The sequence below is a fragment of the Pagrus major genome, chromosome 5 (genome assembly GCF_040436345.1).
Source record: "Pagrus major chromosome 5, Pma_NU_1.0".
Taxonomy (NCBI): domain Eukaryota; kingdom Metazoa; phylum Chordata; class Actinopteri; order Spariformes; family Sparidae; genus Pagrus; species Pagrus major.
In genome coordinates this window covers 30,863,245-30,935,333 of record NC_133219.1, presented here as the reverse complement: position 1 = coordinate 30,935,333, position 72,089 = coordinate 30,863,245, and the positions used below count along the sequence as shown (strand labels likewise).

The 72,089-nt window shown below is 40.5% G+C and overlaps 3 protein-coding genes across 4 annotated transcripts in view; 1 reads left to right on the top strand and 2 right to left on the bottom strand.

Moving 5' to 3' along the window:
- LOC140996478 (corticotropin-releasing factor-binding protein-like) overlaps positions 1-6,714 on the top strand; it is a 9,251-nt gene extending 2,537 nt beyond the window's left edge. The window contains exons 4-7 of the mRNA XM_073466896.1: positions 103-313; positions 2,457-2,611; positions 4,739-4,859; positions 6,560-6,714. Coding sequence (XP_073322997.1) covers positions 103-313; positions 2,457-2,611; positions 4,739-4,859; positions 6,560-6,714 — 642 coding nt within the window. The remainder of the gene's footprint in view (positions 1-102; positions 314-2,456; positions 2,612-4,738; positions 4,860-6,559) is intronic.
- Positions 6,715-15,038: 8,324 nt separating this feature from the next.
- Positions 15,039-23,593, bottom strand: ckmt2b (creatine kinase, mitochondrial 2b (sarcomeric)). Its single transcript, XM_073466120.1, has 11 exons — positions 23,543-23,593; positions 21,418-21,510; positions 19,381-19,546; positions 18,670-18,868; positions 18,493-18,588; positions 18,179-18,400; positions 17,971-18,056; positions 16,511-16,634; positions 16,186-16,320; positions 15,971-16,096; positions 15,039-15,325 (listed from the first exon to the last, which is right to left on the bottom strand). Exons 3-11 carry the CDS (start codon positions 19,521-19,523, stop codon positions 15,209-15,211), a joined length of 1,248 nt encoding a protein of 415 aa, XP_073322221.1. The 5' UTR covers positions 19,524-19,546; positions 21,418-21,510; positions 23,543-23,593; the 3' UTR covers positions 15,039-15,208.
- Positions 23,594-27,653: 4,060 nt separating this feature from the next.
- rasgrf2b (Ras protein-specific guanine nucleotide-releasing factor 2b) lies at positions 27,654-70,867 on the bottom strand. 2 transcript variants are annotated; one of them, XM_073466708.1, is made up of 29 exons: positions 70,592-70,867; positions 53,521-53,627; positions 51,330-51,477; positions 47,658-47,747; positions 47,403-47,539; positions 46,980-47,096; positions 46,735-46,814; positions 45,844-46,037; positions 45,578-45,687; positions 45,382-45,500; positions 43,567-43,727; positions 43,374-43,440; positions 42,768-42,904; positions 41,975-42,057; positions 41,387-41,635; positions 36,869-37,065; positions 36,572-36,781; positions 34,415-34,540; positions 33,329-33,418; positions 32,626-32,732; positions 31,539-31,651; positions 31,346-31,406; positions 30,244-30,347; positions 29,386-29,470; positions 29,100-29,297; positions 28,416-28,495; positions 28,189-28,306; positions 28,028-28,096; positions 27,654-27,746 (listed from the first exon to the last, which is right to left on the bottom strand). In XM_073466708.1, the coding sequence occupies exons 1-29, from the start codon at positions 70,865-70,867 to the stop codon at positions 27,654-27,656; spliced, it is 3,726 nt and encodes a 1,241-aa protein (XP_073322809.1). The 2 variants fall into 2 exon arrangements, with proteins under 2 accessions (XP_073322809.1, XP_073322808.1); XM_073466707.1 differs by having other exon boundaries at positions 36,572-37,065.
- Positions 70,868-72,089: the final 1,222 nt, after the last annotated feature.

Genomic DNA, 72,089 nt, shown 5'->3' with positions numbered 1-72,089 from the left:
CCTCAAAATCAAAGTGATTTTGATTTGTGTATGATTTTCAGTTTTTTATAGAAACCTGGCATAGTTAATATGTTCTCCACACCATGTATATTCCTCCTACAGATGTTTGACGGCTGGGTTCTCAAGGGAGAGAAGTTCCCCAGCAGACAGGACCACCCGCTTCCTCTCCACCAGCGCTACACAGACTACTGCTCCTCCACAACACCGGGAGCCGTCAGCCGCTCGTCTCAGAACGTCGCCATGGTCTTCTTCCGCATTCACAGCCCTGACAGCGGCTTCACCCTCGCTGTCAAGAAGCTACACAACCCCTTCCGTGAGTCCTGCTGCACATCCTTGAGGGATAAAAAGTCTAAAAGCAAAGCAAACAGAGACAACATCCATGCAAATAAAAACCAAATTGCCAACAATAAAAAATAAATCATGAGAAAGAAAATTTAAACAAGCACCAAGGCCTTGCTTCTAAATCAAATTTGTCTTATTTATTCTTATAAGTGTTTTTAGAAGAAGGGCTACTGTGTGCATGCATGTGTGTCCTTCCTGGTCATCTGCGCTTGGTTGAGCATTAATCAAGGCCGAGAGCGACAGGAGGAGATTGAATGAGAGGGATGCACCTGTTTTCCAGCTGCTTGGCAAACACGGTGTTAACACTGTGTCAAGCAACATAACAATCACAGTGTGTGTAGGTTCGCACTGAAATGACGCCTTAGTGTGACGCTTTGACGATTGCCTTCGTCTTCATCCACATCAATGTAAATCCACAGGACCGCTCGATAAAGTTTAACAGTTTACTTTGCCAAAAGGAAATGTGGTACAGAAAAATTGTCCAATATCAAAAGTTATTAATGACTAGAGCAAGAATCGTTCCACAGTTAGAGGTAAAAAAAAAACTGTTTCTCATCTCCCCTTGCCTGACTGCACAGGGGGTAACCACCTGCAAAACTAAACTATTCTCACAAGGCTTTCAAAATAAAGTAGCGCTTTAGTACTAAGAAATGATACCTTCCAAAATATCTACACATTTTAAAGACATTTTAACTTATTGCTCACTGCAGATATGAACCGTGGAAGTATCAACGTGCAAAAATGGCAATATTTTTTCCACTTGCTTCTTAATCTCTGTAAATTTCTGTTATACAAATGAACCTAAATTATTAGATGTAAATTACTCAAACATCAGATAGACTGCATTTAGGCTCCTTCAGTCTGGCTGTAAGACAAAGACAAACAAAGAGAGAGCACTGGCACGAAAAAAAGTCTGAATGAATGGATTTTTTCAAGGGAAAACTCTCAAAAAGGCCAGCCTGTGAGGTTTTATTCATATATTGACCATTAACTGCAGCTGTACACAATAAAAAAAATCATTTCAACTGATCACAAGTCTTTGAGGCTTTACAAGGTGGGTAAAACTGGTCATAAATAGCATACATATACATGCAATGATGCGGTAAACACTATAAATGACATATTATGTCCCTTAACAAATACAGTAAAGACACATTTTTAAAGAAAAGGTACACATTTCACCTGATTTCAAGACACTCCCTTTGGAAGTCATTTTTGAAAATGCTGTGATGCAGTGATGAGGGGCACTAATGTGTTTTAGACCTAGTATGCTTTTTCATTTTTTTCATGTCCTTCAGTGTTTCATATTTGTTCTTGTACATGTAAAAGGTCTTTAAAGTAAGATAGTCAAAGTCCAAAACCAACAGAAGCTCCTCTCTGCTCCTGAAACACCTTGTCAGTAGTCCCGCCTTTAATTCTGTGACTTTGTGACATCACACTACGTCACTATGTCACACATTTGCATAATTTATGCCTAGCAGCTAGTTGGGCATGTAAGAATTGACTTAGCACAGCTGCTCTGCAGGCGTGTGTGAGCTGACCAATCAGAGCAGGCTGGGTATTTGGGAGGGTGAGCCTTAAAGAGACAGGAGCTAAAACATAGGGATTTTATATATAATCTTTCTGTTTCTTTGTAAATGTGAGTGACAGTTGGAAAATGATACAGATAGACGACGGTTAAAAGTCATTAATCAGGTCTTTAAATGTTGCACTTGCAGAACAAATAATGCTCGATAATATTAATCCTAACATTCTCCCCTCAGCTTTGATTGGCACGGCTCCTTCACCACGAAAATGTCTCTAAATGAACAACATGCCCGCAGGAGTAAAGTGTTCCGACTCCTGTTGGTGCCTGTCTACTCTACCATACTGTTATCAATTCAAATTTCATTATTTTCTTATCTTTGTCATCAGAACTGGAATTGGATTTCCATGCTCAGCCCTAATTGTGTCCCCGCCCCGCAGTCAGCCTTGATTATGTCAAATTTGTGACATGAGGTTTCAGTAATGAGTTTCTCTGGTGATGGGGAACTGTTAATTCAAAACCTCTCCTCCTCTGTGTGTGTGTGTGTGTGTGTGTGTGTGTGTGTGTGTGTGTGTGTTTGTGTGTAAAGCCTGTAACATAATGTCTCAGAGTCCAGAGGGCAGCTTCACCATGGTGATGCCACACCAGCGCAGGAACTGCAGCTTCTCCATCATCTACCCCGTGGAGATCCGACTGACAGAGCTCAGCTTGGGGCAGGCCAAGAGCAATGAGCTCAGCCCACAGGTGAGATACACACACACACACACACGGACACACAAAAAGACAGACAGACTTCCCCCTTCCTCTGTGAAAGAAGTACTCTTGCTTTACTTACATTTTTCTTGAAATAAACAAATTTATAGTGCACACAGACATAATGGTACAGCAGAAACACATTATGTCCCTCAACAAGTACAGACCCTTCTTGGCCATAAAGAGAGTTGTAATCACACAGACAGTGGTTTCTATGTTATTATAGCTTGACATTAACTTTTTTTTTTCTTATTAAAGTTTCAGTTCACCACTGAGATCCATCAGCCTCCAGTCAAAACTAATAACATTTACCAAGCATGAACCATAATCGGAGGGGAAATATTTGTTCCAGTAACCTAATTCCAGACTTCTGAGAGGCTGCCCACATCTAAGATTTATGTGAATGTGAATTACCCCAGTTAGAGAAACACTTGATCCTGCAGAGCTTAGTAGGTATGATTGGAAGTCTGCTGTAGCAGGTGCAGCAACGTCTAATCAGACGTCCATGGTCTAACTAGAAAAAGTGAAAACACCTGTGTGGGGGTCTATGTAGGGACTTCAGTCAGCTACTGTCATGAGCAAAATGAAGCATTAAACGTTACAACAAATTGTTAAGCCTTCATGTTGAATACCCAAGACGTTCAGTTTCTGATGGATAACATAGTGGCATCATTTCAAATTGCAGTAAAGAAAAACTAACAATGCATCAGATGACACTGTGAGATGGCTGCAACTTTATTTATTTATTCCGGTGGCTAAAGAGCCAGATATTTCCCTCAGGAGTTAGTAAGAGACCAAAACCGAACTGAAAGAGAGTGAATATTGGACTTAGAGGGCTTGAGTGAGCGCAGGGACGAGTGACACACTTGCGCATATTTACCTCTGCCTCTGGGTTGGGTTTCCGTCACATCCAATCAGGATAGAGGCTGGAAGGTTAGGATTGCTTCAGGATAGAAGCAATGTGTATCCTCTCCGGCTCCACCATCTCGTCCAAATCTGGTCACTTGTGGCTCCAAATAAAGAAGATAGCAACTGCCATGATGCCAAATGGTAGTCCGTAAACCAATGGGTGACGTCATGGTGGGTTTACACATAAAAAAGTCCCCAAACACTGTACAAGACTACAAAAAGTTACAGCAACAAGTGCAATTTGAACCTATTTACAGTCATGATTACTACTGCTGCTACAATTTATGCTACAACCACCAGTAAGTCAGTACCAGTTAAAAGCTGAACTTGAAGCGGACCATAATTGTTCACAAAGCTGCAACATGTGAAGTAAATCAAAAAATAAGAAATCCTAGTAAAAGGGGAAAAGAACAATATAAATACTTCAAGTGTTGTAATAAAGACATACTTAATGGCTCAAAGCTACACTTCCAAAAACTTCAGTAATAAACAACACATGAAGCCCAAATCCTTTTTAAGATGGGTGGACAGAAATGGTGTTGGCAGCTCGTCTGACACCAGCTGCCAGACTGCTGACAATACTATCCCTTGCTAACATCTGGCTTTTGCGTGATGAACTATGCGATGCTGGGCCAAATACCACAACCTGACAATTCTACTTGAATATTGAGGAAGGTTGTAAGTGATCCGAAGTCAAGTGTTACAATTTCAAAGATAAATTGCCCGAACATTTTCCAGGCAAATACAGCTGCATGTAATCATAGTTTTTAATAAAAAGTCAGTGACAAAAGAGGAGAATGGATCAAAACCTGATGGACAAAGGATTGAAACTTGAGGTTGAGGGTGTAAAACATTTTGAATGCATTTTCTTCCATATTAAACATCTTTTTTATTTTATTCTTTGGAACCTGCATCTTAACATTTCTGTTTGCTCTGGCTAGCTTTGCAGTGTTAAATTTTTTTGGTTCATTACAGACACCAACCACAGCTTAAAATCCAGGGACATCATATCTTCTCCTTCCCCAACTGGTCATTTTCTTCTTACTTGTGTTTAATGGCTTGCATGCAACACTAAACTCTCAACATATAGCCCTCAAAAAATTCCCAGGATACCTTTAATATGGTACTTACATATACAGACTTGATAAGTTACCTACTTGCCTCAGCTGCACTCCAGTACCAGAATATTTTGTTGTCTATTTTTTACAGAGGCAGGTGTGGTCGGGCTGTTCGGGGTCCGGTGACTATGTGGAGCTGCTCGGGGGAAATGGGGTGGACACCTCAAAGATGTTCCCTGTCGCTGACCTGTGTTTCTCCCTCAGTGGGCTTGGTGAGTCTGAGACCCTCCAGCTTACATCCAGAACTTGTCATGTTCATTTTAAGGTTTCCATCTGCACAATGACAACTTGGAAATCTGATTTCTTGTCCTGAAAAATGTACTAATATACTCTACTATGCTATATTATGTTATGCTGTGCTTAAAACCTATTTTACACTACTGCTCAAAAGTTTGGGGTCACCCAAAAAAATTCATGTTTTCCATGAATGCTCACACTTGAATTTGTTAAAATGAGTTGCCAATGAATACAATATATAGTCAAGACATTGACAGGTTAGAAATAATGATTTTTTTGTCAAAGAATCCTCCATTTGCAGCTTTTGCCTCGCAGACTTTTGGCATTCTAGCTGTCAATTCGTTGAGGTAAATTTCACTCCATGTTCCCTGAAGCACCTCCGACAGGTTGGATTAGCTTGACGGGCTCTTCTTACGTACCATGCGGTCAAGCTGCTCCCACAGCAGCTCAGCATGGTTGAACTCTGGTGACTGTGCTGGGTACTCCATTAGAGACAGAATACCAGTGACCGCTTCTTCCCTCAGTAGTTCTGTATAGTTTGGAGCTGTGAGTCATTATCCTGCTGTAGGATGATGTTGGCTCCAATCAAACACCGTCTTCAGGGTATGGAATGGTGTTACGAAATGGAGTGATATCGTTCTTTTTTCAAGATGCCTTTAACCAATTGCAATTCTCCCACACTCATGTCGCATGTCCATCACTCCTCAAGCATCTTGATTTCATTTGTTCATTTGTTCTGCCTCTCACAAATGTTCTTCTATGTGAACCTCAAACTTTCGTCTGTCCATAACACTTTGTTCCCAGGCTTGGTCTGTCCAATGTCTGTGTTCTTTTACCCATTTTAATCCTTTTCTTTTATTGGCCAGTCTCAGATGTGGCTTTTTCTTTGCTACTCTGCCAAGAAGGCCAGCATCCTGGAGTTGCCTCCTCACTGCTGATGTTGAGACTGGTGTTTTGCGGGTACCATTTAATGAAGCTGCCAGGTGCCTTTTTCTCAAACTAGAGACTCTGATGTACTTCCTCCCACTTCTCTTGCTGTTCTGGGTAGAGTCAATTTGCGCTGTTCTGTGAAGGGAGTAGTACACACTGTTCAAGTTTTTTTTGGCACCCCAAACTTTTGAGTGGTGGTGAACTATGCTATGCTATCCCTGAAGCCTACAGTGCTGTCTTGTGCCATGCTTTGCGATGCCTTTTCGCACCATTTTCAGTTTTTACTCATTTTCATGGAAAATTTCCTGAAAGTTTTTAAGACAGTTTGACACATTTCACCATGCGTGGTGACAAAACATTTAAACTGAGTTCAAACTGCATTGATCCCAAACTTTAAAACAACAGTGTTTCAGCAGCAGGGTCCTCTCATGAACTCGAAATACTAGACTGTGCTGCTCAAAATAACACTAAGAACACCCCACATGATTAAATCACCAAAACATTGCAATGCGAATTGTGTTTTATGATCACCATGATTGTATTATTATAAAAATAAACACTAATAACTTCCCATATTTTAGAAAATCTTTTTTTCTTTTTTACTGAATTATTATTATACAATCTTTATTTATTCACCTGGGTTGCCATAGAAAAGAGTCCAGGCTAAAAAACGGCTGGCTGGTGAGCAAGAATGCTCTGTTTGTGCTCCAGTGTAAAGCGTCTGCTTTTCTCTTTGGCCCTTCAGCCCAGATGAAGATTGGTTGTGATAACTCGGTGGTGAGGCTTGTGTCCAGTGGGAACTATATCAACCGTGTTTCCTTCCAGTACCGACTACTGGAACAACACGAGCTCCCCAAGACCCGAGAGAACAGTCTGGATAACTACTGCAGTGTGGAATGAGATCCAACACACACACACACACACACACACACACACACACACACACACACACACACACACACACACACACATAATCACACAATCATCCATCTCTCTGTAAATACACCAGTTTGACGAATGACAACAATAAATATTTTGTATTGTTTTTGCCAGATGTTTTATTTAGTGTCCTGATCATGTTAGCTCTGATCTTAGTTTATTTATTTGAGGAATTTCCTCTCAGATTTATGGATTCTTTTTTAGTTGTTTGTCAAGAAAATCTGTGGTAAATTATGACCTTTTTCTTAGCAAGAGCATTCATTTCAAAACTCTCCGGTTCTTCGTTTATATCAGTTTCAGTATTCACCGGGAGGTTTAACATTGCTGCTGTCTCTTCTGTTTATATTGCCTTGACAACTTGAAAATAAATATGACTTGCATGATAAAGCACATTTTTGACGGTCTGCTTTTATGAGCCTTCTTCCATTTCATGATCGACCTGCATATTCACTTGGTGTTTGTTTTACTAGTGTGTTTTTACCCAGAGCCACATGACTATCATGTTCTTCAGATCTCAAACATGGGACTGTTCTTCAGTCTTGTCCAGCACTAAATACAATACACACTGGGGTTTTAATGTACTTTCTCAGGCAGAAGATTTAATTTACTTGCAAAACTACATCACATTTTCAGACCAATGAGTCGAACAACTTGTTGTGATTAAGACAAGTTGATTAGAGAGCACAGATTTTCGAGTTGTTTTCTTATTTAGTGACAACACTTCGGTCCAGACTGAAATATCTCAGCATTGGGTGGATTTCCATGACATTCCCATCAGCCTCAACTGCAAATGTTAGCATGCTAATTTCTGCATTTAGCTCAAAGCACCACTGTGCCTAATAGAGCTGCTTGCATGACTTTTGCTGCCCTTCTACGTGGTATGGTAAGATCACTGATTTCGTAATGCTATTTGGACATCGAGTGGATGACCTTGCCAATGATATGAAGAGTTTGTCTCTGTAGCGGATGCTAATATATTAGCACAGAAATGCTAATAGTCATGCATTGATACACCCTAAAACTGCAGAAGAATGAGGTCTAATTTTAGATCAAATGTTTGCCGTGTATTTAGTCGTTTATGTACCCTGCAATGGTCTGTGTGTGTATACAGTAAAAGTGTACATGTAATCCAGTGTATTAAAATATGTCCTTGGCAATCGTATTAAGCAATGACGCATTCATTTCTCTCATTTTTTTGATGCCTAATCCAATCTGTTCCAGAGACAAACTCTGAAATGGCTTTCATTGTGGTTAAGCATAGCTCAACATCATAATTAAAAAGGCAGAATATACTGAGCGCATGTACTGTAATGATGCACCGCAATGCTCTAAAACAGTGAGAAAACATGTTTGCCTGTGACCCCTCTCCACCACTGACTGTTTAGCCCTAATCTTCTACATACTGTACAGTTGTGGCTCCTCACTCTGAATGAATGTGCAGCTCTTAATGGGATTATCCCACAAGCCTCAGTGCTCTTATTCCCCTCGACATCCTTCTAACTGGCTCGCTTTTGATCTTCTCCTTACGTGGAATTAATCTCAAACCTGCTCAGCCGTGATGATTCAATTAACCAGCGGATGTCTTTTTTTTCGCTCGATGTGTTGCAATTTTCAGTCTTCATTAGAGAATGAAACACACTTTGGATGCCATCGAACGGGAAAAAGTCTGATTATTTGTTTCTGGCGCTGGGCACAGCAGCTTTGAATATTCTCTAATGTATTTATAGTGGCCTTTGATGGTGGACTGGAAATGAGTTTGTCACTTGTCAGGCCAAAGTCTTAGTGGATAAGATGTGACCCTGTACAGAAAGAGACATGCTCTCTTTATTAATAACTCTGAAGTAGCGTAAATTGGAAATGATGTTTATTTAAAATATTATTCACACTGGACTGGTTAGTGAATACGCAGAGAGAAAAGTCTGTTGCTGTTATTTCATTACGCTTTCTCTTCCCCCTCCACAGACCAATTCTCCATGATTCTGTGATACTTGGTTTTGGACTATCATAATATTACTTTGGGTTTCACTTTACTAACATTATGCATGTTTGGTAATTAATGTCATTAATTGCTCGTCCTCAATATTGTTCAGTGACAATGCCGTACGGAGCAGGTGGGAGTCGTGCGTCCATTCGTTGAACAAATTGAATAGCAGTGATAAAACTGTCAGAGTTTGCACGGACATTTTCCCCGATCAAAGAGGGAGAGCTAATTAAGTCCCTGTTCTCTCAGAGCAGGTCTGGATGGAGTCTAATCTCCCTGTTTTGAACACATTAGAACTGACTCACTCCCAGTCCAGTTGCTAGAAATGTTTTGGGGGCAGTTTACGTTTCTGCTAACCACAGGTTCATTCAATGTGTTTGTATCATATGAACCATATTGACATTGTTTACAATATGTGAGGATATGCAACACATCCTCTAAACGACTGAATAGGTCGATGGCCTGAGTGTCTCAAAACGACATACTGTATGTAACTGTACCCAAAACAACATGGCCGTCACCGCGTTATTGCGACACACGTACTAGACCTTCGTCATATGGTCGCAGTTTGGTTACATTTTGGCAAGTAAAGTACTTGGTTAAGGTTAGGCAACATAACTACGTGGTTCGGGTCAAGTAAGAGAAATATTTAGTCAGGTTTACAACAAAACACACTACATTACTTCTGTTACTTCCGTTACAATCGTACCTACGTTACCTAGGTCACTTACATTATGTCATGTACGTGGTGTTACTTCACTCCATTGGTAAATTAAAGAAACTCACCGTTGACTTCTGGTTTCACACTGGACGCCAGTATCAGTTTTCTGTATTATATTTCCCATCACTTCGCCCTCTACTGTCATAACAACTACTGCAGCCATTCGAGGGAGGCCCCGAAGAATAAAACGTAAGTATGGGTCGTAATGACCTGCTTGCATTTTTGATCTATGTGGCAAATTTCCTGACGAGGACAGACTAGTCATTTCACATTCACATTACATGTATATGACCTCACTTTCATGTCAGGAGGTGGAGGGGAAGGTGGCGGTGTTACAAACTAGGATGCCAAGCCAGTGACCACTGTTTGAGACGGGGTTTCAACATTTGTAAGAGCTTGATATTTTTTACGAGATGTTGGGACATCTCCTGCCGTGTTTGTGGCGACAAAACCAGGTATTTTTTTTTAGCTAGAACCTGATCTTTCCTTTTTTTTTCTGCCTAAACCTAACCAGACCATAAGCACAGCGTTGTCACATATATGAAGTTGCAACATATCCATGGTTTGCAGAAATGTACCAACATTTATTCTGGAGATTGGGTTGTCCCACAAAGCAAGAATAACATGACCTCAAAGGTTAATACTTAAGAGCAGCCAGAAAAATCAAGCATCTGGATCCTCTGACCTGACAGCTGGGCTCATATCGGAAGTTTGAGGGACCGGCAGCAGACATGATGGAAAGAGCAAGTGTCAGCCTCACTTCACAGCAAGACAAATAAAGATTGTAAGCATTTACATCCATCAATGAACTTTACACTCACATGTCCTTTGCTCCACATATGAACAGTTTATGCAGCTCTGTTGCTCCTTAAAGAACATAAAATCAATCTACTTCACAAGATGACATCAGCAACTGATCCAAGAGCAAACATATCACAACAAATTACATACAGTACACTGAACACACTGCTTATATGTGATTTACTGCAATGAGTCTGTTATTTACAATCTTTAGAAATGTAGTTGTACTGTAATGCATCTGTCCAGAGTCATTTGCAGCATAAACAGTATAAACAGTTGTAGTAGTGATTTATTTTGGTCCTTATTAATGTTTTTTTCTGAATTTACAAACACAGATTTGAACAAATAACAAAAGTAATTAAATTAAGTTGAAAACAAAAAGAAAGACTAAAAAAATAACAGGAAAATTCACAAAACCTTTTTTACTCAGTGTATTCTAATAGGCAACTATTTTACCATTAGCTTTAAGTTACTTGTACAAAACAAAACAGAAACAAAAGTTCCAAATGTTTCAGACACAATAATGATCTTAGATTTGTTTACCACCTTTATTTATTATTTATTTTTTAATTGCAAAGTGAACACGTTTTTAATTCACTGCCACTGAGGTGGACCTATTTGCTCTAAATCACTTACTAATGATCACTTAATAAGTAACAATAATAACTAAGTCATAAAGCAATATTATCCACAAACATCAGAGAATGACCTTCTTGAGTGCTGTAAACTGTGATGAATACAGTTTACACACAGGCACAGAGGAGTTGTTGCACTCTGGTTAAACCCCATCTGTTTTGTTTTGCCTTTTACCACATTACCTCAAGAGTGACCGAACAAAGGAGTGTACATTTATTTATATGCAGTCACAGTGTGAAAATACTCTTTGAATAGAGTTGAGAGCTGATCATCAGCTGGGTGTGGTCTTGATCTGCTCTTTGGCTATGACTTCACTTTAAAAAATAATATAGCTACCCCAGTAAATCAGTCATTGATACATGTTTTACTGATAATCTTACTGCTTTGTAGATTTTGTGTGCCACCTTGTGATTTCTCCTATACTGCCCTCTACTGTCTGGTTTCTTTAACTACACAGTTGATGTATTTTCCAAACAAGTTCTTCTTTATTCTTAAATAAAGTTTACACAAATAAGCGAGAGACAGTTTTCCTGTTTGAATAAAGTTATGTTTTATTGATAGTTTTTGTGGGATTTTTCTTTTTTTTTTCTTTTTTTGAATGAGCAGAAAGACATTGAAAGAAAAAACAAATAATTGTTAAAATATGTGCAAATATGTCGGCAAACTTTCAAAAAATATATATTTATTTTCTATATTTAGTACATGCTATACACATTAGATATTCTAAAATACATGGTATCTGTTAAATGTGTTAGTGAGTACAAAATAAGAGAAGATCATACTACATAGATACATACATCAGAATAACTAGATATACAGTGTAAAATGCAACACATTTTCAACAGTACAACAGGATTTTAGATCAGCCTTCTTTAGAGGGCTTTAAATACATTTCAAATATCATCAGTGCCTCTAAAAGATCACCCTGATGGCTAAGGGTGCAAGAAGGAGAGGGACAAAGACTCCAGTGTGTTTTGCTCCGTTACACAGGTCTCCAGCACAGCATCGGAGACCATTAGAATAAACGTTATCGCACATGTCGCTTCTCATGCATTCTTTGGTGATCAAATTTTCAGCAACTGCAACAGAAAAAAAGGAAAACTTCCATTAAATATGTTAAAATATGTAATAGGAGCATTTCAGACTATGTTGTTCATACAGCTGTACTAACTTTTACTGATGCAACAGCAAAGATCATGTCAGGAAAAATAAACATCACACCATGCAGAATACACAATATTAAAGAGAAATGTGGTAACAAAGTCAGCTTACCAATGGTGGTGGAGCAGCGGTCGAAATGGGGAGCACAGCTCCATATATCATTGCAATGGCCGGGGTTTACACCCCAGCAGGTGAAACACCTTATCCCGCACACTGCAGACAAAGGAGGAAATGTTCACAAAGGCATAGAAAAATAACCTCATTCTCTGTATTAATTCTGTGTTGATTGCGCTTCTTTAATGCTCTTACCTGCTGGCAGCAACACACAGATGAACGCCAAAGACACACACAGCCTCATTTTGACTCTGATCAAATGGAAAATTGAAGAGAACTAAAAGACTTGTCAGAACTGTGGTGTCAAATGAACGTCACCCACTATCTTGTGTATTTTTATAGCCTCACCACATTGGCTTAGTACCAACAATAATAATGTTTGAGCAGGTCAGTTTTTGGGAGTGTCCACAAGCTTTTATAATATGTCACGCTGATCATGTTGATCTCTCTCTACAGTCCCACCGATTAATCAATAATCCCTTCATCAAAGGAATGGCAGTGTGAATAAAAGTTTGCTTAACTCGAGTTGAAACTAGATATTTGTCCTGTATTTGTGCAAGACATTTACCCGAAACACTTCAGCCGTCTGTGTTGAGACTGGGGCTGCCACACCTGGAGGTGTCAATGTGTAACTAATCAATGTTTATAGCTGTAAGAATCACCTCTTGTGGGCTTGCTTGTTTATCCCTGAGAAGCATGGGTCTGTGTACAGTATGGTCTAGATATTTGCTATCCCTGCTCAGAAAATCCAATTTTAGCGTAAGTCAAATGATTCCCAGCCTCCTCCTGAATGTAATAACTGCAGCATTAATTCTATTCTAACACACACTCATACACACACATTTTCTGAGCTCTTTAGTGCAGATCTCTAATAGCATTAATTGATCTACGTCATTAATCTGCTGCCAGAAGAGGAAGACTGACTCAGAAAGACTCTCTGAGCAGCAGGATTTCAAAGAACCATTCTCCCAAATAATCAGAGCACTAATTTCTCATTGACAGATGCCTTTATTTATGAATGATAATCCCCACCTCTCCTCATCTAAGCATGTAAAATAAGATGAAACCGGGCTATGATATGGTGTTAAGCAGCCACCTTCTGTTTGGCCTGTCTGCTGTCTGTCAGTAATGAGCTTGGCCTGTTACTCCTGGATTAAAGGCCTTGTGTAGGAGGCAGGTGAGGTCTGAATGCCAGGTTAACCACCAGCTGCTGAGGAGTAATACATCCTTTGCAGCACATTTTTGTTCCTGATGGTAAAACTGAAAAAAACAAACTGATCATCAGGAGAATATGAAGCCACTTGCTGCAGTTTTAATGGCAATAGGCTTCTTCTGTGAATCATGGTGCAGGACAAGCAGGCGTTCAGCACTTACTGAAAGAGTTCCAAAGGTCGTGGCATTATTGTCCAATATAGCTCCATCTTATTAAGTCTGGCAGTCGGCCATGGACTGATAACAACATCTATTTCTGAGGTCAAGTCAAGTGTGAGTGTGTCCTGTACTGGTGCTTTCGTTTCTGTTTGACCTACATGCAGCTCTGTTTTATTATCCTGTTTTCACCACATTAATAAATAATGGTATAATATTATGATAGCTATAAAATTCATAATCTAATCTTTTGTTTCTCACGTTTCCTTGTGCTTTTAAGGTGAACAATGTTTGACATTGATTTATGAGCAGAGGTAGGAAATTATTCAGATCTTCTAGGTAAAAGTACCAATACAGACGGACTGCATTAATATTGTGCGTTTTATAGTCTACACAAAGTGCTCTACAACACACACCACATTCAGCCATTCACGCTAATGGCACTCCCTATCCAAAGCGCCTTAATACATTTCTACATGCAGCCATTCACACATACAAAGAAAAGCCATCAGGAGTATCTTGCAGTCGGGGATCGAACCACAAAACAAAATGCTGAATCACAAGCTTTTGACATTTTGATTCACAAAAATTATATTAACTAAAAAAATAAAAGTACTGATTCTGCAGAAAATGTCCCTGATGTGAGACTAACGTTACATTCTTAATAATGACGCATGAGTGTGGAAACAGCATTTTACTGGAGCAGCAGATCAAGGTGGAGCTAGTTCTGACTACTTTATATACCGTTTTCCAGTTCAGTCCAGTGGTTCCCAACCCAATGGTGGGGCCCCCTTTCAGAGGATTAAGATCAAGATTTGTCTGAGATGCTTAAAGTTAAATCTTCAAAACAATGAAAACAAGAGATGTAGTTTGAAAATGTTGCGAAGTAGTGTGGGATCATGGGAATTGTTGTCTTCATTGTTAAACAACCGCCACTGCAAATAAAAATCTACCTTACATGACTTCTGACAAGTTCACGTTCAGTCACTTTAGCTTTAACTTTAACTTAGCTTTAACACTTGAAATTTTTAAGCAAAAAATGTTACAAATTATAACTTTATTGCGGTAAGAAAGAAGCAAAAACACAAATTTCTATTCAAGTTTTGGACGTTTTTCTTATCTTTTCTTTTTTGTGACATATTGGATAATTTGGCATTGGATTGTTATTTCACAACATGAGAATTTTAGAAGAGAAAACTGTCACTTTGGTGGATCTGAAACCTGACATTGGACCCCAACTAGACACTGCTTTTGCCAGAAATCTTTAAGGTTTAGAACCACTGCTTTAATATTTAACCGTACATTGATTTTATAAGATTATCAAATGCTTTTAATTTTAAATCTTAATTTGAATAGTTACTTTAGCTGTTATATAGTAGTGGAGTAGACACTATAATAGTTCGCTCTGAAATGTCGAGGAGTAGAAGTATAAAGTACTCAAATAAAGAACAAGTACCTCAAAGTTGTACATCACTACTGACATCTGCCAATAATACAACGCAATTCGTCAAGAGACTTTATTGAGCTTAGAATTCATGTACATGTCATGAATTTAATGTGCATGCAAGTCAGTACAGCGCTATACATGCCATGAATATCTTATAAGACCAACGTTTTAGCGACCAACGGTTGGAGCGCCTGCTCTACATCAGGATTCCCAGCAGAGGTAAGGTTCACTTCCTGAACTGAGCGATGGGGGAGGGGATCTTGATGTCCTGCCCCCTCTCCAGCCTCTTCTCACATTCAATCAGGTAGTTTATGCCGTCAATCAATAACTGTACCAGCTCCACCTGTGGATACAAGGTAACCAGTGTCAAAAATCATGTGATCAATAGATGCTGGATGGTTTCAGCTTACTCAAACCCTGATTTTGTACTTTTTCTGAGGCAACAATGATTTTGTCTTGCTTTTCTCTATTCCTCTGATTTGATTTCTTGAACTGAGTTTTGCAAAAGTATGCATGCTTTTATTTACCTGAAATATTAGTAAAATATCATTAGATATAGCCGAGTCCATGACATAGCGTGTAGTTGGGAACCAGTGATCTTTGTATGTTTATAAGTTGTTCTTATAAGCTGCATTGACAAGTCAAACTAACAAAGGGGAGGTTTGCTCCTACAGGCAGAGCTGTCTCCACTTGGGTGTATATTGGCAGACCACAATCATAGCCCTGACCTCTACCCTTTATGACCTTTAACAGTCTTTGATTGGCAGCGCCTGTTGGAGACCTTTATCACAGCCTGTGAGGAAGTTCAGCATGAAAAGCTCATGAAACAGATCGTCTTTTAACCTCAACTGGCACATACCTGCCTGGATTACAGATTAAAGAACAGCAGGAGGTTCAGTGATTCGCAGCCCATACCCGTCGGGATGTCTGCTCTCCTCTGTCTGACTGTTGCTCTCTTCTACTCTTACTTCAGCTGCTCAGTGTTTACCTCCGACTTGCCCAGACGATCGAGATTAGAGATGTCGAAGGTGTCTCCAGTAGCAGCTGTGTCCACACCTCCTGTGCCTCTCTTCTGTAGCCTCAGGTTTTCCAGGATCTTTTTGAAGCGAGGGTCCTAGATCAATAACATCACACACATTAAATCATTTTCAGACATGACAACATGACAACTTTGTGTGCTGTCCAACGTGTTTCCTGCATTACCCTGCTGAGGATGGGCAGACGAATATGCACACCAGCTCTGAGTCCGGTGCCGAGGTTAGAGGGGCAGGTGAGGATGTAGCCCAGACGCTCATTCCACATGAACTCCCAACCTCTCTCCTGAATTAGTTGCTCCACCTAGAAGTTAAAAGAAAGCTCAACTTTTTTTTTTTTTTATGTTCGATGTATTAATTGTAGTTTTAATGGATCCTTTTATGAAATGATTCCAATATTTTAAACCTCATGTATAAACATTTAAATGGGGAGGAAATGAGTGAGAATGTTTTTAAAATTGGATCACGCTGCAAGAAGACATAGACACGCATACCTGTTTGAGACCTCTGCAGAACCTTTCAAACACTCTCTTCATGTTGCCTCCCTTCTCCATGGATATGATCCTCGTGTGGTCCTCCTCGTTGATCCAGATTAGGAAGTTCTTCTCGTTGTTGTGCCTGACACAATCAAGAGGAAATAGAAGGTTTTGATGTCAACCTTAATGCATCTGCTGCTGCTACAATTAGCGAAGAAATTTAATTTTTCAGTCACAGTCAGCAGAGTAAATGCCTCCAGTGTCAGGCCTGTCATGGGCCATGAAGGCACAGGTGGGGAGGAAGAGGTCTGGGCAGCACTTCTTTATCAAAAAGGGAATGATCCTTAAATTGGAGGTAAAGGAAGAAGAGAAGCATCAGAAAAGACATCTTAAATTTGCAGAGGAGTGGGACGTTTGAACAGCTGGATGAAAAACATGAAAAGGATCATTTAGGCATTCAAACAGGAGATAAAATAACCTGTTAGTTTGGGTCTGGAGACGCTGCAAGTGGATACTATTAGTGATGTATTAAGCATTAAATGTGTTGCATTTCCATGTGTTGTAAAAGTGATGAAAAACATTGAATTCTAGCAGTGTGTGAGTCAGAACCTGCTTGTTGTTTTGTGGTGATTTTAAGCCTTGCTGCAATGGGGGCACAGTGTTTCCCACATAATCTGTTCTTACATAATTTTACAGAAAAACAATGTAATCTCATTCTCCTGTAAAATCCACTTCTCTCCAGTCATATTGGTCCAACTGTATGGCTGAGGTGGTGGTGCATAATGCTGTGTGATGACAGACAGTATTCCCAAATCCCTATAAATAACCCTTTGTATCCAACAACTGTTCTTGCCACCATTTTGCATCTTGACAATATAAGAGGTGTTTGCTCTCGGCTTGTAGTCAACTATTAAAGGGTAAACATTAAGATGTGTTTACGGGCCTGTAATCTAATAAATTGCCTCCAGCGAAGTCACACAGCGACTAAGTTGCATTGTGGGTAATGTAGGCACCAGGTTTTGAAAATGAAGAAGAATGCATGGAATAAAAAAGGTTCTGCTGTATCATTTGTTTTTAAACTGTCGATAATGAGTCCAACAGTGTTATAGGAGTGCAAAGCTCGACCAGTGGACTGCTTTTCAAAACCTGGTGCCAACATTACCCACAATGCAGCTTAGACACAGCCTCCTCTGAAGCCACAAAATTATTTTTTGTACTTTTCTCACACTTAGAGTAGTACTCCCTAAGATCTGTTAACACACTTAAACATGTAAAATGAGTGGAGTTACCCTTTAAGGTTCAGTTTTGTTGCATTCAACCAGAAGTAGAGCTTTCAGAAGCACAAACCAATAAATGAGCACTACTCTTCAGCAATCCTCTGAGGCATATCTCCTCATAAACTACGCACACACTACGCAGTGACTAAGCTACAAGAAGCTACTCTTTTTCCAAGCTACTTCTTCTAGACTGAGTCTTACCAGATCCCACGAGCATCGGGCCAATCTCTGGCCATTCCAGCTGACGTTAGCAGAGGTGACACAGGTTTATCAAACAGGAAGTGCTCCTGATTGGCCAGTAAGGGAAAGAGGGATCAGGGTGAGGGGCATTGGATGGCAAAGATAATCATAAAAAAGAGACCAACCGAGGTGTGTGTGTGTGTGTGTATGTGTGTGATTGTGCACTAACATCAATAAGCTGTTGCTGCTCTCTGTCAGACATGTCTCCCAGGCTGTAGTAGCGACCAGCCAGGTCTCCCTTCAGGCCAGACAGAGCGGTCACAGTCACACGCTCCACCTCACGGCGCTCAGAACGTGTGCACGCAGGAGGAAGACTCAGTCCACGGATGCTGCGACCTGTACGCACACGACTTGACAACACGTAGCGCTCATCAAACACTCCTGAGGTGATCTGAGGAGGAGAAAGTATCAGGTCACTGTAAGTAGGAGAAGATACAGCACAAGACAGTGTGCTGCAGAGGACTATAGAGTGAAGATCGAAACCTTGGAAGCGTCCAGGTCAGTGGGGTGCTTCATCGTGCGAGGGTCATAGCCATTGTGTCTATCCTTGATCACAGGGTCAAAGAGCTCAGCAAACACCTGAGGGGAAAAATCAAACACTCAGTTTTCTCCATTTAAGCGCTGAAGACACAACAACTCACTAAACAAAATAAGTCCAACCTCGTAGCTCTCCTCATCTCCAGCGACCATGCCCACAGTCTTGATGAAAGGGTGTCCGGGGTTGTCAACCCCGGTCTGGATGCATTGATCCACGGTCCAGTCGTTGGGGGTTGTCTTGTCCCTCAGGCGGGCATAAATTTTTGGAGTCAGGGCAGCTGCCATGCAGTTGTTGTGCTTCCTCAGGTCAGGGAAATCAGCACTGTAGGAAGTTATCAGAATGGTGTTTTAGTCTAGTCTTTAACCCTACATATAGTCATATGATTTTTTAAATAATTAAAGGAGTTCAGTAGTTTGCAAATATAAGTTTAAATGTTTTCTAAATACACATACAGTATGTAAGTGCCCACTGTAAGTTTTCTTGTCCATTAGTCAGTCATTCTTCCAGATGTGCTAACATGAATTGCTATAATTCATGAGGGAGACTTTGCTAAGAAATTATGCTGTTACATTTGCAGACCTCGCTCTGGTGACAGAAACAGGTTTGTTGAAATTCAGCATTCAGAAAAAAACTCATTTATCTCACTGACAACATTAGCATGCATTATTTTGATATTTATTTATTTTTGTATGAACTGCAAGTTTGGAAACCTTAGTCTGCAAAAATAAAATATACTGGAATATATTCAAGTTTTGGGTTTTTGTCCAATTGGAAACAATAATGTTTGGCAGCTTGAATGTACAGGTGATCAGTGAAACACCTCATGCACGTACCTGGGTGGATAGAGCCTCTTCCTGTCAGCTGCAGCAGTGCTGTCACTGAGGAGGTATCCAGATGCCAGTGTGCTGGCTCCAATGCTGGCCAACACCACAGCAGTGTTACGGCCAGACATCACACGGGTGAAAGAGTTCGCCATGGTTACCACGTCTGGGTGATTACCTGGTGAAAGGTCAGAGGACAAAGATGACTTTCTGTCAACTTCAAATGTGTGTTATTCATTGACTCAAAAAATGTATTTTGAATTTTCAGACTATATTCACACATATTTGGGAGTCAGACGACCCAGAGGCTGAGAAGAGAGCAGAAAGACATTCTAGTCTTGAGTAACATTTGTGAGATGCAAGCTGTATTCTTCATAGACTTCGACAATCATCTCAGCTTCACATTTATATTCATATCTATTAAGAGACATCTTCACAGGAACATACTCAGACAAAATGACTAATTGCATTAAGATATCAAATGCTTAAGTAACAGATACTCCAGTCGTCTGTGTGATGAGATTATGCTAGAGGCAGACCGAAGCCTTCTGATTGGTCATCCTGGATGAGCCACCAGCTCAGGTGATCAGGTGATTTGTGATTGGATACTGAGATAGATATCGTCACATTAATACAATATGTCATCGGCCCTTTGAACACCAGTAAGGCTGATGATATCAGTCATCAAGCATCAAACAAAGAAGGACGGCTCATCTATTTTGTGTGTTATTTGTGGTGGAAAAATAATTAAAACTGATATAAATTCATATTATAGCACTCCTACAAGCTGCACATTGTCCATAATACAAATGCAAACTCTTTATCTGTCTTAAACTACAGGTCAAAGTCACCTTTCACACACATGCACACACAGTATTGATAGTTGCAGTCGCTGAGGTTAAGCTGTTGTGCCAGTTTTAAAGTTGGCATCAGCCCTGAACAACACATGATCCTTTCTGACATCCTGGGATGCTCATCTGAGATTACACAAGACAAACAGGAAGAAAATAGAGACAGAGCGTGGGCAGGCAGTGAGGAGGAGTCAAATAAATACTGGAGAGGATGAGCGAGGTAAGAAAGGAAGTGAGGGGGGACTGAGTTTGAGAGGAGCTGCGGAAAAAATATAGACGAGGTGGGTTTATAAGAAGACTTGCAAACGGGAAAACTAGAGATTTTCACTGGGAAAAAAGCCACAAGAAGAGGGATGGGAGTGTGTAAGAGTGTGTGACAGTATAGGATGTGTTCGAGGTTACGATAAGGTCAGAAGGAGGGGTTAAAACGTAGGAGGACGCTTTAACCCCTCCTTAAAGATATAAACATTCCCATCAGCTGATTAAATGAAGAGGGAAAGTAATGAGGAGAGGCACCTATAACCTTTGACCTTTCTTTAAATGTGGGAAGACATTAAGTACTTAAGTGGTCACAAGTTTGGTGAGAATGATCATTTTCACTGAAAAAAATATTTCGATAAATTATTCAACCCTTTTACAAAGTGTGTTTTGTTTTTTTAAAAGCGTTTTGTTAGAAGATGTTTCATCAACTGATGGCAGATGTTAGATGAGACAGTCTCAGGCATAGGAGACACTGCTGGAGCTTTGATAAAAGGATCATTTAAGTTGACCAGTGGTTAACACGACAAGCAGATTAAGAGGCCCTAATGCAAGAGGCTGCTGTGTAGGCTGTACAGTGTGCTGGTGCAGATATTCAGTAAGTATAAATAAAACTCAAGGTTGAGTCCCTTGATGTGTGCACACATGATGAGAAACAAAGCTCCATCTCTACTGAAGATGATTTAAAAAGCATTCAAAATGTATTAAATTGCAATTAGCTCTTTATGTAAACTCTCACAACAGTATAAATGCATTGCCTTTCTTACAGAATATCTCACTTTTTTTCAGAGGAAAGTCAATGTGAATAAAGTTTGAAAGTCAGTCTAAACTACTGCTGACAGACCTCTCCAGGGGAAGCACGCGAGCATGAAGAGGCAGGAAAGTAAAGACCTGCAAAGACAAGGAGCCGAGAGGTGAGGAGGCAGAGTCCGTCACTCACCTGAGGTTTGTCTGAAGAGTGGAGGCGGTGAAGGGCCTGTGTGTTTTCCTGCAGCTCAGTCCAGAGAGGCTCGATCTGCAGAGTGAGAGCAGACTGAAGAACAGAGATGGGATCAGAGAGAGAGAGGGAGAGAGAGAGAGAGAGAGAGATGGGGACACTGGCTCGGGATTAGCTTCTCACTGGGCAACAGACAGAAAATCCTCTTTCTACTGTCAGTCAGCATGTCTGCCTGCCTCTTCACACATGCACTCCTGCACATGCATGCTCACATACACACACACATACAAACGCACTTAAGCTTTTATCAGTTTATTTCACGTTCTCTTCTTCACACTATGATACCCATGAAATACCTTTAATTCTTTGCTCCGTTGAAGACGACCTGGATGATCATTCTACGAAGCAGTACTTAAAATTTCACTCAAGTAAAAGTACAGAAATATATTTTCTTTACATATATAGATGTAATATATTAACAGTCCATCATTATCTCATTATTTGTGTCACTATAACACTGTTGTGGCAATATTTTCACCCTGTAATCACATATCACACTCACATAAAGAGCTGACAGGCTAATGTTTGAAATCACCCTCATTTGTATTGAAATATATATTAAATAATGTAGTAACAATTTATTATAGAATAAATCAAATAATACTCTTGACAAATATAGGGATTATTGCCATTTTTATCTTGTAAAAATAAATGTAACAAATGCTACTTTAAGTTACAAAAGTAAAAGTACACATAATGCAGAGTGGCTACTGTCATCATATTTGGATCATTACTACTGATGTGTTAATATGTAGACACTATTTTAATGCTTATGTTGGTCAATGTGGAGACAATTTTATCTGCTTCATATACTTCTTGTAGTTTAATCTGTAACAATGGATCACATTTTACAAACTGATCGTATATTTTGTAAAATTGCAGAATTAATTTAAAGAAACGAGTAACTAAAAAGTATATTGCTCTCTCAAAAGTAAGCAAAAGTAAGTAGATGTATAAAATGTCAAAACTGTTGTAAATACAAATCCCAGGTTTCTGTAACTACAAACAAAATGATGTCATGTCTTGAAAACTGATGTCTTGCAGTAAACATGCATGCTCAAGCCAGAGAGCAGAGAGCGTAAATCCAGAAACCAGAAAATATTATTCCTATAAATTAGGATCCAGATCACTGGTAGTCGGTGGTGCACTGAGATCCTAGTGCAGAAACAGGCAACGGGGAGCAGAGTGGCTGTGAGAGAGACACCATTCACCCTATTACAAGCCACTCTTTCATCAAAATGATTTTTATTTTAAGGTAAAATAGTTACATAATGTTACTCTAAATGAAAAGAGCAGATAAAGGTTTATGTGTCCCGATGCTCTGTGACCCTGGAAATGCTGGACCCTTTTTAACAACTCAAATTGTCTTTATATATTACATAATTTATCACTTCGTGACCTGCCTTTTTTTATAAGAAGACCTAATAAAAATAACAATCTAATAAAAATTTGGAAGCATGATTTTAAAAATATATTCTCTCTTTATCTGTGATTGGTGCGACTTGTTCTTCTGCTGTAATACAACATGACTTATCCCAAATCTTCAGCAACAGAAATCCACAACTCTGCTTAACTGTTCCTTCATCAGCTGCAAGACGACGATATAGTAAATGGCGTAATTAGACTTATCAATATGTGGGTCAGGGTCATCTTATCTGCAGGAAAATCCACCTCCTGAAAATATTCCAGTAAATCAAGTGTGTTTTATTGTAGTTCGGTATCACTCAGTATAAAGTCCAGCTTCATTACTGACATGGAGGGTGTGGAGAATACTACACAATCATGGAGAGTGTAGCCTAATGTTTATACTGCAAAGGGACTCTACATATTCACCATGACCTGTGTAGTTTGTCTCCCAGTCAATTCAATTCTACCATCTAGCCGGCAGGTGGCTGAGGTGTTTGGTGATTAAAGAACATGAAGCTGTGAAACCTTAATGGTAGCGTTATGTTAAGTTTTTTTGGCATTACTGCGAGAGTCACACAATCACATCATACTGAAAAGAACACATCTGACAAAATAAAGTGTTTTAACATCTTTATTTTTGGTTATTTTTTTGTTTCCTCACCTCTCCTCTGCACCAGGCCTTCCTCTGATTTGGACCCAGGAACTGCCAAAACAGTCTTCACCTGTTCAGAATCCTTTTATGGTCAAGTTCCTGGGGGAATGTGCCAAGTGTGGTATGGATGAAGGGGTGGTTTGGGAGTTTTGGAAGAAAAGGGCTATTTTAAGTGGTTTAAAATGATGTTTTCTGTCTGGAAGAAATGTATTGATGTTTTAAACTGATGACTTATAGATGTTTTATATCAGATGATAGATAAAGCACTGATATAAGCCAATGGTTAGTTCATTGATTGGCCAACTGTCATCCCCTGCAGTAGGAGGAGTTTCTGCTGATATAAGCAGGAGGTTGGAGTGGCTTGTGAGAGTCAGTCAGAGTCAGAGGTTAAAAGCTGCAGGGTCCCCAACTTAAAGGGGATATAGCCTGGTAAAGAGTTTTTCCTCGTTTTTAGTTTTTCTCTTTCCATTTGACAGTTTCCAATTTATTCTTTCTTCATTTTTTCACACTTAAAAAGCCTCATTGTTGCCTCCAACACTCAACCAACCTTACACCATCTCTTTATTTCTTTTCCAATACTTCTAGTCCAGTATGATTCATTTTGACTGAGCCCATGAGCTGCTGTCTTTGACTGGATAAGGCCAAGATGTCACACCCACAGTGCTTTGGTACACTTCAACTAACTGTCATCCATCTGTCCCTCAGAAACAAGAGTCATGATCTGCTATAGAACTCCCACTGAGAGACAAATGCTAACATCCTACTACTGCCACCCTCCTGTCAGTTTATCAGCTTGGAAATCTGACAGCAGATCCCACACTGACAGCTTGGCGCAGCCCTTGGACAACATTGGTAATGATGACTTTGTCACCTTACAAACACTTGCTCAACTTGTGTGGGACTCGCATCTTACACTTTCATCCCTCTTTCTCTGCCTGGTCTGTCTCTCACTCTTTCCCTTACTTCACAAATACCAATGTCAGTCCTTTTGAACTATAGATACTGAAGTTTTCCTTTCATATTTGTACCTCACTTTGACGATGGATTATATTATGAATCATTCCCCCTCTACATTTATTAATTTCTCATTTATAGTCCTTTTTTTTGTCTTTGCTGGTGCAAAAAGAAGTGATGCAATTCATGACCACAGGGTGGCAGGATGGCCACATTGCTGGGTCACAATACATGACGGTAAGCGTGGATGCCTTTGTGTCGTTCAGAGTCAGAAATTCAATGCAGAGTCAAAACCTTTCAGCAGCGCTTTGTGTTTCAGTGAAAGACTTGGTCCGTAAGCCTAAGTCAATGTGTAAAATGTTCATTTTCTTGGCTTTGGTACATAGTTTGAATTGTCTGGTTCAACGTGTGAATCTACAAAATCTAAATTAATGATTATAAGAGCAGCGTTATATTTGACATGTTGACAATGCATAATTAAAAAGCCTGTATGGGTCCATACAGTTCATACGGTGTAATTCATGTCTCTTGAATGTTTAGGAGAATGCTCCAACGCTGTTTTGCTGTAAAGCTCCAGAAATGTTTTGTTAACTACAAAAATTCACCCGACTTTCCATCAGCGGCAGGGAGGTGAGTAGATTAATGACTGAATTTTCATATTTAAAGTCTTTCTTTAAAAACTGAACAGTCCTAGATAAAGGGAAGAACATTCATTTTTAATTCAGTAGATAAGACCCCTGGATAATTAAATGGTGCTCTGATACAAAAGTACTTCCTCTCATGAAAACATATGAACACCGTTTTACTTGTTTGTGTACTGCAGCCTGATGGTGATGGTTACCTCTGGGTTAACTGACAAAACCTACAAAGGTAATTCTTTGTCCCCCAGACTTTGCTCCGATATTGTTCTCGAAATTTGTTGATGCACCAGAGATTGTTGGAGCCCTACAGTATGTTGGAAAATTTATATATGAGTTAACATTCAGAGCAGCTGTTGCCAGAGGGAGCAGAGGCAACTTAATATCATTGAACTTATTGCACTGTCCAAGGAAATGTACAAAAACATAAGGCATGTTGAATTTATTTCCCCTGCACCTACAAGTGAAAAATGCAAACAAATACACACAAATGATATTACAATACAAACACAGCATCCTGTATTCTCAAACCTGTGTGTGAAACAGACACTCGGAATTACAGACGCAGTGCAAAAGGACAAGTTATCCCTAAAGCAAAGCCTCGAAAAATTTCCTCTGATCAATCTGGAACAATTGTTTCATGAGGAAAGTTCTGTTTTCACTGAGGCCTGCATGACTTCCAACACTGCTACTTTTGCAGATGACATATCTTAAACATTATGCGTGATGTTGTGAGGTACACTAAGAGACAAACGTGCCAGATTTGATGGACCAAATATTGTTTCTACGCCTTTTAGCAGAGTCTCCCGACAGCTACAAAGACAATATTAATATAGAGAAGCAGAGGGACAACGTACAGGGTGCGTCCGGTTCAGACATGCACAACATGCAGCTGTTGTGTGTGCATGCAGGACAACTATGTTCATCATATTAGCAATACAGAAAACAAATTCTCATTATTCAAATGCTACATTTTCTTAACCTTCAAAAGACTTCTTCTTTTTTTTTTTTTTTAGAATAAAGTTAAACAGATTTCTTGCAATACAAGAGCCATGGATGCAAAACTAGAGAGACAAAAAAAAGAAAACATTTAAAATCTATATTCACAGCATGACAATTCAAATTCATCAATCATATGATATGTGTGGAGACACTATATACAAAAATAAGATAAATACAGTATCTGATGAAATAAATAGCATGTAAATAACGATCATACTGTCACTCAAGCAAAGCTACATCTCAGAGAGTGCAAAAAACTGTCCCAGCCTACATCCAAGAGTTACACACTGGGACCTGACTACACACGTCAGTATCTGACAATTTGTAAAAGCAGAAGAAATCAAACTGCACACAAATGCCGCAAAAGCTTTGGGTCAGTAGAGGTTATAACAATGTTTAAACACTAGAGGGAGATATTTGCTGACGATAAGATGCTGCACTGACTTTACTGTGTTTACACTAACATGCTACTGTTCAGTCCAGATGACCTATATTCTGAAAAAAGAAAGAGTGAAACTACAGTCCGATTCTAACAGGAAATCTTAAGATATATATGTCTAACTTCATGTGTGTAAATTGGCAATCATGGGGAAAGACCTACACTAGTGGAAGGCACTGATAAAGTTTTAAAATTTTGTATCATTCATGTGGACATTTTTTTTTAAAAAAAAAGAGCTCTTCATTCTCATGGGAAGTCTTCAGGCAAAGACTGACTAAAGACAAATACAGAATCAATTGTTTTATCAATGGAAAAATAAGCCACTTCGTCAAAATATATCAAATTTTCATGTGTTTCATTTTAGAGTCTCTCTACATTATATTTGAAGGCTTAAAGGCATTTTTGCCATTCCCAGCCCACTGAGGATGCATAGTGGCTTAGAGAGTCACTCTAGGTAAAGAGTGAAGCATGCTAAGCTGAAGGTCGGGGGGGAAGGTTGAAGGCCATTTAGACAGTTACATCTCAAGCTGAAATCATGCAAGTTTTACGCAGTGACCATCGCGACAGAAAAGCATTTTTGGGGCTCTTGCTCCGGGGACATGGCACGGAAATGCACAGGCAACAGAACACAGACAACAGCACAGAGACACGAGCACAGACATCTCTCTGTCACACTATCTGTATATGCTACATCTCTGTTTTGTCCTTCCACACATGCTCCAACCCTTTCCTGCACTCTCAGGCTCATCTGAGGAAGTGTGATGTCATGCGCACCACACTCTCGACCAGGGAAAGATGAGCACACACAGAGACCTCCATGCAATGCAACCAAAACCTTTTTCTCTTGTTCTCCGTGAAGACAACCAGTCCTCAGAAATCCTCTCTCATGCTCCCTCAGTCTCTTGTAAACCTCTCATGCTTCTTCCTCTCTCACTTCAGTCTTTAGCGCTCTTTATTACCATTCCATGCTGCTCTTAAAAACTTCCCAATTTTCTCTTGTTTGATGAGATTACGTGGGCGTGTTGCCCTTGGAGGGGGGTTAGGGTCCAGGTTAGGCAGGCTCCCACTGGCCGCGAACAGCTGTAACTCAGGCAGGAAGCCTGGGCTCGATCTTCAGCGAGAGATCATAGAGTGTGTCTTCATCCATGATCAGAGTCTTATCCAGAAGGTACTGGGTCACCTGGACAGGACAAATGTCTGTATTTACATCTGCAGGGTTCATTTTCAGATTTTGCATTAAAAGGCAAGATGTTTGATATCTTTTAGCAACTTGATGATGACGACACAGACATTTCTGTTGGATTTTTCTTGTAGCAGAAACGGAGGGTTGTTGATTGAATATGGCTTCTGCTCGGCCCGATTTTAGCTCCAAAAAGTCTCACATATATCAGTTGTAAAGCACTTTGTAGCTATACTTTTTATGATAAAGAAAAAAATCAACATGTTGGACAGGAGGGTTACCTTGGCTTGATGCTCTATTCTGTACGGAGTCTGCTGGAACTGTCGGATCTCTCTGATGATGTGTGATATCTAAAGAAAATGTCGAATTTAAGATGATAATTAAAGTACAGTGTACATGTTCAGATGATTTATGCATTTGTTCTATGCATGCATGTGCCTACCATCCTCATTTTGGAGAAGTTAACGAGACCTTCCTCAGTAAAATTGGGCGTTCCCTCCTCAATAAAGGCCAGGTCTGTTAGATACATTCCCAGGTACGGCACACATGGAGGGTTGCAGCTGGAGGAAGATTAAGTGAAGTGTGAAGGAATAATGTGCAAAACAGAGTGTCTCAATGTCAATAAAAGCATGTATATTGATAGAATTTGATATGTGGGCAAAGTCTTACTTTTTCAGAGTCTCCCTCAGATTTTTAAACCTTCCCTCAGAGGACACAGTCTTCTGCAGTTTGTCCATCAGGGCTTTAGTCTGGACAAGACCACAAACACACGTTTGAAACAATTCAAAAGGAATATCATGATGAACATGGGACAGACAAGACAGTTGCATTAACCCAAGATCCTCTTACTCTTAAGAAAAGATCGTCATAATAAAATGAGAAAATCAAATTTGCTTCAGTCGTGAATAGGCAGCATGGCTTGTTGGAGAGACAGACTGTCTGGTTGTTGGATCATTATGGCTTTAATTGATTTAGTGCTCATCGGAATTAAGCTAAGTGCAGAAACTGAACATTACGGGTAAATGTCTTTCAGCCTTGTATTTCTCTGAACTTTCAAATAACACCAATTCTATGAGGAGGACAGACACAAGACGGGGACAAAAGAGCTTTCTTCTAACCGTCTTTAGTTGAGACAAACTTTATATACACTTATTTTAAAGTTTAATACTTAGGTTTTACAAACAACGAGGACTGCTTATTATCAAAGGACACATATCATGCTCATTTTCAGGTTTGGGTTACTACTGGAATAGGTTTACATGCTTTAATGCTCAGAAAACACACAAGGAAAGGGAAAAAAATGAAAAAGCATAACAGGTCTCCTTTAATATAATTAATGGTTAATAATTCCACCTGTTTGCTGACTTTAGCCCAGGTCTTCTTCAAACGGTAGATTGCACTGCGATTGAGTGCAGACGTGATCTCTAGTACTCCGTTGTAGTTGTTGAGACAGCGGCAGATGTCAGCCACAGCAACCCACTTCTCTATGGAGCTGGACCTCGAGCCCACATCGGTGTGGGTCATAATCTGTGATGCCACCAGGTTACTCATCTTCAAAAGGTGAAGGAAAGAGAATATTAAAGGACACGTGCTGGACATTTACATGAGAGTCAGGAGTTGAAAAGAAGTGCTTCCTTACATCATTGAAGTGTTGACTAGTCTTCATGATGTACGGCGTCCGTTCTGTCTTATCAACCTTCATCCAGCCCTGGCCCAGGAACTCTCTGAGAGAGGGAGGACAGAGGCATGTGATGAGTTTAAAATGAGATCACACACACTAAAATATAACATGATGATCTCACAAGATACAAGTTACATGACAAAGCTGTGACTCAAGGATATTATCACATCCCTAGCGGGGGTTTAAAAGAATTTCTTGAACTAATCAAACAACATGAGTGAAGAAAAAGGTGTCTCGTTAAGGATAGCGAGAAATGAAGAACTGAACTAGGCATGTATGACATTATTGTTGGATGAAAATTTGGTAAAAAGCATAAAGATTTGAGAAACGACAAAACAGATTAGATGTGAAACGGTGAGGCTTTTAACCTGTTTTACTCTGGTTTTTTACTACTGCATGATGTGTAATTGCATGGTTTTGTAGGTTTTTGTAATAAAAACACATTTACACCTTAGAAAGACCATCATGTATAGTTGAATTACTCCTTAAGTAGCATCCACCGTACCTAACCAACAGTAGAGGAAAAGTGGATGCTAATGAGTGAAAAAATGTTTCAAAATTCATTATCAAAGCGTTAAATGACTAAATTTACAGAGCAAAGAATCTGAAATTTAATTACAAATGTTTTATATAAAGTGAAAACTCAGAGTTGTAAAGTTGAAATGCCATCAGTTTGCCTCATTGTCCTTAAAAAAAGCATACTTTTGTGATTGTGGTGATTAACTGCTCTCATCATAAACAGTATCCATAACAGTGATTTAGTTGAGTTTTGCCTGATGCGGATCACAGTGTGAGAGTTATCATGAGAGTACTGACTCGTAAGGAATGCTCCTGAAGACGATGTGGTCAAGCAGAGTGATCTGCTCGGCCAGCTCCATCGCTGACAGGGACTCAAAACACTCTGCCTTCGGACAGTCCGCCTGAACACAAAGACAGAGACAATCACAAGTATAAACAAACACATTTTCAAAAATAAGTAGAAATAAATATCTAATAATAGCTGGCTATGATGAATATGTTTTATGACAGTTGGCAGTCCCCTGGAGAAGAGGGTGAATTTAGCCGTTTGACTGGAGGACAGAGATTGTGTTCTGACCATTGTGTTCTGGCTTATCATTTCTTACAACATGTGTCTGTCTGTGATTCCCAGTCATTATCAAGCCAAAGCAATTAACAAGGAAGTTTTCATCTCTGGGAACTGGCAAAGGAGGGTAAATAATAAGTATTTGGGGTAAGTGTGTGTTAATGTGTAAGTACTTCGGGGGCCCTTGCTTCATATAACCAGGTCATCCCGTCGAGAAACACACAAACATCCAAAATCAAATTAAAAGCTGCATCGCTCAGCCAGTCTGCAATAACATAATAATCGTAATAATAATAATAATAATACGAGGGGTCGTTATGCAGCTTCTCTTCTCTGCAGTTTAATAACTAGAGCAAATTAACTTGATTTAAAATCATGTGGGGAGATTTATCACAGGCATAAAAACACAGCATTTATACTTAAAGTTGGATCGAGCTTTTTGCTTTTTGAGCTTTTTTCTTGTGTCAGGCAGGTCAATAATAATGCAACACAGAGCGAAAACAACTGAGTGATCAGAATCTAAAGTATCATATTGTACCTAGTTAAATGTTCAGTTGGTAAAGGAAAAAAGATGGAGGTACTTCATAGATACAAAAAAGTGTTTGAGATACATGTGTATGTTTATTTATATTTAAATACTGAATTAAAGGGGACTGTTGCGCTTTGGCGGAGGTATGCGCTCTACTGAGTGCCATTCTAGTTTTGTTGACGTGGAAGTGCATATTGTGCGCTGAGTAATGTATATAAAAAACTGTAAAATTATAACAATGTGTTGTTACAATGACTCATTATTGTTATGTTATACAAGCACTTTGTGTGCTGCAGTTTTCCCACCATCTGTAAGATGTCCTCTATCCTCAGCTGGGCATCATCCTGCTCGTCTTGAGAAAGGGCACTGGAGTACATGATACATAACATACACAACATAATATATTCAGCAGAGTTAAACAGAACAGAAAAGAATAGAATAACATTATTATATTCAGATTATACTCAGATGCTTCATACATACGTGTGTGTGCTGTACCTTAGTATGTTGGCAGTAGCTTTTCTCTCCTGAGGCAAAAGGTCTGGATCTCTGAGCACCTCCTCCAGGAGACAGATCACCGACATCTTGAGCTCCCCGTTCATCTCAAAGTCCTACACACAAACACAAATGAACTTTGATACCTGATCTGCAAATTCTAAGAAGTTTAAACAAACTAAATAAACAAACTCTTTCAATTTCTGTGACTGAATAAACTGAATAAACAAACCTTAGAGGACCTTAAAGGACAACACAGTCTCATACTGTTTTACTTTGTTTACATTTGGCGGACCCTGCCACCTTTCTCGCTTCAAATAGTGTTCTGGGGACCTTATTTTCCTCTGAGAACAGCTCGTTTATCAGTTATGAAAAAGATAAGTTCCCCTTTAACTAAAGTAAAGGATCCAAATACTTCACCTTCACCACCGAGTACAACACCAGCAAAGACCACAGTATTACGTGCAGTGCTAAAATACTGGTGACTCTATTTCTCTCCCCTCCTGACCAATCAGCCAGCTATCCATTCCTCTCCCTGAACCCCTCATTCCTTCCAGTCATACCTTCTTTTCCTCTTTTTTTTTTCTCCTTTCACTCCTGCCTCCAGTTTAACTCCTGTTCAAAGGTCGGTCTTAACAAGCTCTTTGTTCTTTGGCCCCTCAAAGAAAAATGTGAGTGGGTGTGTGTGTGTTTGTGCTTGCCTCGGCGTTAATAAGCCGACTAAAGCTGGCTGGTCATCACAGCGTTTTGTGTTATTAAAGCAAAATACATAAAGCAGATCGATACGGCTGGACCTCTAAGCAGGGAGTCAGGCAATTACCGTGATATTCAGTTCATTAGAGGCAACGGCTGGCTGCTTAGCAGAACAGTAGGTAGGTGGACTGAAGCGGGCTTAGCTGGTCGTCCAATTGACATGGCAACAATATTTGGTGTGTGTTTGTTTGTGTGCATATGGCTGTTTACTTGCTCAAATGAGAGTTGCAAAGCAGAGAGAGAACGCATCAGACACCTGCTTTAATGAGACCACAGACTTGATCATCCCAGAGGACCACACACACACACACACACACAGTGGTGGGTGCAGACAGACCTGTGAGTGTTTGGAGACCCAGTGGCGCAGCACGTTGAGAACTCTGTTAGTTGCAGCTCGGCGGATGATGAAATCTTTATCACAAGTTCTTTCAGAGTTTGTAAACACTGGAGGAAAAAATCAAACCAAAAGGGAAACAGAGAGATAGAGAGAGGAAGTTATTTTTGTGTGATAATATAAAACTTTCCTTGATGATCTGAGGCCTTGCAATATTTATCAACAAAAGCAAGATCAGTCAGAGATTGAAAAGTAAAAATGATTATTAAAGGGGCTCTGTAGAAATTCTGTGTTGTGCTGGGAGCCAGTTGTTTGTTCATGTTGGGGAACAGACTGTCAAAGAAAATCTGACCCGAGTCCTTCACAAAGAAATCCGCTGTCCAGCAGCTTTAAACAACTTTAACAAATCGTCTAAAGGCGTGTATAGACAACCAAGAGAGATGGGGAAGGTCTCATTTCTCATGTTGCATACATTGTCACAAAGAGCTCCTTTAAAGATCTTTCAAAAAAGCATTTGCAGCATGTACAGTTCAGAATGACTAAAATTCACTTTTTTGCAATTTGGGTGGAGATGAAACAAAATTCCTGCAAACTGAAACATTTTATTGTGTGTGTGTGTGTGTGTGTGTGTGTGTGTGTGTGTGTGTGTGTGTGTGTGTGTGTGTGTGTGTGTGTGTGTGTGTGTGTGTGTGTGTGTGTGTGTTACCTGGTGGTGAACCATGGCCTGCCGCTGCTGTAGCGATAGCAAAGGCTGAAGCAGGAGAGACAGGGCAGCGTGAGTTCTCCCCTGACTGGACTGCAAACACACAAGCACATAATTATCATTAATAACAACAATACTGTTATCATTTTCATCATCGAGGAGGGCGGGGGGCAACAAGGGAATAAAAGTTCCCTTTGATTTCATGTAAACATAATAAAATGTGATTACAATGGTCACAAATGACTAAAGCTGTTATATTAATTAAAATAGTAAATATTAATAGCAACCAGCATTTTGTTTATTTTTCTGTGTCAACCTAATTAACAGCTAAGTAGTTGTTGATTTCATTGCTAACCTTTTGGTGAAATATCCATATTAATATAGTTTGCCTTATTATACATTATTTAAATTGCCTTAAAACACAAAGGCAGAATATTGAAAACATAATCTATGTAGTTTTGGGGAAGACATTTTAATCAGAAGGGAGAGATCTTCATTGACTGACTTTTCTATGTGTGTGAGAAGCATAAATACACAGCAGAAAACAGATAATTAAATGGAAAATACAGCCCCAAATCACTGACATGCTGAACAGGACTAATATAACCACATGGCCTTTGTGTTTGCTGAAATATGCGGTAGAAATGTACTTTACAAATTACGATATGGAGGATTCACACAGCATTAAGTTCACCGGCGACCTCCACAGTTATTACAAATTGCTCCAGGTCCCCAGGTACTACTTGTCCTGTGTGAAATGTAATCATCTTTTATGATATGTCCTATCATCCACATTGTCATTGTTGTTACAGGCACAATGCAGACCATAAATACACTTCTGATAGTTGGCAATATTTTCATAACATCCATGCAGGAATCCTCACTGTGTTGATATCAGTAATGAAGATCTCACTTCATGGAAAACAATCCCAAAACTCAATATCTGCCTCCAGGGTCAGGGATCTTTGCAGAGTTGTCAGTGGGCACAGCTCTGCCCACTGTGAGGGCCCCTGGAAATGACACTGCCGCCTAGTTATGAGTCATACACCACACAAATACTCACACACACACACACACACACATTGTTACCTCCAGGCTGTCTGTAGCGGAGATGTCGAGGTGTGGAAGGAGAGCGACACGGAGACATGTCTCCTGCTTCACTGCTCTGAGGAGACTCCGGGATGATTTTCTCCAGTGACACCGACTCCAGCACAGCTAGACAGGAGGAGACGAGAAGGACAAGATGATGATGATGATGATGATGATGATGATGATGATGATGATGATGATGTTGTCGACGATGATGATGGTCATTACTGTTGCTGCTCTACTGGAGAGGGGAACTTTATCATACTTAAGTTCACAGCCGTGGAGAGATCTCTCATTAACACCAGTAGATAGCAACAAGACAAGTATTTGTTCCCTGCACATTTTCTCATGTGTGAGCAGCTGTATTCATATATGCAATGTCTGAGATTACCTTTGATTTCTCTGGATGGAAACATGTATTTAACCTTTGCATGTGCAACTGGAGGGATGGAACACAGTTTTCCCAAAAAAATCCCCCATTGGAGGCATCACATTTCTACTCTTATGTAGTCAGGGTTTTCCTTTAATTTGTCACCTGCTGTATTTGACCCTTAGCACAGTTAACATCACACTGTACCTAATTGTTAATGCTTTTGACTTTTATATCCTGGTGTTTTGTTTTGAAAATCACATTGTTCCATTCAAATTCATTTGTATATCACTTGAAAGACAGAGAGGTTTCACCTGATGACTCTTGAACATATGTTCAGAATGTCACACTTGCATTTTTTTAGTGACAGGCTAAGAAAAAAGGTCAAGATCATCAGACAAACAGCTATGTCTAATATGCAAATAGCCATATGTACATAGACGCATATAAACACATAGATAGTCTGCCTGATTAAGAGCTAAAGAAGCTGAGACACAGTATGCAGAGGAGGTGAGAATGGCTCGTTGGTACGAGTGCTAATGGCTTTTTGTCTCTTAGTGAGCTGTTAGCAGCTGTCACACGCGCACACGCTAATGCACACACTTTTACACACACACACATACTCTATGTGTGTGCACATGCTAATGAGGATCTGTAGCTTGCCCTTGCTGTGCTGCTTCAGATGCCCCTACTCTCTACGCAGTCTGAGAGCGCTGTTTAACACCACAATTAGAAGATCTGTGCATGTGTGGTGGGAAGTCAGCTTAGCTGACTCAAGCACACAAATTGAAGGAGATAATGATGTCCCACCAGGCGCCTGTTCTGCTCTCACAGGGGACACTGTGTCATTTGATGAGCGACCTCCAGCTCTTTGTAAGCCAATAAGGCTCTATAAGTCGACATTGAGTCAGAGAGAATATATAGTTTATATTTACAGAAAAAACTGCACGTTACTAAGGTGCACATGGCAATAAGTGAAGCGTTGTGTGGAAACACAGTACAAGAATTTAATCATCTGCCAGTGGTTTACTGTTACAGGCCCCAAAAATGATTAAAATCATTAAAATTATGTTTCATTTAACCCTACTGATGCACCTCCAAAACATTTGGAGAAGAAGGATAAGTTCACCCAAAAATGATAATTCGATCATGACCTACTTGACCCCATGCTGATGGAAAGTCTGGGGAATTTTCTTATTTCAGCAAAACATTTCTGAAGCTTGCAGCATTCTCCTAAACTGAAGTAGATGGGAACTGCTCTTATAATGTCAAATTTTATAAATAATGAATTAAAATGGTTCCATACAGCTCGTCTGGCATTATCCAAGTCTTCGACAATACCCAAGACTGATTTGAAAAGATGTGATTTACACCTTTGACATACAGCTCTGCACCATTTGGGACAGAGTGCTTTTAGCTTAGCAGCTACGGTGAAGATTTCTGCTTCTAAAAGTGTGTAAAAATGTCTTTTCAAAGCAACTTGGGATCTCGGGGCTTCTGAAGACTTGGATTACAACGGATGAGCTGTACAGAGTAATTTTTTGTTTTTTGCCGTTTATTATGTTTTGTGGACTGAGAAACATAACTTAAATTCCTGGTTTATAAATCAAATTTTAGCTATTACTAGACTATATTTTTAAGTTAGAGTTTTTGTATTGCTGCTTGCGTTTAAGCATAATAGTACGATATCAAAAAGTATTGCTTTGGCACCATACCAAAGCTCAGGTAATTGCATCAGCACCAAAAAAAACAGCACTGTACAGATAATTGTTTATGTGGACACATACTTCTGCGGATGCTCCGTCTCATTTTGCCACAAAACGGGTCGATCTTGGGCACATCCTCCCCCTCCGCCGTCGAGCAGGGACTCTGATCCGGGGACGAGGGAATGGAAGGAGCTTGGTCTTGCAGTGGCTTCGAGTTGTTGGGTGGGGGAGAGGTGGAAGAGGGAGGAGGAGGAGGAGAGGTGGCAGTCGGAGTCGGGGTCTGAGGCGTTGGGGTTAGGGGTGTGTGGGCAGATGTGGGGCTGCTGGTAGCAGACTGGGAAGTGTTATGGTTGATGCCGGAGTTTGACAGAGGACTTGTTAGGTCGAGGCCTCCGACTCGGGCGGTGATGGGGGAGTGGAGGGAGAGCTTTCGTGTTCGGACTGGGGAGGAGGTGCGGGACGGGATGGAGAGGGGAGGTGGAGAGGAGAACTTGCGGCAGAGACGAGGAGATTTGTCGTTCATGTGCTCACCACCTCTGTTGTTCTGATTGGTGGCAAAGAACAGCTCCAAGGACCTGAAAGGGAGTTGAAGAAATGTTAGCAAAATCAGAGGATGTCTGATAAAGAAATAAGCAACCAGAGAAGAGCTTATCTATCTATATGACTCCAAGTGTAAAAGGTTCAACAGAAAATAGTTATCCAGTATTGGAGACATATATGTCCGGCTTCGTGTCAAAACAAAATGGCATACTGTGCATTCAGGATTCATAAACAACAGAAGAAGAGCAGAACACTGTGACTCAGAAGATTTTTAGATTTTGCAGCATACTGAGGACCTCAAGGCATTCAATGTTACATTTGAGGCATTAGCTAAAGTACCTATCCAGAGTGAGTGGGCACATACAGTGCAGTCATAAAGTATTCGAACAGTGACACAATTTCTATCGTGTTGTTTCAGTATTGCAGCAAATAGAAATGAAAAATAAAAACTTTCAGCTTTTAGGGTGTTTACATCCACATAAGATGAACAGTAGTAGAGTAGTTTTAGAGCTTTGTGTACATGGTTCTCCAGATTTAAGGATCAGAAAGTAGTTAGACGAGTTATCATAAACCATGTAATGTGAAAAGGGTCGCTTGTTGTGATGGACCTACAAAGAATCATCACCATACAATGCGGCTTTATATCCTATATCAGCTGTTTTGATTTCATTTCCTTTACTATTTTGGTTCAATGAAAAAGCTTTGATGCAGGAAAAGTTAGCAGCTATCTGGTAAACTTAGCGGAAGATTTAGCAGATAGAGAGCAGAGGTGGCAAAATTTAAGTAAAACGTTTCCCTCTGAAAGACATTTCTAGATATTTCCTTCAATTTAGGTGACCAGAGCAGGGCTAAAAAATAGAGTGAATACTGGACTTCAGTTTTCATCATTGGTCCAAATGTTCAGTCATTGGTTGACTACAAAGACATTTTTGTCTTTAAATCTAAATGAAAAAGGGGAGTCCTGAACTAAATCCTCTCAGATCGGTGGCTGTGGTCTAATATGCATCAATTGTGGGGGTCCTTAACATGAAAAAGTTTCGGAGCCCCTCCATTAGAAAAATCTGATATCATCTTTGGGGGGACAACTAGATGAAACTTTTTTGAGAGCAATTCCTGCAGATGACACCATAAGCAATGCTGTAACTCTGTCACTCTGCCAGCTACAGAAAACTTCACTGCATTGCCAACTTCTCTCACTGGCTCGAACTCAAACAGCTGCAAACATTGGTTGACATGGCTAGCACCTGCTCGCTAACATAATAGCAGCCTGTAATTCAGTGCAGCAGAAATAAATACTGGTAATGCTTATTTATGTGTTTAACTGTGTTGTGTGGAATGATATATTTTGGGGGGGACAAATAATATTTTTCCAAGGCTGTGGAGGTTGTGTCCCCCCCGGACCCCCACAGGGATTTACGCCCATGGACACATCTTAACATTAAATAAAGACAGTCACCTAATTTCAGTCAAACTGAGCATGTGTTGAAGAAGGTTTATATGGCAAATCCTCCCTCATTTCCTTCCGTGTTACTCCTATTTACAAAATAAATGTAACAAGAGTTTAAATATTCCATTCCTCCTTTTGCTGGGGATGCCTTACAACCCACTGACATTCTGCTACACTGATCTAAAAATGTGGGTCTATTCATAAAAAAGATTCAGACTAGCCTAAAACTGTTCAGCAAATATTTATGTGAACACCCTTAAAACCCCCTAAAGCTGAAAGTTACTGCCTATGAATTTAGTAGATTATGTGCCTAAAACAGGAACATAATTTACAACAAAAATGTTTCTGCCTCCAAGGTAGAAATAGAAAATGATCCTTTTTTTTGTTGCAGATTACATTTGCAACATTTAAACGCCTTATTTACTCGGCAATAAAAAGTGCAAGAGCTTTAATCAACGAGCATTTTGGTTACCAATTTTTCAATATGCACTGAGCTACATCAAGGGAGGAGTAATCATGCATAGATGAACACAGCCATCGTTTATTCACACAAGCCTGTTATTCAGCAGGAAATAGAAGAACAAATTGCATCCCAGATTGAAAGACGAGAGGGAGAAATGAAAGGAGGCCGGAGGAAGGAAAGATACATGAAAAGCAGAGAGGGGGAACGCTGAAGAAATGTGAAGCAAGCAGCGGAAAAAGAGGAAGCAAGCAGCGGAAGATGCTTAAGAGGAGGATATAAAACAGACTGAAGAGGAATGAAAAAAGGGATCGATATAGTAACGGAGAGAAAAACAGCCCTGAGGAAGTGATGCTCCGGTGAGAAAACATGCTACGGACCAGCTGCAGAGTGTAGAATACATGTAAATATTTCCCTGCGCCCATTCCTGTTTAACTGGTGAAATTTCACCCCTGTGGTTTGTTGCTGTCGATGAAAAATCATGCATCAGTAGTGTCAGACCAAGACCAGAGGAGAGAAAGAACAGGCAGGAAAAGTTGGAAAGAGTCAGAAGGAGGACAGAGAGAGAAGAGTTGGTTACTTGGACTGATCCATGGCTATCTTCTTGATCTTCAGACTGTAGTCGGGACAGATGGATGAGATGGACAGACGGTCAAATGAGTGGTACTGCGCCCTGTAGTTGGAGGGGGACATGAAGAGACAGGGAGGGTGGAGGAAAACACAGAAACATGATTGGATGGGTGTGATGGTTGTAATGAGACATGGAAATGCAAGTAGGACATGTGAGCGAACATAGAACATGGTTTGAGGGTAGAAGACGATGAAAGGATGATAAATGCATCTCTTGGTGAAGGAAAGGTGTGTTTGAGGGGGAGGGGAGGCAGCGCGTGTGTGAGTAAGAGAAGAGCATCATGTGTTAAGTCCCAGATATTGACACATCACCACAAGGGAGAAAAATCTAGAGCAAGAAAACAGATGCAGAGAGCTGTGTGTAAAGGGATTTGGGGGGGGGCATTTCAGTTACAGGTTCAAGGATGCTCGGACCAGAATGTCCCCCAAAGTTTCAATCTAATCGTTTGCAGGAGTGGAAATTGCAGCGCTCAAGTCCAAGATGACATATGAAAGATATAATACACAAAACACACAGCGAAACGGCTCTGTGAGGTGTGTTAGCGTCATGCCGTTAGCGGATGGGGATAGATGTTGAGATATTTCACTCGATAAGTAAAGGTCACATATTGTAGAAAGTGACATTATCTTTTGTACTATAAAGTAGATCTAGGTGCTGTATAAATATTATAAAAATATCAAACCAGATAAATACACACAGCCCCTATTCAGAAACTGCCTTCAAACGAGCCCTCAGGAGCCCTCAACTGTACAGTCACCACCCTCAGCCACGCCCCCAGCATGGCTGTGGTTGCAAAAACATGCAGGGCTACGGTTGGCAGTGCCTGCTCAGGCCTGTGAGAGCTGACCAATCAGAGCAAACTGGGCTTCTCAGGAGTGGGGCCTTAAAGAGACAGTAGCCAAAACTGATGATTAAGACGGAGGGTGAATTACGGCATGTAAACATTTTCTAGCAGACACCCACAATAAAAACAACTGAACGTCTGTAAAAATATGAGTGGCAATCCATCCATTAATTGTTGTGATATTTCAGTCTGGGCCAAAGTGATAAACTAAATGAAACATCTAACGCTGCCATCCCTGGAGCCCAACAGCATGGCTCAAAGCACCACAACAGTAAACTATTGAAATACAATAAATCATGTTTTGTTTATAAACCTCCTCTTGTACAGGCTCTCTGGTGGATGACAGAGAAAAAAAAGTGCAAATGTTTCACTAGAAGGGCATTCGGCTGGCTCAACTGCCCACCTGGAGCGACACGATAGAGCGGCAAAAATGAAGCATATCCTGTTTAAGCAAATGTTTAAGAAAGGGGACTTTCCCCCACACTATCCTTCCTGCACACCTCTGGTCTCTGGATGAGTCCTCCTTGCGACAGGTCATGGTGAGTTATGCTTTACATACAGACCTGCCCCTGGGCTGAGGAAAAGACACAGCTTTGCCAGTAGAAAAGCTAAGTTAAGTAAATTAAAACACACAGAGGAATGAAAACACACATTCTTATGCAGCCAGAGACCTAATAAGAGAGAGAGAGCATGAATAAAGCAGAGAGAGAGAGAGAAACTCCTCATCTGACACACAGTATATTCCCATGGTTTTGCCAAAAACCTTGTCGGAGCATCTGTTCAGCTAGCCTTCGCATGAAGGTTAGTATGTAATACAGCCAGTATGTATTCAACCTTGTCTACAGAGGTGGGAGCTGCATGCCAGGTCCGAAACACTGACCACATCTGACTACATCATTCAGAGAATTTAAAAGAAGAGGGGGGAGTGTGTGTGAGCTGCATCTATGTTTGTGAATGTTGCTGCATTGTATGACCTGATCGGTATGGAGGAGAAGGGCTTCTTGTAGATGTCGGCCAGTTTGTCCATGACCACCGTTGCCGTGGTGAAAATCCGGTACGTGTGCAGGAAGGTGTTGAGGAAGTCGATGGAGAGGAAGCGCAGGTCGGTCAGCCTCTCCAGCAGCCGCTCCACGCTGGCGTAGCGGATCTGGGGGACCTTGCAGGAGTTGAGCGTCTTGCTGAAGCAAATGTCAACATCATCTTTATGGAGACGCACATCGGATCTGATGGATATACAAACACACACATACACACAAAACACATAACCAAGCATGGGTGACTGCTGGGCTGCTAAGTAAGGAAAAGGTTATGAAAGTAACTGAGTGAACAGCCAAGTAAAAGAGGGAAATTAATCAAAAACAATTCATATCATCCAACGAAGGAAGCTAAAAAAAGAGTGCAACAGCATGAATAAATATAAAAAATCATAATACTTAACATACAACCTAACAATTTACTGTACATCAACACAAGTGTTACATTTACACCCAGGTATGCTACATCATAAACTGTTACAGCACTGGCATGAAGACATTCCTCTTCGCAAACACAAACGTACTTACTTGATCATATGAGGCACAGTCACTTTAGAGTTCTCCTCAAATACACTGGTCATCAAGCCATTACACCGGATATTATCTATACACTACAGAGACAGGGCGAGAAGGAGGATAAGTCATGAGAGGCATCTTTACATACAGTACATACCACTACAGAGGGATCTATTTTTCCTGCTTGTCATAATGTAATTGTAGAACACAAACATAGATCATGGGGTATATTTACATTTTTACTCCATGAAAAGCTCCAGAATACTTTACTTAAGTTCACTACACTTCACTATAAAGTCCATTCTCAGTGTCTGTGCACTGGAGGTTTCCACATCACACTCGTGTACGCTGAATATTGGACCAGGATTGGCTTCCAAACTATTGCTGATGTCACAAGTCATGCTCATAGGTTGGCATCTTAAAATCAGATTTTCTATGAGCACAGAGGAAAATGTACACACAGGGAATGTGGAAACTTCCTTCTTGTGTCAAACTCTGCACATACATCATTCTTTAAGGTGAAGCTCAAAATGACTGATTGATAGAGAATTAATAAAAAGAAGCCATTTAAAACTTAAATATATATTTTTTTGTCCTGTAAGAATTAATCCAGTCTGTCATGCTTATATGGCACTACTCTGTTTGTGAAGCACTGAGGCAGTGAGCTGAACTCACCTCTGGGGAGCTGCACCCGTGTCTGTGTTTACTTATCACTAAGCCTTCTCAATACCCGGTGGAGACATGCGCTCGCTATTTGGAGGTTCTTGTTATTCTGTGTTTGTCTGGGTGTGTGTTTGTGTGTCACCTGGCTAATATCACTGGTCCATGCTGCCTTCTCCTGCCGCGACGGTGCCAGTAACACCACGGTGAATGGAGGCAAGTCTGACGGCTCCACAACAAGCTTAAAGTCCAGCTGACCAAACACCTGACCACCAGCTTTAGCTGCGTGAGAGGAAAAAAGAAAGAGCTTCTTACATCTCAACAGCCCTCTTAATGGTGATGATGGTAAAAACATACATACACACACACACACACACAGGGTTAATTAAGCTGACCTGCTATCTCCAGTCTACACCCCCTGAGGCTTAAGTGTAAAGGTGTGTGTTGAAGGGAAGTGTGATTGCCTCAGGGCTTGTGTTTGTGTGGCTGAATGGGTGTTTCAACAATCTCCCTATTTGCAAAATGAATGCTCGGGGAAAAAAAAAGAATAATGGACCTGTTATGTCAAAAGATCAAAACCTGACATTTACAGGGGTGAGCATCTGATATTTAAAGGGAAGTAATTTCTGGACACTTATCATCTGACACCTAATTAACCTCCAGGAGTGCTGAAGGGCCTAAATGAGCCAATAAGAGCTGCCTGCACGTCGACCAACGTAGCAGCACCGCTTCATTGATGTGGTGAACTTACACTCCTCGTCGCTGGCATCTGGCTCCTCTATGAGTGTGCAGTCGATCAGGGACAAAACTCCACCTTGCTGCAAGAGTTTCATAGAAAATATTAACATCTTTTTATTTTCATTCTGGTTAAAAATTGCGATCGATTCCGAAATTAATTCCTTCTCTGAGATTTACTTATGCTACCGAGCTTGAGAGGTCCTCACCTTGAGAAGGTGCAGTTTCCCACCGGAGCTGCGTGTGCAGACTAGGAAGTGTTTGGTGAAGAGGAAGCACTGCCTTTCCCCTTCCTTCTTTAGAGAGAGGGAGCCCAGACGGACCTTGCTTAGCTTCCCTCGCTCGACCGACGGCAGCTGGATCAGAGAGCCTGAGGAGCAGGACGGGCACAGGATTACATTACATTTCATTAAGCTCACACAGAGCCGAGGGCTGTGTTTACTAAGCAGACACAAAAGCAACATTGCTGAACATTTCTGCACAAATTTATTTTGTGTGTGCACCTGGCAGATATGAGGACATTGAGAAATGATTAAAATGGGCAAATTCAGTGTCAAAAGCTATTTCTGCTTGAAGCAATAAAAACAGAGAGGAACCTTTGATCAAGTGAAGACTGCACTGGAAAAACTGGTGTTAGCATTTCATCTCCAGACCTGTGACTCCACTGAGGAACACTCAGTCCACTTTCTGCACCTTATATGGAAAACTGACTTTAACTTTATCTGTGTCTCAGCAATGTTGACAATCAGGAGGTCAGATAGCTCGTTAGGGTGAGCACACTGTGGCACCTAATAAACACTGGTACAGATATGGGTCTAGTGTCTTTCTCAAGAGCAACATCAACAATATAAAGATTTTCAGGTCTTGGGCCAGGGCCTTTAAACGACTGTGTTTCCAACCACTTGTTTCTTGAAGCGATTCCTGATAAATACAGTGAAAATTCAAGCAGTAAGACATGAATGACTTTGTTTTGTGAGATTAACAGCCTGTTTGTTCGGACACCGTGACTCCATGCTGAGACTTTAGCTACTGTAGGAGAGTGAGGACTTGTTGAGGCATTAAATCCATAATTTAACATTACATTAAATTACTTTGCTTTTGTTCAAAGCAACTTACAAGAAGCTGGATGTCATCAAAACTATCCCTCCCCAAACAAACCATAGAGGCTTTTTTTTACTTCGTAAAAATTGGTTTAATATGACAATGCAATGAAATATATAACTAAATAAGTACAGCAATCAGTTTTGAAGTGGTTTTATAATAATAGTAATTCCTTTTTTGGGAACAGTTTTTTAATTTTAAAGGTGTAAGTTGTAAAATATGACCAGAATTTAATGGAAGCTCCAAAAATATAAGGGCAGCATATCACAGCAGTAACCAGCAGCTGCTGTTGTCTGCTAACTGTCCTTGGCTGTAACTAGCTAACACTAATTGTCTCAGTTAGCCATGGAGCCAGTAGCCCTAGAGTTTGCCTAGAGTGAGTCTTTGGGTCACAGGGGAAGTCACCACAAGCAGCGGGGCTCAGCTGTGAACACGACGGGACACCGAGATGGATCACTGAACATGGCCCGCAAGACCAACAGGGGTCAGTTTAAACACAGGGGATATAGCGTGTGGGGTGAGTTCCAGCGGCTTTGACCAGGACTATGATGACCAGGACTATCTGACTTCCTTTTCTTGACATTTTATGAGTTTGTTTTGTTTATTTATTACACTAAAAGCTAAGAGAGCTTATGCGACGTAGCAAACTCGAAGCTGGCATGTAACACTAAATTCCAGCTGAAACTACAGGGGGGACAATCATCATCGCCTATTGCCGGAACAAAGGGGTGAACCACATTTTCACTTGGCAAGCTGACAGAGAGCCAAACCATCCCCAGGAGGAAGTGTTACAGTAGCTAATGTCATGATTCAGTGGCTGAGCTCTACCGAGATACTGTACCATGTCTGTGTTCTCAGATCACAGGCTGACAGACAGGAGGGTCTGTGTGTCAAGAAAACCTCCAGAGCTGACAGTGACTTACCCTGCCTGACAAAGGTCTGGCTGGTGTCCAGCAGGATGTCACAGCCCTCCACTATCATCCTCTCAATGGCCAGGTTCTTCCGGATGTTCTCAGTATCACTCACCTCGTCATGCATTACTCTGAGCACACACAAACACACCAGTTAGTTCAGTATTCAACATCAAGATGTATCAGGAAATCATTTTGACAAGCATACCTGGACAGTTCCTCTAATTTGGACTTGGCGAACTCGAGACTCTTGCGCTCCACATGCTCATGAGGTGTGTGCGCCAATAACTCATGCAAGGTGATGATGTAGCGAGGAATCTTGTAGGAGAGAAGAGCAATGCGGGAGAAAAAAAGGCTGGTCAAATATATGAACAATTCATAAAAGAGATATAAGTTTACCAGTTGCAATAAAAAAACTGAGACTGCTTCGTGTTACAGTACATTTGTGAAAAGGAGTGTGTGCTGGTGATCTACCTGGAACATGGGGTATGTGAGGAAGGTCTCCAGCATCCTTCCCTCACAGGCGGCGTTAGACTCGTATTGTTTCAGCAGCTTGTCAAAGTCTCTGTTCTGCTTACAGTTGGCCAAAACCTGCAGGCTGTACTGATGGTTACGCACAAACTCCTGATAGATGTTCAGCATGGGCAGCAGGATGTCAAACAGGTCGGCTAGAAACAAAAACACACACATATACATATGTAGTATGTACAAATCCAGGAAGTGAATGATGTAGTGATGTGCCCTCAAAAAGGTAAAAGAATCAAAACCATGCAAGAAAACGCAAAAACAGATGTAAAGAGCCTTCATTTTATAAGTCATAGATGGAGGTTGTGAGGTTAACAAGTTAAATTCAATGCTAAATATTCAATGACAATAAGAAAAGGGAAACAATATTAGCTAAATATACAACAGAGATAATCTGATGTAAGGCATGTTGTCGATCAACAATCTACGTTTAGCGTCAGCCTGAAGCAGAGGGTCAGAAAGCAGTGACATCATGCCCTTTTCATTTTGAATTTGTCACAAGTCATTTCCTTTTGTGTCTTTCAGCCGTCTGTCTCCTTGGTGATGCTTATCTGTCGAGGGTGCTTCTGTTTTAGGAGGTGAATGCGTGGGATGCCTTCTGGTCCGGCTGGTCATTGTCTTGACAGACAATGAGTGTGCCGGTTGCAGACTGAGATAGGGAAATGAGTGTGTGTGTGTGTGTGTATGTGTGTGTGTGTGTGTGAATGGGGCAGTAAGACGTCAAGTGTGACGTTTGAATTAGACAAAATGAAAACCTGACCTTGATGTAACTGAGAGGCTGCAGAGCGTATGCACACAGTGTGAATTAATATGTCTGTGTGTTGTTAAGTCACAGCTTACCCAGCACCAAGGTTGGCCAGTTGGCTATCCTCGCCTTTAAGCCTTGATGGAAAATCTCGTGTAGAAACATAATGGTCTCACTGAAGACGCCGTGTGAAAACAGAACAAAAAAAATTCTTTAAATCCTCACTATCAGCCTCTGCTTATGCATAATTAACACAATCAGTGATTCAGCTAAAAGCAACAAAAAAAAAAAAAACATGTTGCTTAATCACACACAAACACATTCACACAAACACACACACCTGTTGAGGAAGATGCTGCTGACATCATCATGGCTGATGGGGGGTTTCTTGGAGCTGGCAGCCATCCTCAGAGGTCTGAGGAAACAGTTTACCAGGATGTAGAGCTGGTGGACGTACCTGTCGTCACACATGGACAAACAGAAAAACACTTTATAAAGTCTGGGTTTACACTATGGGCACAATTATCATGTGTAATTGTCCTTCTTGGTCATATTTGCATGTGGAAGAAAATTTGAGTGTACATAGTCTTTATTATGTTGCTACTAATCATCATTCTATCTCATATTGCACATAACATTAATACCACCCTTTCTTAAGCCCTAGTCTACAGTAAGGGAGATATATCATGTGCTGCAAAGCTTGACAATAGTGAAACCTTTCCACCGTGTGTGCTGCAGCTCGAGGCATAAAGTATTTACATACTCTGTCTCTGCCTCCACCATGTTGAAGACGATCTGGTTCCTCTTCCTCATGCTCTCAGCGTGAGGAGAGCAGATGTAGTCCTGAACAATGATCTTCCACTTCCTCCGACAGAGCCAGCCCCGCATGAAACTTTGCACCTGAGGAGATACACACAAGGTTCGACCCAGCCATACATGCATACTGTGCATGTAACATGCTCATAAAAAACACATGACGCTCTACCTGGAATGACCTTTTAGAAAAATATCCATTTACCTTTTTGATCTTTTTGATATCCGGGTCTTCATTTTCATGGTGGACATGGTAAGGCCGCATTCGCTCCTTAGTTTTGTTCAGAGCTACAATCTGTAAAGGAATTCAGTCACAGACAATATGAGCATAATGCGGATGACTAAATGTCTGCACAAAAGACACATTACATTGCATTAAAGTCATATTAAATGGAAACAATGGTCTTCTGGGGTGTAGCAGAATGAGATGAGATTTAATTAGTGAGGATGTTATATTCCTAAAGGCACTCGCAGTCATTCGGTTGAATATTGTATACGAGATAGTGATGCAGTGTGTGCTCAGTGAACTGTTGCTGTGTTTGCACCAGATAGACATCAGACTTCCTCATCTCTTTGACAATCTGGTGCTTTCATTCAGAAAGAGACAAAGAAGGGGGAGGGTTGCTATCAGCTGGTGACAGTAAGCAAATCAAGCCTTACATGTGCCCGCTCACCTGTAATAGATTGTAGGACACAGCAGGTACTGAAGAAAAGGTATAATCCTCTGTAGCTGATGCTATTTCTAGCAGAAACTATTCCATGGAAACCATAATATCAAGGCATATAAAAGGCTTAATATATAATTATGTCAGTTCTTGTACCATTTTGACAGCCACGAAGAAATCTTTCAGAGTCAGATCAGTACAGAAGCCCAGAAATCAGATAATCCATTTTCTAAGTCTGATCTAATTTGTTTTTTCTGAGATGAATGATTCTAGTTTCCTTATTTTGGGAAAATTAAGTTTTGCCAGGATCGTTTTCTAAATTTATAAATTGTCGTCTAATGAGGTGTACATGGCTATACGATGTATACAAAAGCTAGAATTACTAACTCGCGGTCATATGCCTCTGTGCACCAGTCAAGTTGCTGTTCCTGACCTATGGCGTTCAATAATGGAGTATAATGAGTATAATGTAATGTCACAGTGAAGTTGACCTCGGATATCAGATGTCTTCACTCCATTTTATCCTATAAGATATTTGCGTAAAATGTTGTCATAATTATCATATGAATTGTTGAGTAATGGCCAAAATTGTGATCTGTGAGGTCACAGTGATTTGACCTTTGACCCCCAAATTCTAATTAGTTCATCCATGAGTAAAAGTGGACATTTGGGCCAAATTGAAAGAAATTCTGTCGAGGCGTTCTTGAGATATTGCATTCACAAGAAAGGGACAGACGGACACGCAGAAAACAAATGAAAAAAAATGGAAAATGTAAGATTATTCTGGCAAAACCTTTAGTTTCCCCTGTTCTTAAGTCATAAACACAGGAGAGAAAACAATTTAAGATCAGACCTAGAAGATGAATCAGCCGAATTTCTTTTCTTACTTGCCTCTCAGGGCTTCTGTAGATTGGCCTTTAGACATGTGACATTTACTCGCAGCAGGTAAGGAAAGCCAGCCATCTACCACAAAGTTAATGTCATCTTCCAGGTTTGAAAACTGAGGCATACACAGGAAATCATAAAGGGAATAATCCAGACTCAAAATGTTATTGAGCTTGCTCTCGTAGCTTCCTTTTCTTACTCACTATCATCACGCAAATGGCAGCAGAGAGGAGCCAGTCTGCCAACTGTTGACAGTTACAGTGGCTAGTTGGTTTAATTATTCATAAACACGGAGCAACACACACACAGAAACAAACAAACAAGAGTATGTTTTAATGAGATGGATCACCAACTGCACACTGGCTCTCAAAGTCTAATCCTTTTTTCATGAGCAGCCCACTTACGCAGGCAGATGTTTCCTAATATAAAATATCTTTCGTTGGCATTTTCATGATGAGCAGGGCTCAGTGTGTCCTGCCAGTGAGATATAATCATAATGTGTAGCAGAGAGAGGGGGGTATATACACCACACTTGTTGCTCTGAGGGAGAATAACAGCTAAAAGCAGCATGACGGGCTAATCCAATAACATAGTGTTATTTCTTAGAGGTGGCGTATAGAGGCTCAATATTTATACATTATTGACACAGATGAGCAGAGAATTGGAAGTGACAGTGGAGCTGTGATTTATGGAGATGTTAGCAGCTGGTCTATCAAGCAAACAGCTTCCCCTGAGGCCAACCGCTGCAGAGAGCAGAATCTAATTTCAATCAAGCCCCTGTACATTAAGGAAAACTCTGCAGTGCCTTCTGGTCATCCATGCCGCACAAAAGAGAACATGTACAAAGGAATCACTTCTCATCTGATACAACAGTGACACGAGCAGATCTGGAAAATTACAGCAAGTCTCAGGTCAGAGATTAAATTTTAAAAAAGCAACGGTAAAGCTTTATTTTACAGATCCATATGTCCTGAATAATCTAACTTTGCAATTTGGGTCAGTTGACACACTTTCCACATATTAATTCCAGTTATTTGGTAACCTGGGCAGTCTTTTTACAGGTCAGCGAAAAATACTTAGTTCATTCTGGGCAACAATGAGATATGAGACGAGGTGAGGCGAGGCAATGCGATGCGATGCGATGCGATACGATACGATGCAATACGATACAATATTTTAGATTTACATATTTTACACCGTTATATTGGTTTAAATTAATGTCATAATATCAATAAATACAAAAATAAATATTGATATATAAATATATAATATAATATAATATGCAAATTAATTGTATCATACATACAATTTAGAATAACTGTTGTTCAGTGTAACAAACTGTGTTCCACTGTTGTGTAAAACAAAAATATAATTTCTTTTTCAGGCTTTATCTGTAATTTATTTGGACTAGATTCCAGTCAAACACAATGAAATATAAAATCAGTTTAATATGGAGCCCTATTCAAGTGAACAACGTTTTTCTCAGCAGTCTGACAGTGATGTTGAGATCCAAAGTCAGCTGACTTTTTTTTTACATCAGACAAGATTAGAGCTATTGATCTAATTACCATAAACCAATAATTACCCACTGTCATTTGTGTGTGTGAGAGAGAATTGTAATTAGTTCTGATTAACACCGTTGTAGAGGTTAGTTGTGTTTTGTGTCTGATTTATTGTGCAGTGACGGCACATCACAAACGCGTTGCGTTCGATAAGCGTAATGGTTTGGCAGCTGTTTGTGAGGACATTGAGGGGCTGTCTTTATTGAGCGGTGGGCTTCTCCTCCTACGCTCAGAGGTAAATGAGGACAGTTCACACCCACTCCTCCTCTGACATTAACCCCGCTGTGAGAAGACACACACACACACAGACACTGCATACCCATAGGGATATGGGTATATGTATCACACAATACAGAGATATATACGTGTGAGTGAGTGCATGATGTCAACTTTATGTATACACGTTTTAAGGGGCTACAAATCCAGCAGAAGAAGAACAACTCATTATCTAAAGCAGAAGTACATAATTATTTAAAAGAAGAATAGCTAAGGAAGCAAGTCATCAACAACTACACTTCCTCTTCCTATGCTCTGCACTGGCTGTTCTCCATTACATGAAATCCACACATGCACTGGCTTCTGTCTTTGAATCGTGTATCGTATACACATTGAATTGTTTCCTGTGGCTAGGCAATTTAAATAACACTTGATGGAGGCAATTACTGAATGCAAAAACATTAAATGGCTATCCCTTAGGAAGTGCTGGCCATTAACACACTGAAAGCGGGGTTTGATTTGATGGTTATCTACACATGCGTGCTGTACCTCTGCTTTGAGCCTCTCGATTTCTGTGTCCTGATCTTCTAGCTGGGTGCGCAGCTGATTGGCAGCCACCTTCTCAGTCTCCACTATCTGTACAAGGTGGATGTATTTCTGCATCAGCACCTCTCGTTCGATGATGATGTCAGAGTAACTGAAAATCAAGAGAAGTCCACAATTATGTACAGAGGTATCACTTAAATGACAGTGGGAAGATGACATTACATCATAAATATGACTTATGTGTCTTATTTGCGGAAAATGGGAGGATGACAAAAACTGAAGTGTATTGAATACTACAGTAAGGGGTGATTCAAATGATCTACCCTGTGTGAAGCTATGAAGACCTATTTTCTCAACCAGCTTCATTCCGTGTGCAATGATGTCCTTAATGAACACAACATCTTTCGGTTATTCCACAAGGTTTTCTGTATTTTTGTCTTCACTTTTCTCACTGGCTTCAGGTTGGACGGAGTTACAGTGAGCTGGGAAATACGAAGTCATTAACCTACATGTAGCAATGAGAATAACAAGATCTGCAAGCAAGTATCAAAGGGGCCCAAGCCCCTTTGGGCAAGGACAACATGAGTCTGACCTGCAGAACTACAGGTTTGACGTAACTTGCAGGCCGAGAGCAGATTATCACAACCTCAATGCGAGCTGTGGAACCTCGAGCTGTTGCTGCACTGTTTGGGCAAGCTGGTGCACAATTTCAATAAAAAACCTATAATTTCGAACCTTGGGGGGGAAGTACACATAAAAAGAGAGGTTTAATGGCATGTTTTGGTTTAAAGTTTGCTCATTTAAGCAGTTAGGGAAGTTCATATAGGACAGTTTCTCTGTTGTCACTGTTAACAGAGCCTTCAGTCTGCAGTGTAGTTCATAGCCTTCACTCATTAACAAGAACTTCTGCTGTTCTGATACAAATTATTTGTATCTTCTCTCAAGACATTTTCTCTCATAGCTGTCACGCGCAAAAGCAAGTTTAGTGTTGCATATCATTATCTTGTATAGATGTAGCCAGTTATGATAGAAAACAATAGCAATGGGATTAGTATGACCAGAAAATCTGGGGGAGAGGGGTTTACGAGGTGTCAAGCTGAGGAGACTCAGCTGCAGAATGCACAGAGAGGGAAGTCAGAAATGTTTTTAAAATCTCCCTGACGAGACTCAAGGAAAAGATGCAAGTGAGGAGAAACATTAGCATAAATAAAAGCACCCACAGTCTGTACATGCCCACACAGTCCAGAGATTAGGTTTAATCAGGCACAATAAGTCATAATAACACCTGTGTAGGTCTTCCACTGGTTTGCCGGGCCTTTAAATGTACAGGTCTCAATCTAATGTGGCTTTAGAACAGGGAGCAACTAATGAAGCTGAGATTTTATGGCATACCCTATAAAATACAAGCATCAAATGCATGTCATCTTCGTCAGGTTATCTGTTTGAATTCCACACAAGGAATGCAGTTCTTTTCAGGCGACAGCTCAAACTTCAAACCTTAGACGTTTGAGCCTCTTTGTATATACCAATGAGCAACAGCTTTCAAAAAGTGCTGCAGTAACTTCATGCCACAGTTATGTCAATTTGACAAAAAAAACTGATGAACAACTGTGGCTTTAAATCATATTTTCCAGTCTCTGCATGCTGCAAATAAACTGCTTTGACAGTTTACAGCTTTTGCAGTAAATTATACTAATTATAATAATAATAATAATAATAATAATAATACTGCTTGTCCTGTGTTATCTACATCTCAAATTGATTTGAAAAGACGTTATCTACACCTGTTTTTATGCAGAAAATCTTCACTGTAGCTGATAAGTTAAATGCATAAGCTCAACCCGTCTGAAGAGGTTGCACAAACTTCACTGCGTCGAGGGTTTAAGTGACCTCTTTTCTATTCAATGCGGGATCTAGGGGCTTGGATTATGCTGAAAGAGCTGTATGGAAGGTTTTTTTTTCCCATCCCCAGTCCCCATCTACTTATGTTGTTTCACTGTAAAGCTCCAGAAATGTTTTGCGGACTACTAAATTTTACTCATCTTTCCATCGACATAGGGGTGAGTGGACAACGAGTGAGTTTCCAATATTGGGTGAACTTATCCTTTAATGTTATGTCACATTACATCAAACTGTGGTCATGCAGTCTCATGTCATATTTCCTGCTCCACTTTATACAGTGCTATGTGTGTACCTTGCCTGCTGGATGGCCTCCACCCATTCGTCGCACTCACTCTCTTCCTCGGTCCGCAGCTCCAGAGGCTTCTGTCCATCGTGACCAAACACAATGAGGAAGTAGTGCTGAAAAATAAAGAGAGAAAAGCTGTTTATATCTGTGACCTTGAGCCCAAACGCACTTCCAACACCATGCCGACATTGTCACTTTACAGCACGGGATGTTTTGGTTGCTCCTGTGAGATGCTGGCCACCGCTAATCAGACATATGGCACAGACATATGGAAACAATGCTTTCAACTGCATTTGCTTTTCACGCTCTTTTCTTGCCCAGACTCATCCTGTATAAAATTTTACAGACCTAACATGAAGCCGGCAGAGCACGCACAGGCAGAGAGAGTGAGACAGGACGGGGGAGGCCCGACACACATGACAGAGTTATTTGCTCGCTGAAATAAAAACATCGAGTCTTGTCTGTGTCTTCCTTCTCCACCAGCCTATTATCATCACCATCAATTAGCCCCCTCCCCGTCTCTCTCTCGTTTCCTGTCTGTCTCTCTTATTATTCTGATAAATTTCCCTGTGTATCTGCCTTTCAAAATGCTTCCCCGCTCTTATACACAGTCACATGCCAACACATGCAAGTCCAGAGACACACACCTACAGTAGAGCGTGCACACACACACACACACACACACACCAGGCATTATGTGAAGTGATAGAGGCTTTTATTCAAATGGTCATGTCCTGGGGCACTGGGTTAGCAGAAGAGCTGCTATTCTTAGTCAGGGAAAACAGAGAAGACTGAGCACTTGCATGGACTTTCTCTCTTCTCTACTCTTCATGTCATCCAACCACCTCTTCCCTCCTCCTCCTCCTCCTCCTCTCTCTCTCTCTCTTTGCACTTCACCTATCATCCAACTCCGCCTCCTCTGCCCCACTCAACCAGCATCCTCACTTCTCTTGTTCTCGAGACCCACTCCTCCTCCTCCTCCTCCTCTTCCTCGTCCTCCTCCTCCATCCCTTCATACTTTCATCTCTTTGTATCTCCCTCAGTAAGGATTCAATGAACCAAACTGAGGCCAGAGGAGAGACGTTTACCCTGCAGGAGGATGGACGGGCTTCTTCATAGCCCCTGCAGTGGGGATGGGTTGGGGAAAGAGTCACCAAGGTTATTGGAACACACACACACACTTACACAGTGACAGACACACACTCAGAGACCCTCCTCCATCGCCATCTCCATCATCCTTTCCCGGCTTTTTATGTATCTGTCATTCCAATTCACTGGCTGGCTGGATTTTATTACATCAACAATAATCTGTGCTCTAACAGCCTTTGACAGGGAGAAAGAGAGACAGAGAGGGCTCCAGAGAGAGAGAGAGAGAGCGGTTACATAATATTTCTTAACCGAGTACATATCTCTAAATTGTGTCACCACCTAACAAGATAACATTTCCATGGTAACGCAATATCTGACGTGTTTTTCCACTCCCGTTTTCCGCATTTCGCCGCTGCCTCTATTCATTTAATGCTTTTACTGATCCATCCTGCAATTTTAGACATGAGAGGGAAGGAGCGTCAAGTAGAAAATGAAAATTTTGTTGTCAGATTTTAGAGATCTAGAAGGATAATCTGATCCTGCGTTGTCTGCATATTAAAGATAACATATAGTGATGGGGTTAATAGTTATGGTTATATAATATAGTTATTTTTTCAGTGCAGATTACATGTCAGCGCTTACATATACTACAGTATATCTGCCTTTTACAGCCTCAATCAGGTGAATACACACAAACATTTTCACACCATGTTGCTGTGTGATTCACATGCTTTGATCACACAGATGTCCCTGTCATCATAATGATAGAGATCGTACTGGTTTCTCCTATTTTATGCTCAATGGTGAAATAAATTATGAGATTTTTTTACTTTAACCCGCTCAACACCACTCTTTCACAATAAATGTCTTTAGAGAGTGAAAGTGTTTAGATGTGTTCTCTATTAGAAAACAGGGCTCACCTGAAAATTAAAAAATCCAGCTACAAAATGAAGAAATACAGAGATTTTCAAGATAATTTTAGATTCACAACTTAAATTTGATAAACACGTTAAGAAGATCTCAAAAAAAGTGAAGACCAACCTTAATTGTTTTAATTAATCAGACACTACATACCTTCTCAGGCAGTCCTGTTATCTATGCACTCTATGATTTTTTCTCATGACTTGCTCCGTCCACAATCAGAGTCATTACATCTCCATAAAATCAGGCCCTGAAAATAATGGTTAAAAAGCCTGTCCAGTGCCATCACTGTCAGATACTAAGAAGATACAGTCTACTTTACAAATGTATCACTCGTCTCGCCCCAGAGCCTCTTTCCAGATATATCCAAAGACATGACGGTAATAGAGTAACAAGGAGCATGATGAATGCCAACTGTAAAACATCGCACTGTAGATCTAAATTTGGACAATCAGCGTACTCCATAAAAGGCTGTCAACTCTGGAAGACTGTACCAACTGAAATCAAACTAATTACAACAAAGGTTAAGTGCTGGCTAAAAGAAAACCAGAGCTGTACCCATGTTTAGCTTATTGTACTTTGATGTAGGTTATATGTTTGTTGATGTATTGTGATGTGTGTTGATGTAGTGTGGTATTTATATTTTATTGTATTGTGATTTTATGATACTGACCATTGAAAGCTGTATGTTTTATGTCTTACATGTAAAAAACCCAACTAGGGACAAGTGTTGAAAATAGCAATCTCATTGCAATAGCAATAGCAATACACTCTATTGTGCAGCACATCAGTTATATTCTTTTTATTGGAACTATGTCAAACTGCATCGTCCCTATTGAATAAAAATATTTTTAAAAATAAAATAAAGGTAGCTGGCTGGTCGGGGCAGATAAACACTGCACGAGTGACACAAATAAACACGAATGTTCCTGCCGTCAAACTTGCTTCACTGTTGATGTATACACTGTTAAACAACCGCCACTGCTGATGAAAATCTATCAGATGAGACATACTGTTACTCTGTCCAACTTGGCACAAATGTTCAGAAATGAGGTAACGTTTTAAAGTTTCATTCACCTTAAATTAGTCTCATTTGCTGACTTCACTAACCCTGAAGTAGCAACCAAAGTGAACTTTGTAGCAACCTAGAGTGAACTGTTCTCTGATATCTCTGGGTTTGAAACATTGGAGGTGATGTAAGGACACAACTCAACAAATTACATAACAAAGGTCTAGTCATTATAGAGACATTTTAAGGCAGAATTAATACATATTATACAGTAGAATCTATAATAACGCATCATATTTCGTCAGGTCTTAATCTGTAAAAGAAATGTATGTCAAATTAATGAAGAAAAAGCATAATGTAGTAGAAATATTCAAGTAAAGTATCTCAAAATGGGACTTAAAGGTACCCTGTGAAGGTAATGTGCAAAAGAGCATTGCAGCGTGCCCACAAAGGCAGTGAAGAAGAAGGGCAAGCCAGCAAACATGGATTTAAACAATGCACAATTTAAAATATTCAAAGGAATCACGTTTGAACGCATTTCCTTCTTCATAAAACATCACGGATCGCACTGTGTTTTGGTGAGAAACACTGAACATACATAAACAAAAACTCTACAAACCATCTATAAGTACAGTGCTGAGGTAAAGATACTTAATTACAATCAGACACAGTTTTACACTGCATATACTGATGGTGTTTTTATTCCTATCATTTCCCTCTCCAGGATACTTTTCACCAGTCTTCCCATTAATACCTTCTGCTTATTCAGAGTTGTCAGTTTAAATACATTATATATTCTGATACTACTTTTATGTTTATATTACATTTTACCCCCACTGCGTACTCCCACTATGTGATGCAACAATGACCCAATTGCACCCAGGCAATCATTAAAGTTTAATGGCACCGCATCCTTTACAGAAGATTTTGCATCACGCTGGACCACGCTGCGTTGAAAACATTCACAATGCTTTACAATGAATAACACTTTGTCACTGTACTGTGTCCTCATTAGTTGAAAACGAAGCTTCCCAACTCTAAAGCACCATTCAGGACTACCGGCTCGCTCTCCCTTCAAATCGGCTCAAACGTGCCCCTGCATCCCTCAGGGCCTTCACTGTACTGTAAGAAATTTCATTTAAACAAATAAGGACAGAGAGGAACAGCAAAAGAAACTAAAAAGGCCACGAGTCTTTTCTACTCGCTCACTCTTTGTGTCACTAACAACCATTTCACCGCTCAACTGAAACTTTTTTTTCTTTTTGCCTGACATGAGGAACAGCTATTACAGAAAATGAGACTGTGAAACTGACAGCATGACACAAGAGTGTGTTTTACCACCACTGAGCAAGACACAGGGACAATGAAGGGCAGCAAATTGTATTATTCAGAAGCAATTTCAGGTCAGTCATTTAAAACCACCTGCTGTGAGAGCAGAGGTGAAGTGTGAGAAGCTCTCTGAACAAAAAGAGACAATCTTCTGCTGTTCAACAAAGACTGAAAATCAGAAAATGAAAACCAACCACGCACAAGCATGTACGTCATCGGGTTCACTGTGGCACTGTGATGGAATACTCTTTTCATTATTACAGATTAAAGAGTCAAAGATGAAACTGGACTTGGTGCTAATAGATTCATTAGGCAAACGATGGCTCAGGGATCCAGAAATACTCATGTGTTATAAATATTTAAAAGCAGAGATGACTGAATCACTGTTGGGATCCACTGATGAGTAGGGCCTGGAATAGCCACTAATGATCAGTGTTGGGCAGTAGCGTCGCTACAAGTAGCGGCGTTACTAGTTTAACTACATTTCTCAGTAGCGTGGTGGTAGCGTCGCTGTTTTCTGAATCAAATAGCTTTTCAGTAGCTTAGCTCTTTTATTAACCAAGTAGTGCGGTAGCGTCCACACAAGCTACATTTTTACAAACATCTCTGAAGCTCAGCGTAGCGGAGCTTTCTGCTGCGGTCTGAAATAAAAGGATCAGTCAGTGACGCCACCGCCATACACGGCCGTGTATGTGGAGCCGACAGAAGCACTTCCGTATGACGGTGACATCACGGACCAATCCTTGGGCTGGCTACAACGTCTCTGCTGCAGGGGAATACAGACAAGTTAACTTGCTTGAGTGAGTTACGTTACTTGATGGAAAGATGGCAGAGGGTGAGGAGGACGGAGACGAATTGATCCCGAGGGAGTCGCCGTGGCCGTACCTCGAGAAATACATGAGTTTGAATGAAACAACAGAGAAAAATTATGTGTTCAGGTGCTTGCTGTGCAACCCCAAGAAGAAGCTGCTCTCAACGTCCAAGACTTCGAACACAAATTTAAGAACACACATTCAGGTGATTCCAGAATAAGCTAACACAACCATCGCCAACCAAGCTAATTATCACAAGTCAGTGCAGTCTGCAAACACCAGCTAACAACTTGCAAAAGACAAACTTAAATAATAAACAAATACAGTAACGTTACATATAGGAGGTAAGAGGTGGGGAAATGAGAGAACAGAGAAACACAAAATCAAAGTATGGTGGTTAGTCAAAATTATCAGCTTAAAATGTATGTAGATATAGCTACTAGTACAGAGTGGGCCTAATAAAAATACCACTTTTGAAACTGCCAGTTATATGGGATACTGGTAGATGGATAGAGTACTTTATTAATCCCAAAGGGAAATTAAAGTGTTACAGCCACTTGACATGATTCAAAATACAAAAACAATGAGAAACAAATACAATTAAAAGGCTGAATTATATAAATAACTAAATAGACTAACTCAAATATAAAATATAAATATAAAAGCTGAAACTAGAATACAGCCTAGAGAACCCTAACGAAAACTATAACTATAATATACTATTTGCTGAGTATACACTGTTTATTTATGTTAATGTGCTACAGTGTAGGACACTGTACATTAGTGCAAGTCAGGTGGATATTGCTATGGCAGTAAGGTGCATGATTGTCCATGGATGTTAGAATTAAGTGTGCATTGATAGTTGAATAATACAATATACAAAATTGTAGAATTTTATTTCTTTTGTAGAGGGTCCACCCAACTAAAATGGCCTCCATGGAAATGGAAGGTGAGCTGATTGACAGTTTTATTGATCACTGAGATAGCTTTGCCTTGGAATGAAGTTGTTCCAATATAAAAAAAAAAATAGCTTCGATGTAGTTAAACTACTTTTGCCATGTTGCTGTAGCTTAGCTTGCTACATTTCTCTGGGGGGTAGCTTCGATGTAGTGAAGCTTAATTTAATGTAGAGTAACTGGTAGCTTAGCTCACTACACTTTCCAAGTAGCTTGCCCAACACTGCTAATGATGCAACACTGCTGTCTGCTTTGGCATCTGCACTGATGAGAGGCCAAGTTGTGTTGTACCCTACTACAGATGGACCCGTTTTTTTTTTTTTTTCCTCGACTCTCACTCGCAGCCTTTTCAAAGCAACTGGCATTTAACTGCTTTGATGTTGTTTGCGTCAGCGGGCGGAAAGACACATGGAGGCTGAAAGAGTTAAAGGTTTGATCCCCACTGCAGAGCTGGTGGAATAAAAAGAAACTGCACAGTCACATAGAGCACATATAGTGTATGTAGTATAGTACATGTACATACGTTTTCCTCACCGACTTGCGAGCTTAAAATTTTTGCAGACCTTTTTCAAATGCATGCTATACAGTTATGGATCTTTTGACGCATGTTTCTCTCTGCTCTGGGTAGTCATTTATCTCCATTTATTTCCACACGGCATGAAAACCAGTGGGAAATCTCCTAAAGACTCTGTAGCCTACACCTGCAGAGGTTTTTTCAGTTACTCTGGCTAATTAGCCCTTAAATCAAATGGTATCTCAGAGCCCATCGATTTAGCCTCTGGGAGCAACAGAAAATGTTTGGAGGGCTTCGGGTGCATTCGGCGGATATCCAAATAACAGATATTTGGGCCAAGACTTCCTTTCTGTGCGTCCGTCACTGTTCACATGTAATTGGAGTGGAAGACATCTACGACTAGATTGTTTCACCAAGCTTAAATGTCGTCAGATGACAGCCGATACATATTGTGCAATGGAATATGGAATATGTCAATCAAGCACAGTTTGAACACGGCAACACAGCTCTGAGAAAAGATCTTATCAGGCAACATACAGGACATGAAAACACCTGTGTCAGTGAAACTAGCGTGTGTGTGTTTTTCACAAGAATATCAGGCGATAGCATAAAGGTTGGCCTCACTTTGTGTATATTTGATTTGCATAACAAATCAACTGGATGATGATTTGATCTTTTTTCAGAACAGAAACAGTTTTGTCTCATCTTTTTTCTGAGGTCCATATGTGCCTATTACAGGGTAGAAAACAAAAATCACTAACAAGCGGTTTTAACACAGTGGGCTCCACTGGAAGCTGGTGTATAATGTGGCTCCACCTCTGTGCTGCTGTGTTGAGCCAGGGCTGCTCAGTGATCATGAGTCCCCGAGGGTGATGATTACCATCACAGAGAAACACAACAGAGAGCAGACCATGTGTATGTGTGTGTATATGTGTGTGTGATAGAGACTACAGAGGGAACATATATAATTTATAAATTTCCCGTAGGTGTATGTGGGAGTATATACACCAAATGTGTTTCCTTTAGAAGAACAGAAGAAAACAAAAGAAAGGATACTACTAAAGAACCACATGTAGTAATTGTTAGCTAATCTCAAACCACCTGTTGTTGGCAGTTCTCAGGTGGGAACACAATGTCTCAAACATATCAGCTGGAGATTATTGCTGCGGTAGTAAACAGAACCTTTTTGGCTTTCATGGCAGACTGAAACTTCATTGATCATATCTGTACAGCTTAAACATAATTTCCATGTAGAGTTGTAACACATATTATAGCCCATTTTAGGGATGAAACCAGTTACCAAAACAATAAAAGTCATTTGTGAGAAGAAGCTTTAGAGGGATAACTAACACACAGGGGTATGGCTTCACTTTCTCCACCCACCAGTCTTCTGGATCAGACTCAAAATCTGCTCCCCTCCTCTTTATATTCCACTCATTTCTCAGCTCCTGTCATGCTCCCACAGGGGCAATAATGTCTTTTTTCTGCCGAATGTAGCTTCATAAAATTCTCCAAGGACAAGAATAAAGAAACGAGCGTCTATTGTCATGAAAGGCCTGTGCGATCAATATTTAACCCTTTACCTAATTTACTGCACAGTAGACTCTTACCTGCACACCCGTGCATCTATACACTGTATGATAACACCAACAATTATTAATACATTTTTAATGACTGGCCAGGTGTCTCATGTACTGGATTGAATAAAAGCATCACCTGCCTTAAAGCAATTGTTTGACATTTTGTAAAATATGTTTTTTTGCTTTTTTATATGGGATCAATACACGTTTGTTTTATGAGGCTTTCCTGGAAGCAACTTTTATCCCCAGGGTGGTGGGAGGGGGCGGATGCTTAACTTCTGTTTATAAACCAGACTATGCAGTGATCCGTGGAGGTGCCTTCCATTGTCGGGTGTTTATGTGCTGTAATGTTGACTGCCATCTGGACCTGGGGAGGAAATGTACTTACAGAGAGGAGAGGGGGAAAAAGAGAGAGAACCAAAGTCTCTGGTGAGTGCTGAGTTCAGTGAGAGGTTGACCTGAATTCAAACACACACACACACACACACACACACACACACACATACACCCTTGGTGTGTGCTGTAGCCTGCTAGATTACTACTACTGCACAGTAATCAGGCTGTTATGGGCGAATTAACACTCGCACAAGTACCGCACATAAACATCAATGATCATGTGGTCAAACTCGTGTCAGTATAACAAGGGGAAAATGTGTTTCACTGGTGGTGAATGCCATTAAACAACCACCATTGCTGATAGTGACTCAGGCAGGAGGTAATGTTTTAATGTTTATTACTGTTACGTTTAGTAAACCTGTGGATTTATCTGGGTTTGAACATGGTTGGAAAAACTAGCTATAATGTAAGTACACAGCTCAACAAAATATATAATATCTACATATCATCTCTTTAAAGGAATAGTTCAACATTTAGGTAAATAAGCTTTTTGCTTTCTCGTGGACTGTCATGTCTTTTATGGTAAATATGAATTTTCCTGTACTTGTTGCATCTTGAGCTGTTGTAACAAGTGAATTTCCCTATTGTGGGATAAATAAAGTCTATCTAATGAGCTGGGGCCAGCTGCCAGTTAGCTCATCTTAGCATAAAAACTGGTTGCCTGCCAACTTCACAGCGACAACAACTCCAGGAAGTCACTGTGACAAGCCAGGAAATACATACTTTTCTTTTCCTTTGTTTTATTACGTTGGTTTGGACCAATCAGCGTCCTACGAGGAACTACTGGCAGGTACAGGCGTGGTTTAAGTGTGACGACTGCAAGGGGAGGCGACTGTTTGTTTGAAAACAACAATAGCGACTCCCAAAGAGGTTAGAGCATAGATGCACAATTGGTAGATATATTAGAGTACATGACAAAAAGAAAGTACATGACATGTGAAAGTAAATGTGGCCGTTTTGACATGGTTCATCCTCTCACTTAAGCTTAAATTGCCCTCTTTGTATATTATAGCTTTTCCTCACTTTCGAACACAAAACAGATTTTTAATTTCCTGGAGACTTGTCATTGTGAAGAGACACAAAACATTAATCCGACTGCAGCAGCAGCAGCATTTTATGTAACCACTGAATTCAACTAATGATGTACCAGCTAATGTGACAATCACTGAATCAACATCCCACATCCTGCTGTTTCTTCATTGCCCTCCATGCTGTTCACTTCCTCCAATGAAGTTCTTATAACAAAGTATTTCTCTCTCTCACACACACACACATAAAACATTCACACATCTTACGTACACACTGTATTAAAGTATACTAATAACTTGTAGCTCCCTCAGAACACTCTGATCTGGGATTACCTGTCGGTTTATCTGGAGATTAAAGAGATTGTTCCCCTCCTCCACTTTCACTGCTGTCCTCCTACTCAAAATAAATTAAAAAACAAACAAAAAAACATATACACACATATAATAGCCTATCTGGCAATTATTAAGCTTTTTCTCCCATCTTACACATTTGTTGCTCTGTCGCTGCATCGCCAGAAGGAATTGTTGGGAAACATCCTGCCACCTTAATGCAATAGATGCTGGATTGGAGAGTTTGTTCTACAACTCCCACAGTGCAACGGCAGAGGAGTCTAAACACAACGTAAATCTGTTTTATTATGTGCTTGAGAATTGCCAGTGTGCCAACAGCAACAAAGACACATGAAACTACTTGACAATCCTATTACCTGACGCCACAGGTTATTTTATACACTCCTCATGGGACGTGTGTGTGTGTGCCTCACCGTACCACCAGTCATCATCAGCCCCTGTAGCCCCTCGCCTTGGGGGCAACACCACAAGATGTCAGCACCACTGACATATCACTTCATAAAGTTGTTGATGTGGTTAACATGTTAGCCAACAGTACTGTTGCCCCTGATAAATGATCACTAGTATCATCACCAGATAGTCTCTTACTTTGTCGGCCTGATGTTTGGTGCTGAGCATGTAGTTCACAGTGGATTTTCACAGCTTTTTTTTTTTTTTGCTACACTAAAGAGAGCAAAAACCAAAAAAATTACCTGAAAGACGCAACCAAAGCTCAGTAGAGCTTAGCAGAACTTTACAGGGCCGGTGATTATTCTCTTTGGGTCAATCACCACAAGCAAGCCCCTTCATCATTTGTTCTATTCTAATATTAAATAATGCATTAGTACAGCAATAAAGCAATAGTTTAATATAAGGGGACTACACTTATTCACTTTCTTGAGAGTTCATTTTGAAGATTGATATCATGCCAGTGCATTAGGTATGGAGCTACCACCTGGAGGTAAGTAGCCTAGCATAAAGACTGGAAGTAGGGGGAAACATAGTCAGACTTACTGGATGTAGACTGTAGGTATATGCCTGTCATTGGCAGCATGGCAGGCTGCTTGTCACCATTTTTAAAATCCTCACCTCTACAGGAAGCAACAACCTCAGAGTGAGCAAATTACATTCTGAAAAATGGCAAGTTACCTTCAGCCTAACCTGGTTGCTAACACATTATTATGGATCGATTGGTTGCCTTCGTTGGCTGTGGTCGCTATGCTTGACCTCCTAGTGTGTCCCGGACACCTGGCCTGTCCGCTCTGTCTAATTAACCCAGAGACACTGCAGCTGCTACTGCCAAATAGGACGGTGTGTTTACTGAGGAAACTACAGATCACAAATCACTGTATCAGCTCCACCGGTGGCTGTTTTACAAACCAAGTGCAAAGACACAGACACACCAGACAACCACTGAACATACAGATAGGAAATAGCACTCTAGCTAGCTAATTCTTATCTTATTTGTGGTCTGATGCAGCACAGAGTACCAGGACCACGGTATGTGAAATGACAGATATAAGCCAATCAGAGGCAGAGTTGCAAGAAATGCCATGGGATCCATAATATTGCAATTGCTCATCGTCCCTTTTTTTTCTTTTCATTTGCTGGATTCAGCCATTTGATGCCACAGTTCACCTCCCCATGTGCAAGTGTTTCACCAAAACAAGTTCCCCCACGGTGACAACATGACTGATCCAGATCAGATACTGAGAGGGGTATTGGTCTTCTCTAACTCTCTAAAATAAAGCAAGAAGCATATTTCCCACAATGTTGTACTTCCTCTTTTGAAGAAGCTGTTTTTCTTTACTCACGAACAAGTCTTACAGAGAGGAATATGCATGAACACGGACGTTGTAACAGGAGTACAAGTAAAAAAGTAAAATCACCCTTGTTTGCCATCCATTCTTTGATTAGTGCAGTATTTCAAACACGACAAGCGACAAATTTAAAGACAGATGCCAGTTTTAAATTCTTATCTGTCACTAATGAGGTCCATAATGGCTCTAACACTTGGCAGAAAGCTTAGAGGAAAACGAAAAGCAGCCTGCAAAGAAAAGCAGATCAGATTCTGGGAATATGAGAAGACTTGGTTCCTTGATGAAGATAATTAGCGCAAGCAACAGAAAAACGTCTCTGAGAGGGGCATTTAGAGCTAGAGGAGCTTTCTAATGAGAAATACTAATAATGAGAAATACATACACACAAACACACACACACACACACAACCGTAACAGGAAGTCTGCACTGACACTTCAACTCTAAAGTGTCACCCCACCTTTTTTATGCATTAACTTTAATGAGGAAGGACACTGATGAAAAGAACTCCCATGTGCCTTTAGCTCAAGTAAAAACTTTATTAAAACCAACGCTGCCAGATCAGACAGTATTGAATTAATCTCTCCCATGTTGAAGCTTCTAATGAAAGCTCCTGTTTCACTGTACTACAGACTTGTGCATTAGACATGGATGGAGGGAAGGTCACAGGTATTATCCCCAGAGAAGCCAATTTGTCCATCCCTTTGCAAAGCATCTTTGATGATGATCCTTAGTATTAAATTCTACACAGAAGAAGTAACATATATGCATCCATGTCTCAGAGTTAAAATATTTCTGACTTTTTAATTTACTTTTATGCTGACACTGGAGCATCTATTAAGTTATGTATGGTTGTCCCGAGGTGCAAAAATGACATTTCAAAAATAACTCAGCAAACATAAAAATATTTCAGGAAACAATGACATTCAAAACACAAGGCCAGAACGAAACATATTATACGTTTCCTCCTCATTAAATAAGTAAGGCTGGTTTTAATGAAATGCCATCATACATAAATCAAAAGTTTAGCAGTGAATCAAAGTTTTTGCTGAAGTATACAAAACAATCTGGTTGCATTTAGTTTTGGACAAAAACACTAAAACTATCAAAATGGCATGCTGTTTTTTTTAAATTATTTTTTATTTTTTATTTTCTTTTGAACAAGGCTTCTAGATACACTGTCACAAAAAACAAACAAGTGCATGTTTCAATTTGCCTGCACAAGCTAAACAGAAAAAATAATGTCACTATTTCCCCGACTTGTGCATAAGTGTCATTATTGGCATCCAATGAAAATCAAAAATGAGAAAAATAGAAAAATCTGTAATTTTCAGAAATATAGTGTTTTGCAACCCAAGGCCACTATACTGAGCCTGTTACTCAGACCGAACTTTTGTTTCAGTACCAGTAGATCCTCTAGTCTCATGTATTTTCACTATTTTCACACTTACATGGATGTGTTGGCAGCAGGAGCAGCTCGCTTTGCATTTATGTTGATCCAAGTAAGATATGGTTTTACAATTTACTTATTCACCCTTTCTCGGCAACACACACACACACACACACACACACACACACACTTACACATAGTGGTGAGCTACCGTGATGTGGGGAGGTTTAGTCAGAACAACATAACCATGTGGGCAGGAGGAGCCGAGTCATTCCATAAAAACTGTTCAGTTTCGGTCCCCAAGACTAACAATATTGTTGTCATTTGCTGAAGACACTTAATATTCAAGTGTAATTATTAGCATGAAAAGGGAAAAACGTCATAAATGTAATATTTTCAGCTGTTTTCTGTTTTTTTTGTCATCTTCTCATGTCTGTTCTCACCATTTCTGGCATACATGTGAGGTAACACTTAATAAATATTGCATAAATCAACAAACAACTGCAGATGAATGGCAAGCTGTCATTTAATCATTATTTGCCTCTGAATGTATTAATATTCTGATTGTGAAATTGACATTTAACAACCCAAAATATGATTATGGTCTCCTTTGAAAACTGGAAAACTGAAATTTTGGACTGGACCATGAAATCAAAAACAAACAAAATGTGAAACTTGGAAGTGGTAGGGTACACTTCAGTTTAATCTGTTTTCTGTCTTCACTCCTTTATGAAACTCCAAACAAATCTTGTGATGTATCAGATCAGTCCAATCAGCTGCAGCGTCCAATCAATAACTGATATTCAATAATGGGGCATGTCAGCCAGTTAAAATACTTCCATGTGGCCTCCTCAGGGCAGAAATAGGAGCTGTGGGACGGCCTGCAAGAGTGCGGACTTCTGTTTCAAGCAAGGACTGGGGAGCGAGGAAATATCAAAAAAGAGAAATGAGATGTACCCAAATCCAGTTGCTGTTGGGTTTTGATCTTCTTTGAGAACATGTTTTGGTTCATTTGTTTTCTCTGTCAAGCATAACATATCTACTCCATCATGTGAAAACAAAGGAAAAAACAATTTTCAGTTCAATTTTCCAAATGAAAGCCTACATTCTTGTAGGGAAAACAATGATGAGGCCCCTTTCCTTACCAGATGGTCCACAAAACTGTTTCCTAGGGTGCCTTTAAAGAAGCCCCTTCTGATTTGAGCTGTAATTTTTGTTGGTCAATTTAAACCAGCCTCCTTCGCTGCATTGATTTGTGGATCCGGGCTCTGGCACAATTAAATAATGTGCCCAACCTCTAGACCTACAAAGTCCTACAGAGGCAGTAATTGGCTTGTTTATTTCTACAACAGTCGTTCAAGAAAGCAACACCGGGCCCCTGAATCGCTCAGCAGAATTGGACATATGTGTAGTGATCTGGCAACAATATGCACTGTATGTTATAGTCATCTCCCCTGGTTCATGGCCTCTCATGAACTGTGCCTCTCTCTGGGATCAATAACCAACCAGACGCCTGACGATGGGGGGAGGGATGGTTTGGCAATTATATGCAGCTAAATCTACGGGCCTTTCACACACACTTTCACATCAGCAGTACAGGCCCACAGTCGCTGTGGAAACCATTCAGACCTGTGTGAATGCTCTCCAAATTATTTGAAGGGTTTGTGTCTATCTGAGAGTACAACAGGGAAAGAGAGGAACAGTAGCTGTGTGTTATTCGTGTAGCTGCATTGTGGCACACTGTGGGGGTGTGATACTGCAGGTTGCTGGCAGATTCACTCTACTGCACAGAAAAGCAGTGAAGAGCAAGATGGAAAGATGGAAGGCCTTCTCGCACTTCATCCTACCAAACCCTCGCTTAAGGAATAAAACCCATCAGACCGAGCACAGACAATTTCGATCATTCAAAATGTCATCATTATTTGGTTTATTCCTCCTGTGTGCATGGCTATGCGGCTAAACAGTTTCATGGCAGCGCACAAGGTTTCAGCTGAGGGCAGATTGCAAATAACCCTAATTAAACATCACAGCTGTAGAGTGAGAGTGAGACAGATGGGGAGAGAGCGAGACAGTCAGTGTGAGTGTGTTATAAAAAAGAGGAGAGAATAAAACATAATTGCCAAGCTCAGGAGCAGCCGAACAGACAGGTTTTACACTTACATCAGCGCCAACATGACATGTTATTTTGCCCTGAAAAAGAGAGCTCTGCCCTCCTTTCATCATCATTAAAACGACTCCATTACAGAAATAAAGACATGTACTTCTTGCTTTATGTAAGACTTGATTAAAACCACACTCTCCATCTGGAATGAATTGTCTTTACACATACTGTACAGTTAAAGAGACAGTAGATGGGAGCCTGTGGAGAAGAATATTTCTGAGTGATGACGATTGGAGGCTATTTTTGATATTTCCATATTCTCATATGATAAATTGTGCAACCGTCTCCTTAATACTTGCTCAAACTGTAAAAAGTCAATGCTCTCCAGTGTACCCCACCCCCCTACATTTTAATGGGCATGATGCCTGTGCACACACATGCACACAGTCCCTGAAGCCAGCAGAAAACTGGGATCAGAAACAGAAATCATTCTGTTTTCTCTCTGATTACTTTCCTGAAGAGAAGTTTCTTTCTAATATCACAAAGATTTGATTTTCTTTTCTTCATATAACACTCGGATTGATGACATACTTGTGACCAATGCGTGAGCAGTTTCTTCTTTTCTCAATGAAATGCATGTGCGGATGGTAATTCAAATGTTTCCTAGCAACAAGATCGACCTAACTGTTGGAGCAACAGTGCTGAGGCAACTTCAAGGATCTCAGTCACCAACATATTCAACCACCATGTTTCCCTGCATGTCACTGCTTCCAACTCATGAAGCCCTCACCTTTCTCAGCCCTGCAGGATTCAGCAGTGGGTCGATTTTTACTAATAAAAGTTGAACAAACACGCATTACTTAAACTCGCAGAGCTTTTAGTTCAAATGTCAAGGATCATAGACACGCTGCACTGTCTGTGTGTGAGCCATAACAACATAGCATTATTTAGATGTAAAGATAATAGCTTTATTGAAACGATGGATCCAGAAAATTCAACAACAACCTGTTGCTGCATTGCTGTAGTTGTTTTTCCACGTCAATCAAAACGAGTTTGACTTTTATAAGGAAAATACAATGTCCTTTTATTAATCCACTAGAGGTGATGTGCAGAATAATTTATTTTATGATGAAAATGTGACACACACTCAACAGGTTGAAAATCAAGTGCACTTCGTGGCTCGAGCAGCAAATTTCATGACCTCAGACAGAAAAAAAGCTGTTCCAAAGCAAAGTAAAAGAGAGGAATAAATTGAACTGCCGAACCCTGGTTTTTATTTTATTTTAATTGGAGAAGGGACATGCTGTGGGGAAGCTCTCTCTCCCTGACCAGCCTGCTCTCATTTGCACATCTGAACCCTTTGGGGGATTGTCACCCGCTCAGGGGGAAGATGCACTTGGAGCTCTGTGCTGTGCAGGGCTTGGTGGAGCTGTAGAGAGCAGAGAGGCTGAGCTGCTGCAGACACTTCAGTGTGATGCTGCATGAGCCACTTGCTCTTTTTACATGGGCGTCTGTTTGAGCGTGATGAAGCCATTTGATCTCGCACCTTTCATTATTATGTGTAGTAAAGAAAGTTATCTAAAATGGTAATGAACAACATACATCTTTGTTGAAACCAGAGTTTCTTAAAGAGACAACATATTAGCTCACAGAAATGTATCTGTGGTGTCTTTTAATTATGTCATAACAGTGAGTGGCTGCACCAGAATGATGTCATTTGGGGAAGTTGTATCATCAGATAAGAAACAATGTGGGAACTTTGGCTCATGGCGGGCTTCAGCTCAGCTCGTTTGAAACCTCTCACCTGTTTCTCCAGCGCTTCCTTCCCAGTGGTGGACATCTTTGGCGCCGGCGCGCGCTCGCAGGTGCATCCCTCCAACAGGTAAATCCCGGCCGGCCGCGCGCTCTGCTCGTTCTCGAAGTAGAACAGTACATTCTGGTACAGGGCGAAGAACTTCTCGTGCCACCGGCTGTTCTCCGCCGTCTTCTTGCTCAGGTAACCGCGCTTAGTCCCCTCTTTACGCGCGACCACCGACAGAAACAGCGCGTGCCCTTCGTTGTAGCGGACGCTCTTCTGCATTTTTTTTTTCTCGTACGGTTTTGGAAGAGAGAAGAAGAGAATGGGACGGCCGGAGTTTTCACCGCGAGCCCATGGTCTTCGGGGGTTGCGTGTAAACTTTCCCAGCGGGAGACGCGCGGCTCAGCGGCGCCGTGGCGCACGGAAAAGTTGCCCCACTGACGGGAGCGCTTCTGCAGAGGAACTCATAGTGAAGATGCCCGAGTCCCACAAGCACTAGAATAAATCCATGCTGCTCGCCAAAGAAGCGCGCTTCTATAAATAAACAACAACTAACAAGCAGGAGAAAGCGAGAGGCGTGTCGCGCGCAAAGGGGTGAACCCTCAAGTGGACAGACAGTGACAGCATCACACACCCGATAAACTGTAATCGGCTTTGGCAGTGGTTAACTCTCTCTCTCTCGCACAAAAACACTCACGCCCACTAGGTCTCTCTATCTTTCTCCCTCTCCTAGTGGTGCGCGCTGATCTTGGAGTTGGCGGAATTAAAGGCGGAGCGTGAGTTGGTTGTGTGTGTGTGTGTGTGTGTGTGTGTGTGTGTGTGTGTGTGTGTGTGTGTGTGTGTGTGTGTGTGTGTAAGAGAGGGAGAGTGAGAGAGACAGAAATGTAATGCAGATTTTTCTCAGTGGAAAATGTGATTTGTTTCCATTTTGTTAATGTATGAATGGATGAAGAAAAAAGATTAAACTAAACAATATTCAACCTTTGAAACTGAAACAAGTCCAGCTGCCTATGATGTAGCACTATGACCTGGATGACTGAGAACCTTCATCAATATTCAACCTTGACAACACCTGGTATAAGTCAACAATGTATTACCTCTTCCTGTCAAAGTCAGTTCCTTTCATGGTTTCTGGTTTTGGAGCTTTCATTTCCTGTTGATTCTGGTGATCCCTGTGGACAAAACTGGAACGAGCACTATTGCCGCATGTCCAAAATCACAATGATTTGGTTTTGAGACAATGATACGTAATGGAGGAAGGATATTGTTAAATTTAGCAACACACTTGTCTTGACCAAAGTGACATCAGTGCACTGAAACAATAAACTTCATAGAGAATTTAATAGTTTCAAAATACCCCGACCATATTTTTCTGCATTATAATTTTCAACAATGACTTTACATATCAGCGTATATCAGAGAACAAACTGTTAGAGCAATATCGGCCAATAATATCGGCCAACCAATATATCCCTTGAACTCCAGTATAAAGTTTCCAGAGGTA

Bases quoted from the DNA above. Each gene is read 5' to 3' on its own strand.
- ckmt2b (XM_073466120.1), bottom strand. From the start codon at position 19,523: ATGGCGAACTCTTTCACCCGTGTGATGTCTGGCCGTAACACTGCTGTG. The intron at 18,869-19,380 runs GTACGTGCATGA...AACTTCCTACAG, and splicing joins AAGAGGCTCTATCCACCCAG to TGCTGATTTCCCTGACCTGA. The intron at 15,326-15,970 runs GTAAACACTGAG...TTGTATCCACAG, and splicing joins ATCGTCTGGGCAAGTCGGAG to GTGGAGCTGGTACAGTTATT.
- rasgrf2b (XM_073466707.1), bottom strand. From the start codon at position 70,867: ATGCAGAAGAGCGTCCGCTACAACGAAGGGCACGCGCTGTTTCTGTCG. The intron at 29,298-29,385 runs GTAAGGAAGCAC...CACCTTTTGAAG, and splicing joins CTAGTCAACACTTCAATGAT to ATGAGTAACCTGGTGGCATC. The intron at 28,097-28,188 runs GTAGGCACATGC...CATTTTCTTTAG, and splicing joins ACTTCTCCAAAATGAGGATG to ATATCACACATCATCAGAGA.